This window comes from Paramormyrops kingsleyae, chromosome 20 (genome assembly GCF_048594095.1).
Source record: "Paramormyrops kingsleyae isolate MSU_618 chromosome 20, PKINGS_0.4, whole genome shotgun sequence".
In the NCBI taxonomy this organism is placed as follows: Eukaryota; Metazoa; Chordata; class Actinopteri; order Osteoglossiformes; family Mormyridae; genus Paramormyrops; species Paramormyrops kingsleyae.
The window spans coordinates 197496-269584 of NC_132816.1; the positions used below are offsets into that span (position 1 = coordinate 197496).

Consider the following 72089-nt stretch of genomic DNA (forward strand, 5'->3'; position numbering starts at 1 on the left):
TAGGATAAGTTAAGAGTAAGATAAGACTGTATAAGATAAGATAACATAGAATAAGATTAAGATAGAATAGATTAAGATAAGATTAAGATAAAACTGTATAACATAAGATAATATATGGATAAGATTAAGATAATATAGATTAAGATAAGATTGTGTAACATAAGACACGATTAAAACAGTATAGATTAAGATACGATTGTGTGACAACATAGGATAAGATTAAGATTGGAAAGAGTAATATAAGATTGTATAAGATAAAATAGGATATGATTAAGATAGTATAGATAAGATTGTGTAACATAACATAGGATAAAGTTAAGATAAAACTATAACATGAGATAATATATGGATAAGATTAAGATAGGATAGAGTAAGATAAGGTTAAGATTGTATAAAATAAGGTAATATAGGATAGGTTAAGATAAGATAAATATTGTATTTCTGTTAAATAAATATGAATTATTTTGCGTTCAGTTTCTGTCTGTGTGTTCATTTAAAACACAGGTGTCAGACTCCAGTCCTGGGGGGCCGGAGCCCTGCACATTTTTGGGTTTCCCCTCGTTTAACACACCTGATTCAACTTCTTGTGCTAATTACCACATAGCTGTTGAGCTGAATCATTTGTGGTGGAACAGGGAAAGAACTAAGCTACACAGGGCTCCGGCCCCCCAGGACTGCAGTTTGACACCCCTGATTTAAAACATCGTGAACTTTGACAAAAAATTTGCTGAATTAAAATAATGATTAGTTTAAACTCATGTACATGTTGAAAATCGCTATGTACACATGCTATTGAATTACAAGCTTCTTCATATTTCAAGTGCAATGCAATAAAACAGAGGCAATTCATTGAGTGCTGCAAGTACAGGGATTTTCTGTGTTAAACCCAAATTGCATGGCCATTCTGCTGCTGATACAGACCTTTAGGCCTAATTGTGCCTTAGAATTCCACTTTAAAAACATGTGAAACCAATAAAGTACATGTTTTTTTGGTTTCAACAAAAATGCGTCCACCAACCAGAGGAGCCTGATAGTGGCATTGAGAGTCTGCAGATGTATATTATGGCAGCAGTTCATAGCCAGCCCCTGGAGATGAAATTCTCGTCACGTCCCCTCGTCCACGACCAAAAGTGCACGCAGAGAAGTCAAGTATGCATTGGCCATAAGTGTCACGTAAGATGCCTGAATTGCCAACCCTATTTTCTTGAAGATAAACAATGTTTATGATAAATCCAACAGTAGACTAAGCTAATTTCCCTGATCTCTAAGTTTACAAGCAATCATTTGAAGAGACAGTAAATATTTTCTGTGTGAGAAAGAGCAGTGCTTCTCCCAGCTTAAATAACTAAAACACATAAAACATATTCTCCTTCATTTACCCCCTTACATTACAATCTATCCATTGCAATTTAGCTTTTTAGCACAACTACAACCCTTCCATTTCAGCTTAGTTGATTTTTAGCACAGCTAACTTCTCCAACAGTAATTAAGTCTGCATATATGACAAACCCCAATATGCCACTGCCTTGGCATGCCTGTGAAGTTAACTAGAATGTCACTAGCAGGCTAACAAGATAATCCACAGGTTCTAGAGCACAGCACTGCTGTTTGCTAATTGCTTTATTTTTCTCTCCTATAATGACATTCATTGAGCAATATTTGATAACATATGTTCCTACATACTTTGCCATGGCAATTTTCACCGGGCACCAAAGCAGCTTCTTTCCTTGGTTTACTGGTCATAGGAAAATAATGTTCACAATGAGCAAGCTGGGCCCAACAGGGTGTCACGTGATTTACTGGTATCTAGCCAAAGACAGTGAGGGGCTACAGTTAAAAGTCTGTAAGCCTGGTAATCAAAGTTCTTAAAATGACAGAAAACAAACAAACAAATACATAAAATTACACATTTTTTTAAATGCGCATAAAATACAATCTCTCAAATTCTTTGAAATACTGCCCATCTGTTCACATTCATTCTCTGATGGTGCTTTTATTGTGATGTGTGTGCGTGCATACAATAGCACTGACAGCATTAGGAGAGGCAGAGGTTTTTGCAAATTGCACTGTAGTATTGGCCTATACATCCACACTAGGGAAACTTAATATACTGTCTTGACAGTCAGTTAAAACCAGCCACAACTTGAGGAATAATAGACCTCAGAATGGGCTGGGATATCCCTGACCTGTCAGCCAGTTCCTGTTGGTATGTTCCAGGGCCATTTCACTTGTAGACATCATGAACTGTCATTCTGAAGTGAGTTTTCACTGGGTCAAACGTTTAACCCCTTGAACTCCTGCCTGGAAACCATCACCTATTGACAACCAATGTGTCAGCAGTGGTTACATCTTCAAGTGTACTGTACTGTTACGTTATTACATGGCAGTGTCATGCACGTAAAGACCGTGGCACGTAACAGCGCTTTGACGGGACAGTGGCATGCGCTGCATGACAGTGGCACTCTAGAGCCTCTAATGGTACATGACAGTCATTGCAACGTGGTTTACTCTACGTGACAGTGGGTAATCTATTGGCCCATTACGATGGTACAGAACTCCTCTCCCCTGGCGGTACATGACAGTCATTGCCACCTGGTTTGCCATACATGACAATGGATAGTCTGTGGATATTGTGCCACTCTGTTATCGCTAAAGGCCCTGTACAAATTTGGTCACTGATTTATCAAAAGTTTAATCTAAATTAAAAGCAATTATACATAAAGTTTTTTTGGTATTACATATTCCTTGCCAATTGAAAAATGTAATCACGTTTATCATTTGGTATTGTCTATTTCAAAATAGCGATTAAACATCTGTTAAGTCATAGCTGTCATGCTTCGGCAGGCAGGTGAGCAGGGAAGCAGGCGAGAGCAGCCAGGAAGTCCGGTAAAGGGGTTTTATTGGGCACACGACGAACAGGCACGGACATCCACGGACAATACAATGACAGATCTGGGGAAGACTGACTCAGACGAGGACTAAATACAAAAGACAAGCTAGACCTAACAGGACACAGGTGATCACACTCAGGGCTGAACACGAGGTAATGAGGTGGGCGTGGCACACATCAGGAGCGGACGGAGCGGGGCGTGACAATAGCGATTAATAAAGTGTCTGGCTAGGATGGTTTCTCACATATTTTCTCCATTCTATGTCGCACCTCCCCAGAGTTATCCCCTGATAACTATAAGTCGTGGTGACGGCGACTGCAACAACTTTGATTGGTCCGCCTGGTTTTTTCAGTGAAACTGCAGAGCGACAGACGTGACAATGCAGACGATACAACTGCAGGCACATTCTGCAATGTGCGCTCTATTATGCCAATAACTTAAGAAATCCTTATGTCAATAATAGAGAAATTGGCTTGCCAGAATCACTGTACCTATTATATCAGCAATTCATTGCCCCTCAAGGTCAGATGGCATTAGATCACAAACGGGAAATTACTGGAACAGACTGCATTTGTCCATTAATATTTCACGCAGAACAAAAGTAAATGTAAATTTCAGTACTTTTAAATGCGCTATTTAATTTGAAAACGTAATTAGTTACAGTACCCCTTATGGCCAAATGTAGGCAGTACACCTCGCTGCAGCCTGCGGGTTGGGGCGGGGCAAAATGTGACTCTATATGTGTTACTATATAAGGGTAACATCACGTTAATGGTACCGAAGGCAGATCAGGGGAATAAGGTTGGGATTAGGGTTTGGGTTATAGTTACAAGATGTAAAAATAGCACGGTGAGTATTGTTTGGTTGTTCAGGTTGTTGTTTCGTAATATATTTTTGATAAAATTTTTATATGCCTGGCAGTTGTAACGTTCCTCGTAATTTAAGTAGTAACATTATTGACGATATTTTCCTAATCTCATGTCAGTGAATCGCGAAATCTAACGTCAATTTGTTTCTATACCGATGTATTCTGCTTAAAACCCATAAACTGCTTTGTAGGCATTCCGTTGATGCCTGGAAATCATCACATATTGACAACCAATGTGTATGTGCGCTCTCTTCCCAGCTGGATTTGAAGGTGAAAATCCCTTTAGTTCCTGCCTGAAATGTGTCAAAAAATGTCTCCAAATTTGAATATGCTGTTAGAAGTAAATGTGAAAACAGCATTTGTCCAGTCTGTTTAAAGGGAAATTACTTTCTGAAGTCATACTGAGGTGAACTTTTAGTGCACCACTGTATTCATGCTATTTATTTGTTGGCGGACCGTGTCATGTGTGATAAAGATCCGCAAATAGCTTCACAGCGCTCATTGTCCAGTTGTCTGTTTGTAACATTTTCGTTTGGTTTATTTTTTGTCAACAATGATTTTAATAGTTTTCATCTTATAGTTTTCGTCATTAAAGGCGCCTTTTTCTTGTTCCATTTTCACCACAGAAAAAAATATCATTGACCATCGAGTATTTCTCGTCTCAAGTTTCTATCAACAAAATTAACACTGATATGATCAATTTCAGGCAGGATCCCGGGAAATTAAAAGTTTTGGGGCACTAAAAGTTCACCTCAGTATGATTTCGGAATGTAATTTCCCTTTAAACAGACTGGACAAATGTTGTTTTCACATTTACTTCTTTTTTTTTTTTATATTCCCTCCACCACCCCCCGTCTGTGGAGGACTACTTTATTTGTATTTATTTATTTATTTATTTTATATATTTTTATTTACTTCCTCAAGAGGAGGAGAGGGAGAGGGGGGGGAAACAAAGGAGAAGAAGGGAGATAGAGAGAGAGGGAGAGAGAGGAGAGAAGAAAAAAAAAGAGAAAAGAAAAAAATAAAACAGATAATCTGCTTCCATGTCTGCTGAAGAGAGAAAAACAACATACAACATCTGTACTAATCACAGCCAACATCAAACGTTAAATGTTGTTGAAGAGCACACACAACCAGCATTACAACACATGCCCAGAAGCAACAGCCAATCAAGACAGTGTGTGTCCGTGAGCACGTGTCCATGAGCACCTGTGTGTGTCAGCGCGCTGGTGTTCATAAGGTTTCTCCATGTAAATGTCTAGTAGTGTGTGTGGGGAGCCTCAGCCCCGCCCACCCAGGACATGAAGCCAACATGGAGGAGACCCGGGCCCCAGACATCCAGAGGCCCCCCAGGGCTCGGGAATCCCAGGAGGACTACCGCAGGAACAATTGCAGCCCCCACCCAGAAAAGGGCAGAGGAGCACTCCGGATGGGGGCCATCCGGCAGCCACATCACAGGAGCCCCAGGGGGCCGTGGCGGCGAGCCCACAGGCTCCGCTGACAGCCGGCCACACCAGGGCAGACAAAACCTCGGGCCTAGAGATCCAAGGGCCCCCCAGCAGGGGCCCGACATAGCCGGAAGGGCAGGCCCCGCCAGGCAACCGCCGAGAGTGAGCCACCACACACCAGAGCATCCAACCCTGGACATCGAGAACCACCAATGCATCGGCAGCCGGGGGCCTCATCCACCGGCAGGGAGTGTGGCAGGGGGGAATAGAGCCTGAGATGTTATTTCAGGTGGAGTCTAAGACCCAACCTGACACATGAGTGTAGACAAACAGGCGCACACATACACAAGCAAACGTTCCCGCCCTCATGCGCACATAAACAAATATTCACCCAACATGGAGACACACAGAAATGAACGCCATACACACACTCACACTCCCCATATATACTCTATACTCCGAGATCCAGGCACCACCACCCCCAGAGGGGCAATCCGCCACCAGACCCCGGAGATGGACCCCTTTCTTCCTCTGGCGTGGGGACAAGAAGACCACCCCAGACCCCGCAGCAGCCGAGAAGCCCACCAGCCCAGACCCCGACCGGACAGCCAGCTCTTCTCAGCCACCGGCTCCAGATGGCGAACAGAGAACGGGGGTGTGAAAAGACCCTATGCTTCCCCTCGCCCGCTCAGATGCGATGTTGGTGCGTGTTTGGGCATTAACAGAAAAGCCGATTTGTCGACGCGTCGACGTCAGAGGCACAAGTTGACGACCCCTGAGAGAAGTCAACAAATCGTGTGTTTCTTTCCCCTCTCTGTGTGCGCGCTTGTGTATGCAATGCAATCTCTGCCTCTGATTGGCTTACGCTGACATGTGTTCCTTGACTTAACCAATTATTATAGTCACTTCATAAAAGGGCGGTAACATTGGCGCGTGCAAGGGAATTTAAGCACAAGACCACAACAAGACGAGAGACATGGCGGCAGAGGCAGCAGGTGACAGACACACATCACATGTATGGAAATACTTCACTCTAGACCACACAAACAGCACGGTGACCTGCACAATCTGCAAGTAGGTGTTGAAGTACAATAAAAGTACTATCGTTATGCATAGCCATCTGAAACGGCATCCGCTAGCTAACATGGGTGATGCTAGCAGTGCAGGGAGTCGTCCAGTCCAGAGGACGCTGAGTAGCTTTACAGTAAAGCCTCTGACTGATAAGAGAAAACAGCAGATCACAGATCTGCTTGTTAATTTCATCGTTAAAGATGTGAGACCTTTGGCTGCAGTACAAGGCGAAAGCTTCAAAGAAATCCAAATTTTTTTTGAACCAAACTACACAGTCCCGAGCCACACCACACTCTGGACTATGATCGACCGCCAATGTGACGCTCTGCGAGAAAGCATCAAGGAGGAGATGCAAGGCAGGAGCGTGTCGCTAACAACCGACCTTCAAACATCTCAAGTTCCTTAAAGAACACATAAGAGTGTAGTAGTAGCATGTTTGGATGTGTAATGTGCGCATGCGCCTGGGAGGGGGAGTTTGGACCAGTTCAGTAAAGTTGCACGAACGAGCACGTTGTGTCCTGTCCATTCCTTTCTAATGCCACAACATGGTGTCAGAAGTGGGACGTACCTCGCTCTCCGAGTAAGGACAGTCACCCACACTGGTTTGGCGAGTGGTTGTGAACACCTTTAAAAAAAAAAAAAACGGTCTCGGCGTGTGGCGTCGGCACCGGGCGGCGGCAGGACACAGACACGGAGTGTGAGTGAGCCCCGGGAAGGAAAAAAAAAACACGGGAAGAGAGAAAATTCAACAGAAATCATCGCCAAGGTATTTAAGATGGATACTTTGTTCTCGATAAGTCCACCTGAACATTTCGACTTCAGCGATTTTGGCAGCTGGCCAAATTGAATTAGAAGATTCGAGAGATTCCGCGTAGCAGCGGGAATCCATGAAAAAAGTCAGGAATATCAAGTTAACTCGCTTATATACACAATGGGAGATAAAGCGGACGATATCCTGTGCACGCTGGCGTTGTCTGAAGCTGACAGGAAAGCGTATGATAAAGTTAAAGAAGCATTCGAGAAACACTTTGTTAGCAAGCACAATGTTAAGAACATAAGAACTATACAAACGAGAGGAGGCCATTCGGCCCATCGAGCTCGCTTGGGGAGAACTTAACTAATAGCTCAGAGTTGTTAAAATCTTATCTAGCTCTGATTTAAAGGAACCCAAGGATTCAGCTTGCACTACGTTATCAGGAAGACTATTCCATACTCTGACTACACGCTGTGTAAAGAAGTGCTTCCTTAAATCCAGTTTGAAATGTTCTCCCGCTAATTTCCACCTATGGCCACGAGTTCTTGTATTTGAACTAATGCTGAAGTAACGATTCAGTTGAACAGCATCCAAACCTGTTAGAATCTTATAGACCTGGATCAAGTCCCCCCTCAGTCTCCTTTGCTTGAGGTTGAACAGATTTAGCTCAAATAACCTTTCCTCGTATGACATGTTATATATGAGAGGGCTACATTTAATAAGAGGAGTCAAGAACCGGGAGAGTCTGCTGAAATGTTCATTACTGCAGTTCATAAACTAGCAGAAAAGGAAATGATAAGAGATAGACTGGTAGTCAGAATTAGAGATCAGGTCAGAGAGATTACAGTTGGATCCTGAACTCACACTTAGTAAAGCCATCACGAAAAAAGACAAAGTGAAGAAATAAAAAAGCAACAGAAAGTCTTAAGACAAGCAAGTGGGGACTCAAATGAGGTAAATATGGACATGTTGAAATATAAAGGCAAACCAAAACATGCACAAAAAGGACCACAAAGGCGACCAGACTATACAAGATACCATGATGCAAGCAAGGGATGCGGCAGATGTGGAAAGCCACAAACACACTCACTGAACAACTGTCCAGCAAGGGAGGCCGAGTGCAGGAAGTGCAAGAAAAAAGGTTACTTCGCAGCAGTCTGTAAAACAAAGAAAAGACTGGAGGAAATATATCAGCATGATGCGACCAAGAGCATAGAGACTGTGTTCTTGGGAGTAGTAACGTCAGAGAATTGAACGGATGTCTGGCAAAAGCCCATCACATTTAATGGTGAACAAATTCTCTTCAAGCTGGACACTGGAGCTGCGGTAACAGCCATCCCAGAGAGCTTGTACTCAAAGAGGAGCCATGGGGTTCTCAGCCCACCAATGAAAAAGCTGTGTGGACCAAGCAACATACCAATACAGGTGAGAGGGCAGTTTGAAGCAGTGCTTCATCATCAGGGAAAAATGATTAAACACCCAGTTTTCGTGATACCAAGGCTCGTAACTCCTCTCCTTGGACTACCAGCCATAAAAGGGCTGAATTTGCTGCACACAGTAGATGTACTTCAGACAACAGAGCCAAATTACAAAGAGCTCTTTCCAAAAGTCTTCACAGGTCTCGGGAAATTAGAAGGAGCTTACAAAATCAAACTGAAAGAGTCAACTACTGCATTTGCTCTGTCTGTCCCTCGTCGAGTGCCCTTGCCCATGATTAACAAAGTTAAAGAGGAGCTGAAAAGAATGGAAGACCTTGGTGTCATAGCTCCCATAGAAGAAGCGACAGAGTGGTGCTCAGGTATGGTTATCGTACCAAAACCAAATGGCAAGATCCGAATCTGTGTTGATTTAACTCATTTGAATAACAATATCTGCAGAGAGAGACACATCCTTCCAGCAGTGGATGAAACACTGGCTAAACTGTCAGGCGCAACAGTTTTCTCTAAGCTAGACGCTACTGCTGGATTCTGGCAGATTCCTTTGCATAAAGATTCGGTTCCACTCACTACTTTCATTACGCTGTATGGACGATACTGTTTTCAACGCCTTCCATTTCGCATCTCGTCAGCACCAGAACATTTTCAGAAGCGATTGACACAGATGCTTGAGGGCCTAGAAGGTACACTGTGCCATGCAGACGACATTCTAGTGTTCGGCACTACTTGCAAAGAACACAATGAAAGACTTCTCAAAGTACTTAACCGTCTAGAACAAAAAGGTTTGACACTGAATGAAAAATGTCAATTCGCAGTGCCTCAGGTTAGGTTCTTAGGACATATTGTCAGTGCTGAGGGCATACAAGCTGACCCAGACAAGATTAAAGCTATAAAAGATATGCCAGAGCCTAAAAATATGGCTGATGTTAAGAGATTTCTTGGGATGGTGAATTACATTGGAAAATTTTCACCCAACATCGCAGAACTGTCTGGACCGATCAGGGACCTGCTCAAGTCTGAAAATGATTGGGTGTGGGGTAGCCCGCAACAACAAGCTTTCGAAAACCTGAAACAAGAACTCAGTTCTTCAGCAGTACTAGCACAATACTGCCCAGACCGACAGACTAGAGTTTCTGCTGATGCTTCTTCCTTTGGACTAGGAGGTGTACTGTCTCAGCTACAGCCTACAGGCGAATGGAGAGCTGTTGCGTTCATCTCAAGGAGCATGACACCAACAGAGAAAAGGTATGCACAAATTGAGAAGGAGGCACTAGCAATCACTTGGGCCTGTGAAAGATTCCAAACCTACCTCCTTGGACTGGATTTTGCGGTCAGGACTGATCACAAGCCGCTAATTAGTCTCCTGGGCTCGAGACCACTGGATGACCTGCCTCCACGCATACTGCGATTTCGTCTATGACTTTTACGGTTCTCCTACAACATTGTGCATGTCGCCGGCAAAAACTTGATCACTGCAGACACACTGTCGAGAGCTCCACTCAAAGAACACCCATCAGAAGCAGACCTAAAAAGAGAGGAAGAGGTAAAAGTGTACATTGACCATGTCATTCAACAGTTGCCAGCAACACCTACCAAGCTTTCTCAGATAAAGAGGGCTCAGGACGAGGACGAAGTGTGCAGGCAGCTAAGTTCTCTTGTGCGCACAGGGTGGGAAGGAAAAAAGAGTATTCCACCACACCTACTGTAGCATCGTTTTGGCAACACAGATATGACCTGCTCATTGTGGACGGCTTGCTGATGAAAGGAAAGAGACTTGTGATACTGGGCAGCATACAAGGAGAAGTCCTAGAGAAGATACATCAGGTACATAAAGGCATCACTAAATGCTTTGCAAGAGCACAAATGTCGGTATGGTGGCCGGGTATAACTAAGCAAATCAAAGACAAAGTGAGTCAATGCGAAACTTGTGTCAAAAACACAGTTTGCAGCATCCGACTTCGCTGACTTTGCAAAGAATTATGACTTCCTTCACGTGACCAGCAGTCCACACTATCCTCAAAGTAACGGAGAAGCTGAAAGAGCTGTCAGAACAGTAAAAACTCTGTTGAGGAAAGGTGAGGATCCTCACAAAGCACTCATGGCTTACAGAGCTACACCATTAGCTTCAGGAGCTTCACCTGCTCAACTCCTGATGGGGCGGAACATCAGAACTACTCTCCCAGTGACTCCATCCACCCTGAAACCAGCTTGGCCCAACCTCAGTACCTTCAAGAAAAAGGACAAAGCCCTGAAGGAGAAGCAAGCTCAATGGTACAATAAACGGCACAAAGTACAGGAAAAACCCATTTTACAGACAGGACAATCAGTCTGGATCAAAAATGTACCAAATCCTGGAAGGGTAACAAATCCTGTGGATACCCCCCGTTCCTACATCGTAGAAGGGCAGAACAGTAGTCTGAGAAGACATCGTTCCCACTTAAGAGCGGTTCCTTCACAGTTCAGAGAGGCTCAGGACGGTGTTAGAAGCAGATCGGGACGGATTATTAGGCCACCGCTAAGGCTGAACCTGTAGAGCTGTGATAGGATTTGTTGTTGTCCATTTAGATGTTATTCCCCGTTCTTCGGTTGAAAGATAATATTAGGGGGATTATGTCTGTTATTTTTTTGTCTCTCTTCTTTTCCCATGGTTGGAGACTGATTTTTTTTTGCGTTTGGGGGTAGGGTGCACGGAAGAGGAGGGAATGGATTGAATGAGAGACTTACAGTGCATTGCAATGTTCATGCTAAAGTTCATGATATCTGTTATGGGGAGTTGTTTAGGTAAAAGGGGGAGGTATAGTAGTAGCATGTTTGGATGTGTAATGTGCGCATGCGCCTGGGAGGGGGAGTTTGGACCAGTTCAGTAAAGTTGCACGAACGAGCACATTGTGTCCTGTCCATTCCTTTCTAATGCCACAACAAAGAGGACTTCCGGTAATGGCAGCGGAGTGATCAGTCACACTTTTCACCTCTCCCAGTCCATGTTACTGTTGTTCATTATTTAAGCCTGCCCATCTTCCTTTGATTCGGCATTTGATCAATTCATTGTTAGTTTATCATGCCCAAATCCGCAAAACATTCTCGGGACTTATTTGAAGAGTGTGCTGATTCTAATGAGGCTAGCGCTAGCAGCGGTATAGCGGTTAGCAGGAAAAGTTCGCTACCTGACTTATCTCAGGAAGCGTTGCTGGAACACATTTCTGTCGTTGTTGCTGATGAAGGTCGGCGTACGCAAAAGATGTTGAATGACTCTTTCGTTAGACTTGAGTCTGGTTTGGACGCAAAAATTGATAACATCATCAAACGCATTGACGAGGTAGCTGCAGACACCGACTCCCTCGCATCTCGCCAGGCAGAATCAGAAACTCGCATCTGACGACGTTGCTCCGCTAAAAAAGAAACTGGCTGCACTCGAGAAACTGAACTCGGCACTTTCGGACAAGGTTACAGATCTGGAGGGTCGTTCCAGGCGGGACTACATCAGAATTCTGAACCTCAAGGAGTCGGTTGAAGGTACTGATCACATACAATTTTTCGAATCTTTCATCCCGAAACTGCTTGAATTACCTGTCCAGACAATCGTAATTGACCGTGCTCACCGAGTGTTTGCTATGACGACGGATGCTCGCCCTCGCCCTGTCATTATTAAGATTCACCGATTCAGAGATGTCGCTACAATTCTATCAGCAGCGAGACGCAAGGGTCAACTTCCGTACGAAGACCAAATGCTCCGTATTGCTCCCGACATCTCACCCACAGTTCACGCCACGAGAAGAGCTTTCAACCCGATCTGCGCTGAACTTATTAAGAAAGGCATCCGTTTCCAAATTAACTTCCCAGCCGTGTTGACCTTCAAAGTGGATGGTGTCCAGAAATCCTTCAAAGATCCGAAGGATGCCAAACTATATGTGGAACGGTAATCTGCGATCCCCTTTACCTTTAGCCTCTAGAGGTGGGTTCACTGTGTTTACAAAAAAGTCAGTCTATTTTCAATAAGATCTGTTTTTGTTTAACTATTGATTGGGCAGGCAGTAAAAAGATATGGGAGAGCTCTCTTTTGTATAAACCCTTATCTACCGTGAAGTTTTGGTTGTTGATTGAAGCTAGGGTAGTCTTTTGTATCTTCGAGTTATTTTCCTACTCTAGTTGTTCTTGTGTAGTCTCAGGAGTTAGGACATACCCATGTCTCTATCTTCTCCTTGTTCTGTTTTTGTATGGTTTTTGTACCAGTTCATCCAAGCCTAGCCAGAATTTTAAACTCCTTTCTCTCTCTCCTTTACACAATGTGCTCTTTTCAGTTTACTGTATTGTTTACCTTTTTGTTGCTTCAAAAATGGCTGATGGTGTCAAACTGGACGTTCTTAGCCTCAATGTAAGGGGTCTGAATAATCCAGTGAAGCGTGTTGCTACTTTGGACTTTTTACGGAAGCAAAAAATAAGTATAGCTTTTTTGCAAGAGACGCATTTGCTCAAAAGGGACACTAATCGCATGACTAACCAGTTTTTCTGTGTTTTGGCTTGCTCCTCAGCTGCAAATAAATCCAAAGGGGTGGTGATTTTATGCCAGCGCAATTTGCGCTTTAAGTTGTTGGATACTTGGGCGGATGACAAGGGTAGAATAGCAGTTGCGAAGGTTAATATAGAAAACAGAGATGTTGCCATGATTTCAATTTATGCCCCTAATTCGTTTGAGAAGTTTTATGACCAGGTCACTAAGGTACTTCTGGAGCTTTCTGGCTTTAAATTCATTATTGGCGCTGATTTTAATGCTGTTGTTAATTATTTAGTTGACAGGTCGGGTAATTCTGAAAATCCTGAGCAAAAATATGCTTCTGAAGCTTTACGCTCTTGGATCAGTGATGACGGAGTTGTGGACCTGTCGCGTATGTTAAATCCTGATGTCCAAGACTTTACCCATTTATCATCTAGACATAAATCTTTCTCTCGTATTGATTTTATTTTTTCCTCAAGAAACTTGTTCCATAATATTGTTAAGGCTAGCTTATTGCCAGTGGCATTTTCTGACAATAAGGCAGTGATTGCTTCTGTGTTGATAAATGCTAATCCAGCTAGGGCCCCTAGATGGCGCTTTAACGCTACGCTTCTCAGAGATGAAACATTTAAAACTAATTTTTCTAGTCAACTAACAGGCTTTGTCGATATAAATAAAGGCTCAGTCGATGACCCCAGAATACTGTGGGAAGCTATAAAAGGGTTTATCAGGAATTTTACTGTGGGTTACGCCTCCAACATAAGGAAAGCTCGCTCTTCCAGACTAAATAATTTAGAACTTAAACTCTTAGCATTAGTTGGTCTTTTACAACAAAGCTATGATGAGGATGTAAAGCTTCAATTGGATTTGGTAAAAAAAGAGATAAATGCTATTATGAAACGCATGCTGAATTTTTGATTCATAGGACAAGACAGCTATATTATTTTAGTGGGGCTAGACCCAGTCGTTTACTTGCCCTTAGATTGCGGGCCAGTGAACATTTTTCTGATATCAGCTCAATTAAATCCAAAGACGGTAATATTCTCAGTGAACCCTCACAGGTTAATACCACTTTTCGCAGCTTTAATGCGGATTTATACAGCTCAGAGATGCTTCACAATCAGGAGACGTGATAATTTTCTGAACGAAATACAACTTCCCAAGCTGTCCGAGGAAGAATCCTCACAATTAGATAACCCCATCACTTTAGATGAGCTTAAGGAGGCTGTTTCTGATATGCGCAGCGGTAAATCTCCTGGGCTGGATGGAATTCCCCCAGAATTTTATATGGCCTTCTGGGACAGTCTGGGTCCTCTACTTTTTGATATGATTCAAGCTGCTGTCAAAAATGGATCTTTTTCTAGAGATGTGAATATTGCAGTTATTTCACTTTTGCTCAAAAAAGACAAGGACCCTAATGATTGCTCTAGTTATAGGCCCATATAATGGAAGAAAAACAGTATCATCAGAATCCAACTATTTTTAGACCTTGAATTTATAACACTGAATTTTTATCCTCCAAATTTCCCTGCAAAAATATTCACCTGCAAAAATTCACCTGCAAAAAATTCACCTGAAAAAAATCACCTGCAAAAATTCACCTGCAAAAAATTCACCTGCAAAAAATTCACCATCAAATATTCACCTGCAAAAATTTCACCTGCAAAATTTCAACTGCAAAAGTGATGAACTTAAATGACCCAAGCCAGAGCAATCAGCACTAGATCGAGTCGAGCGGCTCTCAGCCAATTAAATTACGCTGTTTGATCACATGACACCGTTAGCCAGCAGTGTGTCTCCTGAAAAGAGAGCTGTTTAGAGGTGAGTGATTAAGTTTTTCTCCTAAATAAAGATCATTACAGAACGCCTAGTCCTACTTAAAATCCCATTCAATTTTCCTTTATTTTATCATCTACTCGAACTGAGGAAAATGTTTGACTAACTCAAAGACAATTTCCGCGCCTCCCCTGCCTGTCTGCAGAGGCAGTTTTGAATTTAGGAGCGGCAAGATGGCAGCGGCAAACCCTGGCGGTTCTCCGGTAAGTATATTGTGTTTTATCTTCAAGTTTGTCTTTTGAAACGTTAATTTTATTTAAATCCCTTGGTCACGTATAAAGTACACAGACGGGGTCTTTGCTCAACTCGTCTGAGGCGTGTCTCACTAAGCGCTACATGCTGGCATCCTGCTAACCGAGCTAACCTTTACATGCTGTGCTTTAGAAAATAGATTACTTGGTACAAAACCATACTCCGCAGATATTGATAGATAGACGAACACTGCAAATATAATGTTGGAAACTAGGGGTGCACCGATCGATCGGCCTCGATCACGTTAATTTGAGGGGATCAGAAATCGACCATATTCCCATGAGATCCACCGATCTTAGTTATATGCTTTTAACTCTTTGGGGTCGAGTATGTCGTCGTCGACGACATCGCGTACTTTTCGCGTCTATTTCAGTTTATAAATATCTCGCTGAAATCTTAATGTATAATCATGAAAAAAACGCTGGCTAAATCCGTAATCTGTCTTCTTTTCAAAACGTCCATTGTCGGAAGTATTAAAGTTTTTTTAATTAGGTTAAATCGGCAAAAAAGTAAACCATGTCATCTTACTTTGTTTTACCTGCATCGGGGGCGTGTAGTACCGCTCTCACCCGAAGATCGCTATTCACATTCTAAATAGCCGCATTAGCACGTATTCAAATCGCATTCGCATGGTAATTTGATGAACAACACAACGGTGAAACGTGATCCAGATACATCCCCATCAGCACCACAAAAGGGGGGTGGATGTGGCTAGGTGTCAATGGCTCATTCATACACATGAAAGTTGCTACATATTCAATGAAAGGAGCCAGAAATAGTTACATGAGTTAGGTTTTTCTTACATTTATTTAATGTTGCATCTACACCATTTAGTCATCTTCATGTAGCCAAGACTTTGGTGATCAGATATCTGGGATCAAAACAAACTGCCAGCATTGCTTACTATGTACTTTTATAATGTTTCTGCAAGTGTTCCAAACTGCATTTTGCAATGTCTATACTTTGATTTCAAATTTCAAACTTAACAAAAATCTGACATATTTACAATATATATTGAAATAAAGATGAGTGTAATGGCAAAACAAATATATAAGAAATAATTTATTTGCCATGAATTAAGTTTATGATATTTGAAGAAATGTGTGATCATGCCCCAGTCAGTGAAAGTGTGTTTCCTACCCCTAGGCCCCAGAGGGTTAAATCAGCCTTTTCTCCCATTCCCGAGAGAGGTGCAGTGCAGGCTGCCTCCCTCCCTATTTTTTGGACAAGTGTGTCATAACAGCTATATATATATATTTTTTTTTACAAAATTAGAGAAATTAAAGTCTGGAAGAAAAAATATGATTTTGTAGTTCAAACAGCAATGCTCATTTATATGTTCGTTTATATTTGAGGACACTACCTCATGTTTTGTGAGTATTCATATCAATTTACTCAATAAAAATGGAAACATTGAAGTAATTGTCTTTTAGTTATGAAAGAAACAAGATCGGCAAAAAAAAAATCGAGATCGGCAGGTAAGGTTGCCTAAGGATCGGTGATCGTTGATCGGCCAGAAAACTGCAATCGGTGCACCCCTATTGGAAACGAGAACGGCATTTGGTGAAGGGGTAAAATACACCACGATTAAAGCCATAGAGTGAATGGCTGCCATTGTTGCAGAACGGCCTGATTTAATGATAAGAATGGGGAAGAGTGAGGTGAAGTGAACCAAAGCCACAAAACACGGTCAGACAAGGCGGGAATAGGGCAGTGATCTGTCCGTCAGTGTGAAGTTGGTGTGTGCTTTGGTGAACAAAAACTCGAGACCGGTAGCAGGAAGATGGGAGACTCGTGTTTCACTGGAATAGCGGTGAATTAAAACATCCTTTGTTGGGGAAATTTAGGTGTAAATGCATCCATACAGGCGAGACAGAGGCAGACCAGGCAGTGAAGAAAGCAAGGCAAACATTAGAAATATTAAAACGCAAATATAGGATTAATATAACATACAATTAGGGAAAATTTAAGGAACACAATGTAAATTATATTGTAAAGTCATTAAAACAGCACAACCTAATTAACAGGAACATGTAATTGGGTAGGATGATGAAAATAATAATAATATTAAAAAACATGTACAATATGGGCATGTATACTTGTACCCAGAATTTAACAACTATAAAGTTGTAGCATGCCAGTACCTTACCCCATCCATTATATCCACACTTTCAGAAAAGGATATGGTCAATATCTTTACAAATACTATCTGAACTTAAACAGATGAAACAAAAGTGTTTCATAAACAAAAGGGATTAAATTTGACAATATCAAATTTAATTTTCTGACCTTTTCATAAATGAAACACACCGCCAGGCAATCGGTTTTCTTTTCTTTTTTTTTCTTTTTTTTTTCATCCATTCAGAGTATTCCTTGGGAACACTAAACTCAAAAATCAGTTCCAGCTTTCTTCAGTAAGGTTTGGTTTGGCTTTGTTCTCAAAAACATTTAAATAAAAAAGATAAAATAGGAAAAAAAGAAGCTTTTTCTCTTGCAAGCTCAATTTTTAAATAAACTGTGCTATTAAAACAAAAGATGTAAGAAAAGAATAAATAAAATCCTAACCAGAAAATCAAAATACTGCAACAAATGGCATGAATTACAAAATAAACTTTTTTGAAAGAACCATAAGGAAATATGATAAAACATTAGAATCTTATAGCCTAAGAATATTCAGTTAACGTAACTAACATTGTGTTTTTAACTCACTTTTTGTTGGTGATTTTTAAAAATCACAAAAATAATTCTACTTTTTCCTCTTTCTTAGGATCTTCTCCTACAGTACATCATATTCTTCAGAGACTGCGTTCACGTTTAGAACATTGTCTTGAACACCTTCCCCTGGATCTGGACTTTTTAGATTTCATTTGCACCCAGGAACTAGTTTTTCTACAAGCTTTGTCCGGTCAAGTTGAGGTTTGCCCTGTCCTCTTAGATGCATTATGTAGTTTACATACTCTGCTATACAGAGAAAAGGATCAAATGAATCTACATAGTGCTGTCATTCAGTTTGAGTGGGGACCTACTGGGCGACTAAGAATGGCTCTTTCCCCCCATCATCTTAACAGCCTTCTGGAACTGAACTTGTCCATCCCAGCCATTGCTAAAATTTTGGGAATGTCCAGAAGCACAGTATTCCGACGCATGAATGAGTTCAATCTTTCAGTCAAAGCACTCTATAGCAGCCTGTCAGATGAAGAGTTGGACCAATGCATTACAGACATAAAATCCAGGCAGCCTCACGCTGGATACCGGATGGTGAAAGCACTTCTTCAGGCCAGAGGACACAGAATCCACTACCAAAGGGTTCGAAGTTCTATGCACCGTGTTGACACAGCTGGTGTTGTGTCAAGGATGGTTTCCTTGGGATGCATTGCTCGACGTGCTTATTCCGTCCCAGGACCACAGTCTCTAATGCATATTGACACAAACCATAAACTGATACGGTAAATTATTTGATCTTTTGAAGTGAACGATATTCCTGAATTTTTTCAGCTGCAAATGTTCATAACTGTATTTTGTTATCTTACTCATTACTATATTTGCATCTGGACAGACATAAATTACATCTTGCATTGCTTACATTTAAACACTTCAAAGTGATAATTCAAAAAAAGATAAAAAATATTTTGTTTTCCTGATTCAGCTATAATATTGTGATCTTTGGAGGTATTGATGGCTTTTCTCGTAAGGTTAGTTTAGTAAGTAAATCAAATGCAATATTTACATGGAAGTTGCTCATTGTTCTTTTTCCTCTAAAGATTATGTATCTCGGTGCTGCTTCCAACAATCTGGCAACAACAACACTGGCATTCTTCCAAAAATCAGTCGAGGTAGTTTGGTTTTCCTCTCAGGTAATAAGTGATGCATTTAATTCTGGGTTAGGTCTTTTCTTACATACCTTTGTAAGACTACCTGTGGATATTTCATTAAAAGTTGTTTAAGATGACTCTAACTTCCCTCCAAAAAAAAAAAAAATATATATATATATATATACCTCAAATGTTTAATGATTATTTTTCAAGGGTGTTCACAATAGAGAACACAAGTAACTTACCACCAATTAATACGAATACAGCATCGTCTATGACCAATATATGTATAACTGAGGTTGATGTGATACTAACCCTAGCTAAACTCAAAATAAATAAATCGCAGGGGCCTGATGGCATCTTACCAATAGTCTTAAAAGAGATGAGGGATATTATTAGCCAACCTTTAACTTTAATATTCCAGAAATCGTTATCTGCGGGTGTGGTACCATCAGATTGGAAGCATGCTAATATAACACCCATATTCAAAAAAGGGGATAGAAGTAATCCAGCAAACTATAGGCCAATCAGTTTAACTAGCATTACTGGAAAAATAATGGAAGCTATAATTCAAGTGAAAATGGTAGATTACCTAGATGCAAATAACATCATAAAGGATAGCCAACATGGATTTAGGAGAGGTAGATCCTGCTTAACGAATCTACTTGAGTTCTTTGAGGAAGCTACAAGTGAAATTGATCACAAAAAGGCCTATGATGTGATTTACTTAGATTTCCAGAAGGCCTTTGATGTTGTCCCCCACAAACGTCTCTTGCTAAAGCTTAAAGCTGCAGGGATTTTAGGAACTGTGGCAACTTGGATCAAAAACTGGCTAACTGACAGGAAGCAGCGAGTAGTTATTAGAGGCACAATGTCACAGTGGGCCTCCGTTCATAGTGGGGTACCGCAGGGTTCAATTTTAGGACCTCTATTGTTCCTAATTTACATTAATGATATTGACACAAATACATACAGTAAACTGGTTAAATTTGCAGACGACACCAAGGTGGGCGGGCTAGCAGATACTAATCTAGCAGCAGAGAGGCTTCAACGGGATCTGGATTTAATTAGCGAATGGGCTGATACATGGCAGATGAAATTTAACACAGATAAATGCAAGGTAATCCATGCAGGGAGCAGAAATATAAAGTACAGATATTTTATGGGTTCCACTGAAATAAAGGTAGCTGATTACGAGAAAGATCTCGGTATGTATGTTGATGCTTCCATGTCCCCCTCTCGCCAGTGTGGGGAAGCAATAAAAAAGGCAAACAGAATGTTGGGTTATATCTCTAGATGTGTGGAGTTTAAGTCAAGGGAGGTGATGTTACACTTATATAATTCCTTGGTAAGACCCCACCTAGAATACTGTGTGCAGGTTTGGTCACCATACCTCAAGAAGGACATTGTTGCCTTGGAAAAGGTGCAACGAAGAGCTACGAGAATGATTCCTGGTCTTAGAGGAATGTCTTATGAGGAGAGGTTAGCGGAACTGAATCTGTTTAGCCTTGAGCAAAGGAGACTAAGGGGGGATATGATTCAGGTCTATAAGATTCTAACGGGTCTGGATGCTGTTCAGCCAAATGACTATTTCAATATTAGTCTAAATACTAGAACTCGTGGCCATAAGTGGAAATTAGCGGGAGAACATTTTAAAACAAATTTGAGGAAGCACTTCTTTACACAGCGTGTAGTTAGAGTATGGAATAGTCTTCCTGCTAGTGTAGTGGAAGCTAAAACCCTGGGTTCCTTTAAATCAGAGCTAGATAAGATTTTAACAACTCTGAGCTATTAGTTAAGTTCTCCCCAAACGAGCTTGATGGGCCGAATGGCCTCCTCTCGTTTGTAAATTTCTTATGTTCTTGTGTTCTTATAGTGACTTGGGGATATTTAAGAATTAAAAAAAAAAAAATTAATTGAACACTTTTACCAAGCAGTGCTGTTATGTAATTGGATACAAGGGGTGAGAGAGTAATATTTTCCTTCCTTATTTGTAACTCCCTGACATTACAAGGGTAATCATTTTATGATGTCGGGTTCAGTGTCACACCAGGATTTCAAATACAATATCATCAATAAGAATTAGTATTATCATTTCAGAATTTTAGGTAACCAATTTTAAATGCCATAGACTACTTATTTGATTAATTTGATGTACATGTTTTTGCTAAAATATTCTTTAAAATTGTCTTTTTACACAGATCATAATGATACAAAATGGCACTTGCGTAATTTCCATACAAATTCAATAAATCTAAATAATTACTATCCTGAAAAATGTTTTAACAGCTGTATTAAATTAAACTTCATACTGACACATGCTGGAAAGTGCATTCATGAGACAATTTTTTGATGCATTCCAGAGCAGTAGCAATCAAAGATTAGAAGGATTTTTACATTTTTTTTTTAAAAAAAACTTTGATTAAGGGATATGTTGTTCTTTATTATCAAATCTAAGTTTGTTTAAAGCATTGAATGTTTTGGGGTACTTTTCTTTGTTTTCAGGGTTCGTGGCGACCACGGAGGGGAAAATGTGGAGGTTGCACGGCTGATGTTTACTGTTCGTGGCACAGGAAGAGGCAGTTTTATTTCAGGAAAGAGTGTACACAATCAAAGGTTTGTTCTCATAAAATACTGTCAACCTCAAATGTTTCTGACATAAGATGGAAGGTGTTGCAGCTTTATTTCCATTATTTAAAAATACATAAACATTTAAAGGGTATAGTTTTATAGTAAAATGTCTTTAGAGAACAGTGCCCTATCCAACAGGATATACTGTCTCATATGTGTCAGGTGTTTGTTTTTTTTTCCAATTTCCATTATTTACCCCTCAAGGAAGAAAATATTGGACAGGTCCTACAAACCCCACAGAGCCTTCAGGACTCTGCCCTATTTATTATTTTTTTTTAGTTATTCACGCACCTTTTCCAGTCTGTTCCTTCCCTGAGTGTTCATTCTGTGTTAATGGTCTGGTGGTCATCTCATGTAGGGGTTAGAAACGAGCAGGGAATTTCTCATACAAAGAAAGGCCATACCTAATTTAATATTTTTTATATATTATTTCAGAATAGAGCGACTGTGGAGAGACCTCTGGGTGGCCGTTACATGCATCTACTACGATGTTCTTCACAACCTTGAGGAAGAGGGCCTTCTGGACATTTCAAATGCTGCACACCTCTTTTGCTGCCATTATGTCTTTCTTCCTCGACTGGAGGATGATTTGAATACATTTTGCAGTGGATGGGACAACCATCCATTGCGAACAGAAAACAACATGAGTCCCAACCAGCTGTGGGAGTTGGGTCACAGATATCACCCTGTTCCTGTTCCAGAAAACACACAGGTAAAGGTGCACATTTTTAGTACTCATTGATTCCTATATACAATTATTCTTTCCTAATTTTGTTTGTTCGTTGCAGGGCTTCCAGATTCCAGACATTGACTGGGAGGACAGTGGCCTAGCTTGCCATAACCATTCAAGCATTGTTGTTCCGAACACTGACTCCCCATTCACAGAAGAACAAATGACAACTTTACAGGGCGTTGTTAATCCAAGAGCGGCATCCCAGTCCTTTGGTGCTGACGTCTACATCATGGCTGTTCAGTTTTGTCAGCAGTTCATTTAGAATAGTGTTGGGGAGCAACAGAAATGTAAATACAATGTAAATACTTTTATTTTTAATCTTCTCATGTTATTGCAATCTATTAGAACAAATTGATCCCAAACTGAACTCTTCAACTAGTGTTTCCTGCCCCATGTTTCTCCAATCAGTTTCTCTCTAATAATTAACACCCCTATGTGTAACCTGATCTGTAGCAAAACTCTGGTATAAATAAAGGTGTAAAGGAAGCCAACCCTTGTAGTTCACTCTGCAGAAAGTGGCTACCCTTGCAAGTAAATCTGTGTCAGTGTGTCTCATTTCAAGGTGAACAGATAACTCAGATCTGAATCCACCCAACAAATAGAAAAGCTACATACAGTTGCAAGAAAAAGTTTGTGAATCTTGTTGAATTGCATGGATTTCTGCACAATTTGGTCTTGAAATGTAATCTGATCTTCATCACGGACATCTGGACAATCAGTGTGCTTAAACTAAACCAACTGAAAGAATTTCCATGGTGTTTTCAATAACATAATTGCGTGGTTTCACTTTAAGCAGTTCTGATTATTGTTGTGACTTTGAGGATCAGATCCTATTTCATGACCAAATTGTGTAGAAATGAGGTTCCACAGGGTTCACCAACTGTTTCAAACTAAACTTCGCTATAAGTAACAATTTTTAAGCAAAGCTTCGTAATGTAAATACTGAAGAATTAGAGGGAAATTACAAATGTTGATTCACTCAGAAAAATTCTAAATAGAAACTGCTTGTTCGTTTGAATGTTGTAAAACAATATTTGACTGAAGGCTGATGGTAGGAATGTTTCAAAATTAAAACAGCACAGTAAGTCAATCTTGTCCTTTATTTTGATCAAGATGAAAGTTTACCTTGTCACTGACATCTTACATGCAAGACATTATCTTTAACAGTTTTCAGAACTACTTAAAAGGATTTTCAACCGAGAACTGAACCAAGAACCGATGTTGCCTGCACAGAGTAAATAGCAGAGAGGCCCAGTAGATGTGAACATTTATTTTCCAAAATCTTGAACAGAGACTTCTACACCACTACCTTGCATTATGGGAATGACTCAAATGAGTCCAAACCCTGAGTGGCAGGTTTCAGAGCAGGCAATGAGGTCTTCCTTAAAAGTTAAATAGTCCTTGTAGTGGTATGGAATGCGCAAGGTCTCATAGCAGGTGGCAGCAGTTGGATGTCTGCCATCTACTAGCTCCACTGTGAGACTTTTTGGCACAATCTCCCATCCAGTCCAGAATTTTAGGAGGAGATTTGTCAGCTCACTTGGTGTTGCTGTGAAGAAAAAGAAAGTGTTTAGTTAAGCATTGAGCGTTGAAATAAATGAGGTTTAACAACCTCAAAGATATCCAAATAAAATATTTTTAACATTGCAATAATATTGGCTCTGATCAGCTCATAGTGGTATTCCCCTCCTGCAAAATGGCAAACCTACCATTTAGAATAAAATGCCTCATGTAGCCTATGATTCTGCATTTAGTCATCATCTTCATCTTCAGGCCACACAATTCGATGTAGAAGGACCTGTAACAGAACATCCATAAAATATACCCTACAAAAATACTGCTGCACTTTGTGAAACCAAATAATGTCTTGCTCACCATAACTTAGTAACTGAAATAAAGTAGTAACAGTTTCTATAATAATCCATGTTTTGTGCTTTTTGTGTTCACTTGGATCCCCAAACCTCTACATAGTTGACTATTTTAAAAGAAGAAACTGTCTCAAACAAAATGAAAATGGCTAAATCTATAATTAGAAGATGTGTATTACCAAAGAATTACTAATGTATTTTAGTCATTATGTCTGTTTATTATATTTACATCTCACTTCAGATCTACAGAATCATTTTCTATATGTAAATCAGGCTTTTGAAGCAGTTTTTGCAGCAGTTTTATTTTTACAAGACTATAAAGACAAACTGCAGTAAAGATGTATGGTCCACAAGTTGCGTCCACAAGAATATGCTCATTTTTAGTATTTGTGCATTTTATTTGTAAAAATGAATACAGTTTATGGTATTTTTATTATTTGATACATAATTCTTGGTAAGTGCCAAATTAAAATTTCAATGTTTTTTACATTTTGTAGAATGACTCAGGTCTTCATAGTTTGCTTTGGACTACATTTTCTACAACACACAGTAAAATGTTATTAATGAATACAGTATTTTAGGAGCACAAAATTTACCTCAGGGTTCACAGCAGCCAACTCTTGTGGAAAGAGTAAGGGCACCGTGTCAGGTCGCCGGGTCAGCAGGGTCCACATAGGGGTTTCTTTAAGTCCCCTTCTCAGCTGTTTTATTGACCTCGTCACTCTCCCAATGACCTATGAAAAAAAGTTAACAGTAACAGTAACATAGAAATATTTTACTTACTTTTCAATTCACTCACAGAATGGAGTAATAATTTCTCAAACAGCCATCTCCTGTTGTTCTCTGTCAAGGGAGGGAGGTCCCATGCATATGCCAGATCCTGAACATGTTTTCTCTCTTCATCCGACAGCTTTGATTGCCCTTGAAGCTGTAACCCATAAGACAGTAATTCAGACAGAAAAAGAGAACTATAAATTCCTAATTCCTCATACATAAAAAAATGTAACAAAAGACAAGTTTAGAGTCTCAGACCATGTCTCAATGGCAGAGTTTTTGATCTAGAACAATTTTAAAGGATTAGTCTAGGTTAGACTTATGTTCATCACTCACAAGGGGCAATGTATAAACGTTCCCTCATTTAAACGTAAAAACCTACAAGCTGAATTGTCCCTCTCAGGTCTAGGTCTGGACAGTCCTCGGGTGTAACTGTGGTAGGTTCAGGAGTACCACCAAGTAGGACGTGCACAACGGCTGGGCTAAGTCCAGATAGGCATGGGCCTCCATGAAGAAAGGAGTGCCCTACCATTCTCCCTGCCATAAGGAACATATCACTTTCCACAAGAAAGTGAGATGCTGATGGTATGTAATGGCCTGGCTCTCCCTCAAAAAGTGGAGTAACATTAGAGTTTGCTATAAGATAAATGAAAAGAAAAAAAAAAAAGATTACTTCCACACAATACAGAGGTTTTCACCCCCCCCCCCAAAAAAAAACCAGACAGTTAATTAAGTTATGAAAAGTTATACAATATAATGATCAAACACAGGTATCGTCAACCAAAAACAAACTAACCAAAATTGATGCAAAAACCAGACATCAGCTTCTCCATGCATGTTGATAAGAAAAAACGTATTACTCCTTGTCCGATAGCTGTATCCCCTGTTAGATCACCAAAATAAAGTAAGGAATACAAGTATTTATTTCAAGATATATTTATCATTTTCAGCAAATTTACCCTCAAGCCTGCACTCCAAAGGACGTGCCCATTCAACATTGGCTCGCTTGTAGAATGAGATGAGGGCCATGTCCTGATCAGCTACACTTTGTCTGATGTCCATTGTGAGACGTAATGGGCTCTCCATTTCATGCATGTCCAAAGCGTTCTTTGCACATTCGTATATGGCCTTTGAAGAGTCCAAAACAGTTAACCAGCCTAGAAGAAAATAGAAGTGGTTAGAATTGGATTGTGGTAAAGGGGGGGGGGGGGTGGGGAGGCTAGGGGGGTAATCAACTCTGGATAGTCTGTATATAAACTTCTATCTAGATACTATTACAAAAAGATTATGTTTTATCCTTTGAAGGATTGTCTAAAGTAGTTTGAATATGAGGCTATCACAAATAAGAAATCCATCGAATGGATACAAAGTAATGGTTTTATTTCTGGGATTTGTTCACATTAGCTGTTGATTGTTACTAATCAACATCTTCCTTACATAACCTGTGACTAAATGATTGACCTACCATCCCTGACTTCACAAGTAGTTCCAGATGGTCCTGGCATATCTGCTAGCCCTTCCTCAATTACTGTATCTTCATGCCCCTTTTCATTTCGTGAGCTACTATCAAAATATGTTGTGAAATTCCAGTCAAGGCTTAAATCCAATGACAATAAAAATTGCAATTTGTTGCTAAATACCTTTCTCCACATGAAGAGGCATGCAGCTCAATGATGTCAGAGGGAAACATATCTGTGCAGACAGGACACTGCGGCAATGGTGCTGTTGTGAAATAAATTTGAAAGGACAAAGTTTATTTTATAACACTTCATTTTTCCTTCTAGCTAGCTCTTAACACTTTATGCTTTTGGGTAATATGTTAGTATGAAATTGTCAAAAAACCTACATTCCTTCTCTGTAGGTTCATCACCATCTAAATTCACCATAGTACTTTCACTGGGAGTTTCCAAAGGAGGACAGGATTTTAGGTGTTCTGACAGAAGTTGCAGTGGAACACCTATGCCACACTTCTGGCATTTTGCTTTTGGCATGCATCTGAAGGACTCATCGCTTAGTGGTACCGGGCCATTGCCAAGTTCCTCTTGAATAGGAGCAATATATACGTTTTTACCCCCACGACTGGCAGCCTTTAGGATTGTCCCTGTATAGCCAATATCAGCTGGAGGAACCAGAGAGAGTTTTCGGCTTCCCCAACCACCTGAATAAAAGCAAATTGAAGCCGATTATTCTGATCATGAAATATATCCAATGCCTCAAGTTAAAAAAAAAAAAAAAAAGTATCTTCAAAACTACTCAGAATTAGGAATTCACAACATGCAGTGAAACAGAACTTGTCCTAAAAATACTTATTAAACAGCAGGATCAGTTCCTAGTTTAATTTAGACAATGCATCCTAACACAGTGCAGAATTCATACACACCCCCAGGTTTGAATAGCAGCCAGCCACCTGTTACCTCCTTCAGTTTGGGAAACAAATCATTCAGGGCATCCTTTAACTGAAAGCAATAATACAAATACAATCTATGAGTCTACAGAAATGACACATTTAACATTAATTATACCCCTGTATAAACTAAGAAACGATAAAAGAACCATGCATTTACAGTGCAAACTGGATGTAATAAAAAATATATTTTTCAATCCAAACTTTACAGTTCAATTTTCATGATTAATGATGAATATCCAATACTAATATTTTTTGTAAATGCCACCTGTGATTTGCAGTGATGGTCACATTCAATAACACTTTCATTAAGCGAAAACTTCAGTTTTGATCAGTGAATAAAAAGAATAAGTTTATACCTCTTCATGTGTTGTGCTCTCATCAAGATGTGCTGTTCTTTGACCCATCCCTGCCTGTGTGTGGATATATTTTTCATGTTCATTTGGGGTCTTCTCCATTTGTTTTGGGAGCAAATAAAATACCACTTCAAGAGGTTTAGGCTTCTTAGCAGGCACGAGAGATGTAACAGGGAACCGCCTTTTTCCCTTTCCTCTTGAGAAAATACCAGGAAAAGACCTGTCACAAAGATTTTAACAAAATTATTTAAAAGTGACTATTATGAATTGTTTATGTAGTTTGTTTATACAAATTCAACACAGCACTAACACTGCAGTATACACAGGGTTGGAATTACGGGGGAGCTAGACAGAGTTCAGCTCCCCTGAAAGCCCTCAACTGACACACTATACAGGAGCTCTATAAATAGCCTACTTTTAATTTAGTTTACATTGTGTTTTAACTACACTCCTTATGTGTTTAGATTTTAAAAGACATCTAAAATTTTCTGTGTTAAGTTACATTTCACACATTACATTTTTGTAATACTTATGAAAATAACTCGCTTAATTTATTCTGTCACCATAAATGCCTGGTGGCATTGCTTTGATTGATGTAGGATTGACTGAGATTGCTAATCAAGCACGTTTGAAACATAATAGCCTCTACCTGGAATTAAATTGGCCAGAGTTATCCTCAAGTTTTGGATATAATGTCTAAGCATAAACTGGAGCATTTTGATTCAATAAACTGTAAAAAGGTGAGCTGTGAAGACTACCCAGGTAGCATTCCCATATGGGGCCCATATGGGAAAGACATGGGCCATCTGGGCTGGCCCAGCTCACATTTTACCCATGTGGGGCCCATATGGGCAGAATCTGGGCAAACCCATATGGGGCTGAACGATATGGGCCCCATATGGGCAGGATCTGGGCAAACCCATATGGGTGAAATGTGGGCTGAACGATATGGGCCCCTTATGGGCAGGATCTGGGCAACCCCATATGGGTGAAATGTGGGCTGAACGATATGGGCCCCTTATGGGCAGGATCTGGGCAACCCCATATGGGTTAAATGTGGGCTGAACGATGTGGGTCCCAAATGGGCAGGATCTGGGCAAACCCATGTTTCAAAAATCCTTATCTGAAGGTGTGGTACCTTCTGATTGGAAGCATGCCAACATAACGCCCATTTTCAAAAAAGGGGATAGAAGTAATTTGTCAAACTATAGGCCAATCAGTCTAACTTGTATAACTGGTAAAGTTATGGAGGCTATAATCAAAGAGAAAATGGTAGATTACCTGGACTCAAATAACATTTTGAGGGATAGCCAGCATGGATTTAGGAGAGGTAGATCCTGTTTAACAAATCTGTTGGAGTTTTTTGAGGAAGCTACTCAGGAAGTTGATGATAAGAAGGCCTATGATGTCATCTATTTAGATTTCCAAAAGGCTTTTGATGTTGTTCCCCACAAGAGGCTCTCACTTAAACTCAAAGCGACAGGTATTTTAGGAACTGTAGCGACTTGGATTGATAACTGGTTAACGGATAGGAAGCAGCGAGTAGTTATAAGAGGCTCGATGTCACAGTGGGCCTGCGTTCATAGTGGGGTACCGCAGGGTTCAATTTTAGGACCACTTTTGTTCCTAATTTACATAAATGATATAGACACCAATATATACAGTAAACTGGTGAAATTTGCAGATGACACCAAGGTGGGTGGTGTAGCAGATACTGAACTAGCGGCTCAGCAGCTACAGCGGGATCTTAATTTAATTAGTGACTGGGCTGACACCTGGCAGATGAAATTTAACATAGACAAATGTAAGGTACTCCATGTAGGGAGCAGAAATATAAAGTACAGGTATTTTATGGGACCTACTGAAATAAAGGTAGCTGATTATGAGAAAGACCTTGGTGTGTATGTTGATGCTTCCATGTCTCATTCTCGCCAGTGTGGGGAAGCAATAAAAAAGGCCAATAGGATGTTGGGGTACATCTCCAGGTGTGTGGAGTTTAAGTCAAGGGAGGTAATGCTAAGATTATACAATTCCTTGGTGAGACCTCACCTAGAATATTGTGTACAGGTTTGGTCACCATATCTTAAAAAGGACATAGCGGCCTTAGAAAAGGTGCAGCGTAGGGCCACAAGAATGATTCCTGGTCTTAGAGGAATGTCATACGAGGAAAGGTTATTTGAGCTAAATCTGTTCAGCCTCAAGCAAAGGAGACTGAGGGGGGACATGATCCAGGTCTATAAGATTCTAACAGGTTTGGATGCTGTTCAACCGAATAGTTACTTCAGCATTAGTTCAAATACAAGAACTCGTGGCCATAGGTGGAAATTAGCGGGAGAACATTTCAAACTGGATTTAAGGAAGCACTTCTTTACACAGCGTGTAGTCAGAGTATGGAATAGTCTTCCTGATAACGTAGTGCAAGCTGAATCCTTGGGTTCCTTTAAATCAGGGCTAGATAAGATTTTAACAACTCTGAGCTATTAGTTAAGTTCTCCCCAAGCGAGCTCGATGGGCCGAATGGCCTCCTCTCGTTTGTATAGTTCTTATGTTCTTATGTTCTTATATGGGTTAAATGTGGGCTGAACGATATGGGTCCCATATGGGCAGGATCTGGGCAAACCCATATGGGTTAAATGTGGGCTGAACGATATGGGTCCCATATGGGCAGGATCTGGGCAACCCCATATGGGTGAAATGTGGGCTGAACGATATGGGTCCCATATGGGCAGGATCTGGGCAAACCCATATGGGTGAAATGTGGGCTGAACGATATGGGTCCCATATGGGCAGGATCTGGGCAAACCCATATGGGTTAAATGTGGGCTGAACGATATGGGTCCCATATGGGCAGGATCTGGGCAACCCCATATGGGTGAAATGTGGGCTGAACGATATGGGTCCCATATGGGCAGGATCTGGGCAAACCCATATGGGTGAAATGTGGGCTGAACGATATGGGTCCCATATGGGCAGGATCTGGGCAACCCCATATGGGTTAAATGTGGGCTGAACGATATGGGTCCCATATGGGCAGGATCTGGGCAACCCCATATGGGTGAAATGTGGGCTGAACGATATGGGTCCCATATGGGCAGGATCTGGGCAACCCCATATGGGTGAAATGTGGGCTGAACGATATGGGTCCCATATGGGCAGGATCTGGGCAAACCCATATGGGTTAAATGTGGGCTGAACGATATGGGTCCCATATGGGCAGGATCTGGGCAAACCCATATGGGTGAAATGTGGGCTGAACGATATGGGCCCCATATGGGCAGGATCTGGGCAAACCCATATGGGTGAAATGTGGCTGAACGCAATATGGGTAACACGTGATTTTGTCTAAAAAATTACTGCTGTTATAATTGTTCTGAACACGCATACAATTGCTTGATTCTTAATATTTAATTAAGTTTCTGAGTGGAAATTTGAAACCCCCAGAATTACACGAGAATTAACGTCCCAAATGTTGAGCTCCGGAATGCGATCTTGAAAAGTTCACACCAGGAATTGATTTATTTATACCTAGTCCTGATAAGATTGTGGAGAATAAAGGTGGACAGAGTGGAAAATGAAAAATAAACATATGGTTCTGTACTGTGCTTTACTTTTTGGCTTTGTCCTTTACAGTAACTTTTTTGGAGTACTGAATACAGCAATTAATGTTATATATTAGTTATTCTGTTTTTGCAGTCATAAATGTACAGTATACAAATATTTTTGGTAGACGACCATACTCTTTTTACTATAGTCTTGCAGTTTCTAATTTACATGCCAGCAACAGTTTTGACTTATATACAAATATTTGACTTGTATAGTGTTTTCAATTTTTTGCTGTAGTGTGTAATGACCATGTTCATTAGCGTTTATTTAACCGACTGGCTTGATGTGTGATCTGAAAGCAGTGTTTGCTTTTGAGCAAAGATAATAGTTTTCAGAAGATTGTTTGATTTTGCAAGACGAGTGTAAGGTATTGTGAGTTCAGCTTGAATTTTAGGATTTGTGCTTATAGTGGTTTGAGAAAAAGAGAGGAGATTTTAGGAAATGTGTTTTAGCAATTCAGGAAAACTGTAAAATGTCAAGGCATGTCAGACGACTTTGAAAGTGGGTGATAGGCCTCAGACTTGATCCAGAGGGTTACAGTAAATACTTATTCTGTTTCTTTTATGGTCCTCTTTTTGTATCTGCTACTATGACAAAAAAAATCCCAGTCTATCTACCTAGTGCTGCTTCATTATTCCATCCTCTTTGTGCAATGTACAGTACTGTCAGCAAAACAGCATGATACTACCACCACCATGCTTGACCGTTGGTTCAGTGTTCTTAAGTTAGGAAAACAACCTCACCCTAACCCCTTCAAACATATCTCTTTTCATTGTGGCCAAGCAGAGATGACACATTCACACGTCATTGTCTCTGCCCCCCCAGCTCCCCCGTGAATGTGCAGTCACACGTCATTGTGACTGCTCCCCCATCCCCCATCCCCCGTCTCCCCCCCAGGGCGCATTTTAATATAGACTACAGCTTTTGATAAGATCTGTGTTTTAGCTGATAATTACATCTAATGTTAAATCAATATTTTTATTTTTTTTGATAAACATCATAATAAAATAGGAGTGAATACATTTTAAAAATAACATACTTGAAGACCACATACATACAGATTCATCAAACAAGTCATCAAACAATCAGTCAGAAAACAGGCACCTTTTGAAAAGGCCTGGCGGGCTAGAGCTGTACTGCGCATGCGCGATACATTCCAACGGCTATTTCACCGGACGTCCACCCGAAAAACTCCACAGAAGTTGAAAACTTTCCCGGTGCGTTTTAGGTAAGTAATTTTACAGTTGATTGTTTGATTGAAAAATACATTATAAACAGAGAGTTATATCAATTTGCATGCATCTGAACGTTCTTATATTTTTAACTACAGTTTCCAACTCAAATGCTTTTTGAGCATGTATGCGCTTTATTTTAAATTTACAACATTGTTTAATGTATATGACCGCCATTGTGTGTGTGTGTTTGTGTGTATATATGTATTAAAACGCCGTCTAATCTATACTGTGATAGATGTTAAAGTATAAAGTACAATATTGTAGTCAGATCAGTTTAAAACATTTGTAACCATTTTTTCGTAACATCATGTAAAATGATGATTATTAAATTATAACTCAATTCAGCGGGAGAACAAATGTTATTTGCCAATGTAATCTAGTTCCTTTTTGATAATTATTTCAGAACGTCCTTTTTAAATGCACATGATGGACATATTGCATGTATCAAGCATTTTCCCAGCGCCTTGCTTTAGCGTCTCTCGTCCTTCACCTTAACGGGCCTGGGGGAGGGGTGTTTTAAAAGCCGAAACCTGTTTGCAAAGAAACACCATAGAGATGCGTAGAAGCATGGGCGTAAATTACGGGGGGGACTGAGGAAGAGGAAGGAGGGTTCAAATTTCCCAAGGATTCAGCTTGCACTACGTTATCAGGAAGACTATTCCATACTCTGACTACACGCTGTGTAAATTAATTGGCAGTCTGGCAAAGTTTTAAATAAATTGAGAAGTGGTAATATATTTAACATTAGTTTTTTTCAGTTTTAAATTTGTTTATGCTCTGCTGCTCCCAGTACAATAAAAATGCAGATATTATTGTATTTTTAGGTTGGTAATTGTTAGGTTGGTGATTTTAAACTTGTACTCTGGGATTGACTGATATAGTAATTTGATTATTTTTAGATAAACAGATAAAATATCACTTACTGCCAAATGGAATGCACAAATTTAATTAGATTATTCCTCACTTTTTTCCAGGTGCTGTGTGGAAAAATTCAAAAACGAAAGAGGCTACAAAAGATGAGGTGAAAGGAAGCATTACCTCATTCCTCTACAAAAAGAGACGCAGACAAGAGGCAGAGCAGAAGAGTGGCCCTTCCAAACAGGGGAGAGTGGAATTGGTGGACTAAGAGGTTTTTTTAATTTGTAAAATAAATGTAAACTGGTTTTTTATTTAATTGTGATGTCAGTGTGTGATTTTCCTTAAATAAATATTGCATAAAACTGATTTTAGGCCTATCTGCTTCTTTACTTTTGGTTCAGCCACAGTTTAACTTATCAGTTTAAGACAAATCCCACATCCTTGCCCATATGGGCTGGCCCACATTGTGCCCAGGTGATGTGGCCCATGTGGGGCCCAGATAAATCCCACATCTTTGCCCATATGGGCCCCAGATAAATCCCACATCTTTGCCCATATGGGCCACAGATAAATCCCACATCTTTGCCCATATGGGCCCCAAATAAATCCCACATCTTTGCCCATATGGGCCCCAGACAAATCCCACATCTTTGCCCATATGGGCCCCAGATAAATCCCACATCTTTGCCCATATGGGCCCCAGATAAATCCCACATCATTTGCCCATATGGGCCACAGATAAATCCCACATCTTTGCCCATATGGGCTGGCCCACATTGTGCCCAGGTAATTGGCCCATGTGGGGCCCAGCAATAACCCATACCGAACCCATTTGGGTTTTCTGGGCTGGCCCACATGGGGCCCATTTGATTCTTGGGTGCAGATTTTGATGGGGCCCATATGGGCCAACCCACATGGGCCCCATATTTTGGCCCACATTAAGCCCATATGGGGCCCATGCGGGAATGCTACCTGGGTAAGGACAAGTGGAGTTCACAAGTTTTCTATCTAAGAAATCCCAGAAAATTGCATGGTGTTATTGCCCAGCAGTTGTTCCCAGGACATATGGACTCAACCTCAACAATCCCTCACACTGAGCAGCATGAAGCGACAGTGCAGAGGAAAAACTGAACCCGGCTCAGTCCCAGCAGCCATCTGGGTTTGGAGGAGAGAGACAGAGACACAGAACTACCAAAAGTATTTATGTGATTGACTGTTGTTGTAATTCAAGCCCTGAGTGTAGAGCAGGTAAGATATAAAGTTGCATCCTAAATTTCATGCTCATGCAGAATGTTTAGTTTACGACTTTTTCACCGGGTCATTTCTTGCTGAACGGATGGTCTTTCAGGGTTGACCGAGCTGGTACCCTGGCCACCTTGACTCTGTTCTCTGCAAGATGTTGCAAAAAACAAAATCATATAGAGACAATATTGGACAAATAAATAAATATATATATATAACAATTTAGTTACATGTAGCATTAAGTCATAAGTCTTGCTAAAGTAAACCTTGTATTCTGATTCATCACAGCAGCAGTTCGGTTGGATGATGTCAGCAACTGCAGCAAGTGTCTTGCTGACTGAATAATTTCATCTTGCATAATCTGAAACAAACACATACAGACAAACAATTTATAAATTAATGTTCAATAAAATCTAAGAATTAATCATTTATTAGATACCAATATGAATATGTCTACCATAAAACTTGTGTGGAGCGAAGTTACATTCAATCAAGATGGTCTCTCAATGTCTTTGATGGAGATGTAATAATTGGCTTATTTGTCATTGCGTATTTCTTTACCCTCAAAGTCTTATTTTTAACTTACGCTATCTGTTTAAGTTCAGATAGTATTTGTAAAGATATTGACCATATCCTTTTCTGAAAGTGTGGATATAATGGATGGGGTAAGGTACTGGCATGCTACAACTTTATAGTTGTTAAATTCTGGGTACAAGTATACATGCCCATATTGTACATGTTTTTTAATATTATTATTATTTTCATCATCCTACCCAATTACATGTTCCTGTTAATTAGGTTGTGCTGTTTTAATGACTTTACAATATAATTTACATTGTGTTCCTTAAATTTTCCCTAATTGTATGTTATATTAATCCTATATTTGCGTTTTAATATTTCTAATGTTTGCCTTGCTTTCTTCACTGCCTGGTCTGCCTCTGTCTCGCCTGTATGGATGCATTTACACCTAAATTTCCCCAACAAAGGATGTTTTAATTCACCGCTATTCCAGTGAAACACGAGTCTCCCATCTTCCTGCTACCGGTCTCGAGTTTTTGTTCACCAAAGCACACACCAACTTCACACTGACGGACAGATCACTGCCCTATTCCCGCCTTGTCTGACCGTGTTTTGTGGCTTTGGTTCACTTCACCTCACTCTTCCCCATTCTTATCATTAAATCAGGCCGTTCTGCAACAATGGCAGCCATGGGTGAGGGTAAAATGCGGATTCCGCCGGATTCCGCCGAACGTAAACAAAAGGAGGAGCTCAGCATTGCGGTGCAACTGCGCAGCCAGTACAATACGGATGTCCGAAATCGTATTGTTCTTAATGTTAACATTAATTTCATTGTTAATTTGTTAAACATGTGAAAACGTTCTATATGTTATCTGTTGAGCGTTCTCTGGTCGAGGATAATCTGCATTTTTCCCCTCTCTTGTCCCGTCAGACAGATGTGGATGTCCATGGCTACCAACGTCACTGTTCATGGATGCCTGTTCCTGACGAATAAAATAAATCATAATAAATCAATAAATAAATATGTCTTTCACCAAACATGTCAGTATTTTATTGTAATTCTGTATTTCTGTAGATCTCACATCCAAGCACTATTGAACTGTTTTGGTGTTATCTGATTAAATTCTCTCATATAAGTACAGCTATACTGTACAGCTTGAAAGCACTCCTGTGAAATATCTACCTAGAAACGTGGTTGCCACTCTACAAGCCATTTTATGAGAATTAATACACGAAATAAATAAAAGAAAAGGGATATTGCAAAGCATCTGTTATATTGAAACATGGAAGTGCTACGTAGAAATCCAGCGCTGGGACATGTGATATATTGCCGGAAAGCTCGCAATGTGAACTATACGAAAATGTATGGAAGTTCCCAGCGCAGGATTTCTAAATGTGCATTTCGCCCTGTACACTGTAACCATGTGGACGCCGCCATCTATAATCTTAAACTAAAAGTCCACGGAAGTGGCACATAGAAATCCGGCGCTGGGACATGTGATATATTGCCGGAAAGCTCGCAATGTGAACTATACGGAAATGCATGGAAGTTCCCAGCGCAGGATTTCTAAATGCGCATTTCGCCCTGTACACTGTAACCATGTGGATGCCACCATCTATAATCTTAAACGAAAAGTCCACGGAAGTGGCACATAGAAATCCGGCGCTGGGACATGTGATATATTGCCGGAAAGCTCGCAATTTGTACTATACGAAAATGCATGGAAGTTCCCAGCGCAGGATTTCTAAATGTGCATTTCGCCCTGTACACTGTAACCGTGTGGACGCCACCATCTATAATCTTAAACTAAAAGTCCACGGAAGTGGCACATAGAAATCCGGCGCTGGGACATGTGATATATTGCCGGAAAGCTCGCAATTTGTACTATACGAAAATGCATGGAAGTTCCCAGCGCAGGATTTCTAAATGTGCATTTCGCCCTGTACACTGTAACCATGTGGACGCCGCCATCTATAATCTTAAACTAAAAGTCCACGGAAGTGGCACATAGAAATCCGGCGCTGGGACATGTGATATATTGCCGGAAAGCTCGCAATTTGTACTATACGAAAATGCATGGAAGTTCCCAGCGCAGGATTTCTAAATGTGCATTTCGCCCTGTACACTGTAACCATGTGGACGCCACCATCTATAATCTTAAACTAAAAGTCCACGGAAGTGGCACATAGAAATCCGGCGCTGGGACATGTGATATATTGCCGGAAAGCTCGCAATGTGAACTATACGGAAATGCATGGAAGTTCCCAGCGCAGGATTTCTAAATGTGCATTTCGCCCTGTACACTGTAACCGTGTGGACGCCGCCATCTATAATCTTAAACTAAAAGTCCACGGAAGTGGCACATAGAAATCCGGCGCTGGGACATGTGATATATTGCCGGAAAGCTCGCAATGTGAACTATACGGAAATGCATGGAAGTTCCCAGCGCAGGATTTCTAAATGTGCATTTCGCCCTGTACACTGTAACCATGTGGACGCCGCCATCTATAATCTTAAACTAAAAGTCCACGGAAGTGGCACATAGAAATCCGGCGCTGGGACATGTGATATATTGCCGGAAAGCTCGCAATGTGAACTATACGGAAATGCATGGAAGTTCCCAGCGCAGGATTTCTAAATGTGCATTTCGCCCTGTACACTGTAACCATGTGGACGCCGCCATCTATAATCTTAAACTAAAAGTCCACGGAAGTGGCACATAGAAATCCGGCGCTGGGACATGTGATATATTGCCGGAAAGCTCGCAATTTGTACTATACGAAAATGCATGGAAGTTCCCAGCGCAGGATTTCTAAATGTGCATTTCGCCCTGTACACTGTAACCATGTGGACGCCACCATCTATAATCTTAAACTAAAAGTCCACGGAAGTGGCACATAGAAATCCGGCGCTGGGACATGTGATATATTGCCGGAAAGCTCGCAATGTGAACTATACGGAAATGCATGGAAGTTCCCAGCGCAGGATTTCTAAATGTGCATTTCGCCCTGTACACTGTAACCGTGTGGACGCCGCCATCTATAATCTTAAACTAAAAGTCCACGGAAGTGGCACATAGAAATCCGGCGCTGGGACATGTGATATATTGCCGGAAAGCTCGCAATGTGAACTATACGGAAATGCATGGAAGTTCCCAGCGCAGGATTTCTAAATGTGCATTTCGCCCTGTACACTGTAACCATGTGGACGCCGCCATCTATAATCTTAAACTAAAAGTCCACGGAAGTGGCACATAGAAATCCGGCGCTGGGACATGTGATATATTGCCGGAAAGCTCGCAATGTGAACTATACGGAAATGCATGGAAGTTCCCAGCGCAGGATTTCTAAATGTGCATTTCGCCCTGTACACTGTAACCGTGTGGACGCCGCCATCTATAATCTTAAACTAAAAGTCCACGGAAGTGGCACATAGAAATCCGGTGCTGGGACATGTGATATATTGCCGGAAAGCTCGCAATGTGAACTATACGGAAATGCATGGAAGTTCCCAGCGCAGGATTTCTAAATGTGCATTTCGCCCTGTACACTGTAACCGTGTGGACGCCGCCATCTATAATCTTAAACTAAAAGTCCACGGAAGTGGCACATAGAAATCCGGCGCTGGGACATGTGATATATTGCCGGAAAGCTCGCAATTTGTACTATACGAAAAGCAAAATACCTCACTGATTCTTGAGGTAAGGGACAAAACATGTCTCACATAAAAAAGTCTTCTTTATGTTAAAATTGAAAAAAATATTAATAATAAAAATACTACAAAAGTAAAATCTGTCACACTTGTGCATACTTATGAAATTGATATAATATATTAGAAAAGGAATTTATCACAATTTGTTAAAATATAGGCTCTGTACTAAGAAAGTACATGCAATTTGACCTGTCCTCAGCAGGACATTACAATGTTTAACTTCCCCAAAAAATGTTAAAAAGTGGTACAAATGGGTAAATATTAATGTCAAATGAACTGAAGTATTAAATAGAATATGAAATGTCATATCTGAAAACTTTAAATTACATTATCCATTTTAAAAATGTTTATAATAGTGTGTCCTCATATTCAGTCAGCTCCGTCTGATTTTTTGCTGACCATGACTTTGCCTAATTTGTTCAGGAAAAGTCATGGTCAGCTATAACCTCTAGGACCCCATTAGCTTTTCCTGCTATTGGTGGGTTCAATAGTAGGACAGATAGTCTGGTAAGTTTTACAATTTTTGATATTTTAATAAAACAATGTTGATATCACTGCAGTCACAGCTTTGATGTGTCAACTCCATCTTCCCACCACAATACTCTTATTAAAGGATTTTGAAATAAATGTTGTCTTTTTAGTTCAGGTTAGCAGGCTAACTAACATCTTGGGAAAAAACAAAATGGCCTCAGTGTATGAGACACTGATAAAATGGGAAAACATGTCCTGTTGTCAACTACGTAAGATGTCAACTCCGTAGGTTTTCTGTCTGACGGAGGTGACACTTAAACTGACAGAGTTGACAACTGCTTATAGAAAGTATTATTAGGATAACAGAGACACTGCATACTGGAATGTACTACACTAAAGGTGAAAAGGCAGCATTTTGCACAGTTTCAGAGTCCAAGAGGCAAGATGCATCAGCAATCTGGACATACATGGATCCAGTACTGAATGCTATTCGGATAAAATATCCATCAGCTACCACTGTGCACTTTTGGTCTGATGGTCCCAGTAAGCAGTATAAGAACAAAAAGAACTTCTTTCTCCTTTCTGAGGTACCATCCACACTTGGGTTCACCAGGACCACATGGAATTATTTCCCCACTTCCCATGGCAAGGGTGCCCCCGATGGAATTGGAGCAACAGTAAAATGAACAGCAGACAAATTGGTTCTGCATGGAAATGACATGACAAATGGAAAAGAGTTCTTTGAAAAGATCTCAAACTGTTTGAGTGGTGTGCAGCTGTATCACATTGAGGAAAAAGACATGGAAAAATATGACACACTTCTCATACAACAACTGAAACAGGTTCCATCCACAAGAAAGATACACCAGGTCATCCCATATCAAAATAGTGTCTCCCACAGACAGCTGTCATGTTTTTGCAGTGAGCCAATGAATTGCCAGTGCTTTACCCCAGCAACTTTCATTTTAAATGACTGTGCAGATGAACGACAGACTGAAACAAGGGCCAAGAAGAAAGGTGGCCAAAGGTGGCCATGTTGATGGAAGAGATGGAAAAGGATACGGGGGAAGAAGAAAACTTGATGGACTGGGAAATAGAGGAGCAGCCAGTGAAAGATCCTGAAGGCACCATAGTTGAAATATCTATTGACAGCATTGAGGAGGGAGACTGGCTAGCTGTAGTATATGATGGCCACTGGTGGCTAGCAAAAGCCATGCATGTTGACAGTGAGCACCAAGATGTGAGAGTAGAGTTCATGCATCCTTGTGGCCCAACAGCTTATGTTCACCCCAAATGTGGGAAGAGGGATGTGTGTTTCTGTCCAGTCACTGACATTCTTCTGAAACTAACAGGGAAGGCATCTCCACTGCAGATAAGCCGTACAAGAGAGATCTACAGTGTAGCCCCTGATATAATGGACTTTATAGAGCATGAGCATGTCCAACGCATGCTGCTGAAATCTTAATGCAGGTCACATGAAAATGAAAAATGTTAACTGACATAAAGATCTTTAGTGTATTTTGAAACACGCTACAGTGATGAGAAGAGATCCGTTGTGATTTCAGTTCCTTCTGTTATACGTGACCCTCTAGGACAGGGTCATTAGTTGTTTTTTATACGAGGTAAATCCTAATTTTCTCATTTAAGCCTTGAGTTCCTGTTTCCAGATGTTCTTTGACTATCCACTCTTTTCCATTACTTGATGGTTCCATGTCAAATCAGCACTTCATGAACTTCATTCTCTGTCATCAGCTGTTTGTCAACACCGTCAGATGAAGGTTTTTGTGCTTTTATGACAAAATGTATTACCCCTTGTTCAATTTACTGTGTTTGGATATTAAAACGTCACATTAACTACACACAATGAGCTCTTATTTATTTAATAACATTGATTATATATGCTTATTACTAAAAATGAACATACAAATTTAAGGAACTTTGAAATTTCCATTTTTACAGATAGTGTGATATCAGAACAAATTTCAAAATAATTCATTTTATAACTTAACTCTGTTACAAAACATCAGAAATATATACTTAAGGACCCTAATCAATGTTTTAATTGATAAAGTCAGAATAGAATGATTTTTTGTGTGTCTGACGGAGCTGACATAAATCATGTTATTGAGTAATTAAAGGTCAGTTTTCATAAAAAGTGTTTTTATAAAAAACCTGTTCCCTTACATGGTTTGGTGGCTGAGACCTTTGCCTATAAATATATCTAGTTGAGATTAGTGTGGTATGTGGTAAAAAAAAAAAGAGTAGGTCTAAAACAGGTTTTGTCCCTTACCTCAAGAATCAGTGACCTCTTACCTACCACTTATGTATAGATTCTGTACAGCTGAACATTTCATATATATATATTGTAGGAATTATTAGCTCAGGTAATTTTTAATATCTCCACCAATATGTTTGTAATTAATTAAAGTTTAATTAATTATTATTTAATGCTGATTATTAACCAATCGTTATGCCGAATCGCGGTATCCCTGTGAGTCTGTTAATGTGAGACTTAAATGGGATTCACTAATTACCAGTATCGCTTAGTAACCTGGGTTAGAAGGCTCGTCCAGCGAGCTGCATCACCAGGTAATGTAAACGATTGGTAGCGAAGCTCCCCTCACGGCCGATGAGAGAGAGTCTCGTGATGTTTCAGGCGAGTTTGAGGTTCAGAGCGTGTAGCAAGATCGCACAAAGGCAGGGACTTAGTGTGGAACGCTCAATGACGGAGGCTGAAGTTATGTAAAAGACATGAACACTACAACTAACATAAGACAGACATTACACCTAACACAAACAACAAACACGAAATAACGGAATAAAACAAACGATGTAATTATGAAAATGCAATGAGCGGATTTAAATGAGTAACCTTAAATGGGAAATACTGTTCTGCAAAGCAAGAAACACGACCCTAAAGTCATATAGCAGGTTAACAGAACAGCTTACGTTGTTAGAATGAAAGGAAGTTGGTTTACTTGGTTGGAAGGGGGGGGCACTGATGGTTGTTCTCCTTCTTTGTTCTGAGGTGCCAGGGTTTTATGCTGTAAAGTTCATGAATAGGGATGACCAGTAATTCGACTCCTGGCCCAATGGCTGGCCATCCATTTGGCGGGCTTTTGGAAGGGGGTCTGTATCAGTCCTTTTGGGATTTATGACTTGACTGATTCTCCCTTTATTGATGATTTTCATTAAGCTCTTATAACTTTTGATACATCCACTTTTATGGTAATCACTGACCAGATTTGGAATCAGGGGTGATTAAAAATAATTTTGACACCAAACATGCCATACCAGCTTCACAGGTACATACCTCATACCATCTGCATTAATTGATTAAACAATTAATTAGTTTATCTACACTCTTAAAACAAAAGGTTCCATATTGAACCTTTAAGGGTTCTATAGCTTGGTACATATATGGCACCCTCAAAAGGTTCTATATAGAACCATTATAGAGGGTTCAATTAAAAGAACCCTAAAGGTTCTTTGATTTAAAAAAGAGGGTTCTAAACAGCACCTTTAAAAGGTTAATTTGTACTCATATTTGTGTTAATACTTAATCATTAATAATGATGAAGAATGATAATGGGTGATACTGTAATAGTAATAAATAATACTTCAGCAATTATATGATATGATAAATGAATAATTTAATTAAATTAATTAGCTGCAGCTATTATTCTAAATAAAATAGGCAATAACTAGGCAAACCTTTTTTACAAGCTATAAGCCCAAAAGCAGCTATGAAAGAAAGAGACGAGATGTAGTTTCAAAAATGGCCTGTATTGTTCATTTAATAAAATTATCTACAATCAAATAAATTAGAAATAAAATCCATTAGAAAACCAAAACAATTCACCTTTCAGTTATGAGCAAATCTGAATGTACAATTTTAGTACAGGAATAGACACAGGTTTTTGTCCATTTGCCATTTGAAATAAATAACGCTCTGCAAAACTCAAGGTGTGCTTTATCTGCTTGGGGTACTGCACACCAAAGATGCAGTAAACTTCCAGCAGGTATTGGAGAGCATGTGGTATGTCCATCTCTCCACTTGTGATTGTGACTTCATCCATCTTTATAGATGCTCTGCTGGCAAGGAGGGGAGTCTCTGAATCATGAAGGATGATGGTTGGAAATGAGCTGGGTGGTTCCTATATAAATGAGAAATGTTTTAGTGACCTCCTGATTGAATTTATGATGCAGTTGACAAAACAAAGACATGCAAATTACAATCAGACACATCACATACCTCATTTAAACAATAAAGAAACTTTGAGTTCTCCTTGAAAAGTGCTGGCAGGATAAGGATGGCAACACTCTTTTGAAGGTCTGAAATTTCAAAAGAAACAAACAATGTTTTCATAAAAGCATACAGTAGTTTTATAGAGACAATTGAAGGGTGCGAAGCAAAAAGAAAAGATGTCAGCTGGTGACATACTATCTGTGTTAGCCTCGGTCCTTAGCAGGCTGGACAGCAGCTCCTTCTGACTACCATGTTGAGCTGCCCTGATGATGTTGGGTGTCAACAGACTGAGGGCATTTTGAAGGCTTAGCTCCATGTCCTGACCAAAACGCAACCTCATTTCATGATGCATCTACAAAAACAAAAAAGAGAAAAAAAGTGAAAGGGAAAGTTGTCATTAATAAATTAATACTCTTGCTTCCTAACAGTGCTGAAATCTCATTATAGTAATATTACTATTAGCTTCTCACCAGCTCTGGCACCTGAAGAAAGGGGAACATCTCCATCACCTCCTCAGTTGGCTTGGCCATATATTCAACCCTCTTATATAGCGTGCGCTTCATTCGGTCCATTATATTGGGGAAGTCTGGCTGTCGCCGGCACAGCTCATTATTCATGGCATTTATGTGCTCTCGAAAATTCAGGTCATCCTCCCCAACACCATCATGGTCCAGTACAATCTAGAAAAAAAATATACAGAGAATACAGGAATTAAGCATGTGAGCAATGAGCAATAAATGTTCCAAGACAGAAATACAATACAGAATTTGAATCATTAATTTATTGCAAACCTTTTGTGTCAGATTACAATCCCCCTAAGACGTCTGGATTGTATATTCACTTCTGTGCCTCTTTGCCCTCTGGAATTAGCCATAAGATATTTGTAAAGTTTCTGTAAAGTATATACTGGTAAACCATGACAATACAGGCTAGCAAGCTGACAGACATACAGACAGGCACACAGATGGGCTAAAGACAAGCATGAATCTTAAAAATGGTACCTGATGTCCAAGTGGGTCCTCCAGAGGCACATGGTCCATATAACTCTCCGTCTTTTGGCACCAAACTTTTTTTTCATCTCCTGGACTGTTGCCAAGTTCACTAAAGGTGACCTTTCCTTCTTGAACTTATTTCGCAAACACTCCAATAGAGTTTCCTGTGGGTGTTTACATAAGATATAAGGCTCACACGGCATAAAAGTAGTACAGAAATTCAACTGAAGAATAATGTTTTGCATTAAGAAATAACAGTTAAGAAATAACATACATAGCCAGAGGAGCTATGGTCTCTCAAAAATGTCTCCCTCAGCTTCTGCAACATCTGAATCAGACAGACGCTACAATTAATTTAACTGTCAGACTGAGAAGGAAGTTATGGAAGCCCGTTTACGCCACTGTGGGAAAAAAAATATATATATATATGTAAATTTTAAGTCGAAATTTCGACTTTGTTATCTCGTTATTTCGAGATATTATCTTGAAATTTCGACTTAGTTATCTCGTTATTTCCGAGATATTAAATAGACTTAAATTATATCTATATATTTTTTTCCACGGTGGCGGAAACGGGTTTCCATGGGAAGTAGAAAACTTATCTTAATGAAGAATCCTGTAAGGTGACAGGCAAGGATAGCTGCGACTACAGTATATAGCCCGAACGAACAATAAACTTTGTATCAGTTGACCTAATTATCGGTAACGTGCCCATTGACATTCACGGGGAACGCACCTTGTATTCCTTTATTCACGTTTTGGTCTCCAGAAAATACTGGTAATGATTATGAATGAAAAAAGGAGAGGAAAGTTTTGTGCCACTTACCATTAAAATGAGTGTCTTCAGAAAGGTTCCATAAACGGCAGTTGAAATTCAAATATATCCTCGCGTGCGTGAAATAGCACCTTTTTGAAGGCAACGGTTCTATTTCCTAGGGTTAGAACCCCTATGGTTCTATATAGCACCCGCAAGAACCATTTTTTCTAAGAGTGTATGTGACTGATTCACATCAGTATAGGATACAGGTGTTTTGGGTTGCACCTCAACAGATGTTACACTTTGTGCAGATATTACATCAAATATTCATATTACAAACAGCACATCTTATCCATAGATAGGTGTGGCCGTTAGTTTGTGGTAATATCAATATAAGTTGCACATCTGGAAACAACATATTTTGTTTGGTGTGGCTTATGCCAATTGATCTTCTCCCGAATGGATAAGATACACCTTAATTCAGTTCTTTTAACATAGCATGTTACAACAAAGAAACTTGGTAATGGTCCACCAAGATCAGATAAGGACCACAAAGAAATGTTGGAAGAGAACTGGGGTTGTTAACAAAGAAGACTCATTGGTTACACTCACTTCCCAGATTCTTCTGGTATAACATGAGAACATATATACAATGGTAGCTACTGTATACCTATCTGTTTATTTAAATTTATATGTGTTCAAGTGCAAAGGGGTAAAATAGGTGGTACTGTGTGAACATGGTTATAAGGGTGGCACACAAAACACTAAGATTATCTAAGGACACATCCAAACATAACCTATCTGTATATTGAGGCTAGTAGTCGTGAGTAAATCCTGTTCCTGATTGTTGTCATTAGTTCATTGTATTTAGTCCGCGTTTCTGTTTTCCGTTTCCTCATTTGTACATGCCACTTCCATGGACTTTTAATTTTAGATTATGTAGGGCAGCTTCCCTATTGTTACAGTGTATAGGGCACAATGGATAATTACAAATCCTACCCCAAACACTTTTAAATGTTTTCATAAAATTTAGCCTTTTCCACTACTTTTTTTTTTTTTTTCCCCCCTGTCGTGTCCGGCAGTTTAGCAAGCAGGATGTTAGTCTGGGTGCTTTATTGTGCCAACACTTTTATTTTGCCAAGTGGAGCTTCGGATTTAAGCTCCTCTTGTTACTTGAGGTATACTCTTTATTAATCAGTTATATGTCATTGTGCCACAAGGCCGTAGCTGACAGGGGGGGGTTAGTGGGAAAGAGATAGAGAGAGAAAGTGAGAAAGGAGAGAAAGGGGTGAGAGACAGAGGAAGTACATAATAAAAATAAATAAATACATAATAAAAATAAAAATAAAATAAGGAGGGGGGTCAGAGAGAGAGACAGGGAAAGAGAAATAATACAAACAGTAGAACAAAAAAGAAAGAGTAATAAAAGGACAGCTTCTGTATCTTACTGCTGGACACTGTATCATCACACCAGCTGCTGTATCTGATCCAGGGACACACACAAACAGTATACACACAAAGAAACCAGTGGTACCATTATGACATGGGAATATGCTTGTGTCAGTATCTGCTCCTGGAATTAAATACGTTAATACCAGAGGAAAAAAAAAAAAAAACATATATATATATATACACTCACCTAAAGGATTATTAGGAACACCATACTAATACGGTGTTTCACCCCCTTTCGCCTTCAGAAATGCCTTAATTCTACGTGGCATTGATTCAACAAGGTGCTGAAAGCATTCTTTAGAAATGTTGGCCCATATTGATAGGATAGCATCTTGCAGTTGATGGAGATTTGTGGGATGCACATCCAGGGCACGAAGCTCCCATTCCACCAGATCCCAAAGATGCTCTATTGGGTTGAGATCTGGTGACTGTGGGGGCCATTTTAGTACAGTGAACTCATTGTCATGTTCAAGAAACCAATTTGAAATGATTCGAGCTTTGTGACATGGTGCATTATCCTGCTGGAAGTAGCCATCAGAGGATGGGTACATGGTGGTCATAAAGGGATGGACATGGTCAGAAACAATGCTCAGGTAGGCCGTGGCATTTAAACGATGCCCAATTGGCACTAAGGGGCCTAAAGTGTGCCAAGAAAACATCCCCCACACCATTACACCACCACCACCAGCCTGCACAGTGGTAACAAGGCATGATGGATCCATGTTCTCATTCTGTTTACGCCAAATTCTGACTCTACCATTTGAATGTCTCAACAGAAATCGAGACTCATCAGACCAGGCAACATTTTTCCAGTCTTCAACTGTCCAATTTTGGTGAGCTCGTGCAAATTGTAGCCTCTTTTTCCTATTTGTAGTGGAGATGAGTGGTACTTGGTGGGGTCTTCTGCTGTTGTAGCCCATCCGCCTCAAGGTTGTGCGTGTTGTGGCTTCACAAATGCTTTGCTGCATACCTCGGTTGTAACAAGTGGTTATTTCAGTCAAAGTTGCTCTTCTATCAGCTTGAATCAGTCGGCCCATTCTCCTCTGACCTCTAGCATCAGCAAGGCATTTTCGCCCACAGGACTGCCGCATACTGGATGTTTTTCCCTTTGCACACCATTCTTTGTAAACCCTAGAAATGGTTGTGCGTGAAAATCCCAGTAACTGAGCAGATTGTGAAATACTCAGACCGGCCCGTGTGGCACCAACAACCATGCCACGCTCAAAATTGCTTAAATCACCTTTCTTTCCCATTCTGACATTCAGTTTGGAGTTCAGGAGATTGTCTTGACCAGGACCACACCCCTAAATGCATTGAAGCAACTGCCATGTGATTGGTTGATTAGATAATTGCATTAATGAGAAATTGAACAGGTGTTCCTAATAATCCTTTAGGTGAGTGTATATATATATATATATATATATATATATATATATATATATATATGCACAAGCAGACCACCAGGAACACTGTCTAAATATCGTCGTACCCGTATCTGCATCTAAGAGATGCATTTCACACATACTCTCACACACACACCCAAACAAGGAGAAAAAGGGATAAAATAGGGGAAGAGAGCCCTAGGCTCTCCTGTGTGTATGTGTGTGTGCGTGCATGTCTATGTGTGTGTGCATTCTAGGTGTATGTGTGTTGATATGAAAGTGTGTGTATGTGTGTGCATATGTACTAGGGGTGTAACGATACACCAAAGGCACGATTCGGTTCGGTTCACGGTTTTGGAGCCTCGGTTCGGTTCGGTTTCTGTTTGCTGTGGGGTTAAGGTTGATGTCATCTTAACAGCAATGCTAAGGAACAATAGATTCACTTAATAACAAGAACAACTAAACTTTTTCTTTATTAACTTTGCCATCACATTTTTAATACAGTCAGGATACCTGAGTAAACAACAAAAATTTAATAAATACCTCCAATATAGACTAGTCAGAAAAAAACAATTCTAATACTAACTTTAGAATATAATATTTAGAACAAAATTTAGAACAAAAGCTCATCATTACTAATACAATTTAATCAAATGTGATAAAATAAAGATGTGTTTAAATTGGTTAAATTAGTTAGAGACAAGTGACGTCAACCTCAACAATGGGCAGCAGGGGGCGTGAGAGTACCGCGGTACGCCATGAGAGTTTCGCGATACGTATCGTGGTTGGTGTATCGCGATATTTCGGTTCGGTTTGTAATATCGTTACACCCCTAATATGTACGTGTATGTGTGTGTGTGTGTATGCATACGTGTATGTGTGTGTGTGTACGCATATGTGTATGTGTGTATGTTTGTGTGCTGTGAGTGTATGTATGAGTGTGCAGGTTAACATGGAATGATTCCCAGTGAGTGTGCGAGGCCACAACAACACCGCCCCGGGGCCCCCAGACGGCCGGGAGAGCCCCGACGGGTCATGGACCCAGCCGCCCCACGGCCGCCCCTCGCCGGAGACCGGCAGCACCCCACAGATGCAGCCGCCGCACCCCCGAGCCCACCCGCCGGCGCCCGCCGCCCTCGCTACACCCAGGACGCCTCACCCCATCCGCGCCCCAACCGCCCCCCACCCACCTTGATCATTGATGGTGTACATGTGTGTGAGCTAAGGTGTTGTTGAGATATGGGGGAGCATATGGGGAAAAGACACCCACCGGCCCCCCCAAGCCCTAAGTGTCTAAAGTGGAGTTAAAATAGAGGGGAAGGGAGCTGCGCAGTCCAGCTGTGGGCTGCAGAAGCAGCCGACCCAGGACCTGCACAGCTCCCCTTGCCCTCCAAGGCCCTATGTGGAGGAGTGGTGAGACATGAATGTATGTCTAAAGTGCAATTAAAATAATACAGGGGGGGTGAGTGGCCAGTCACCCCCCCTTCCCTCTGTGTGATGCAGTGTGGTGTTGTGGGTGTGGTGTCTAAAGTGGAATTAAAAGAGATGGGGGGTGACTAGCTGATCACCCCCCAGAACATATATGAAGTATGGTGTAGGTGGGTGTGGGCTGTAGGGGGCTGTGGGGGAATAGGTGGTAATGCAGCAGGGTAGCGGGCATCCAGCACGACGCGCCCGGATGCGCGGCGCCAACGCCCACGGGGGCGCCACCCCCCCCCCCGCCGCAGCACCCCCGCCCCAACCCGAGGGGGGTATCCAAAGCCTCATCTGCGAAGGCCTCGCTGACGATCCGCTCTCACACAAACACCTACACTCACCAGACAGACTGACCTGGGACCTATACCTTTTCCACTACTACATGCCAAGCCTGGGGGACTTTTTCTACATGCTACTTCCATGTTTAAATGTAACAGATGCTTTGCAATTTTCTTTTTCTTTCTTGTATTAATTATGATTTATACTACGGGACCGTTGAATGCTTGAATCTGATTGGCTGACGAACGTTCTGAGGTGTGCAATTATTTTCAGGGAAACGCACGGCGAACGTAGTTCCAGGCAGCTCTCTTGACAGTATTACAGTTCCATATCAATATGAAACTTTCAACTGGGCTGCAGCAGTATTAGACAGTCCAGATGAAAAACAACATAAACGGAAGCGGACATCAAAGGCAGCCAGCAACAACAAAAGACATAAAACGATCAGCGAAGAACAGCTAGACATACTCGAGGGAGAAAAACACGAAGAAAACACCAAAAAAACAACAGCTAATGACGTTTTGGAACTAGCAAAAGAGTCGTTGGATGAGATGCGGAAGAAATAATCCTACTCACAATAGCGATTTAAGCCCGTCGTCAATTATTCCTTACATAATGACTTGTACAGTGCCAACCAATGTGACGTTTCTATAATAGTGTCGATATTTCACATGAGTGTTTGCAAGGTGTACAGTAGCCTTACTAATTATATGAGAAAATGAAACCAGACAACACAAAGATACAGTTCGATAGTGTTTCGATATGAAATGTACAAAAATACGTCAGAATACACTTTTTTTTGGTGAAAGAAACATTTTTATTTATTATTACGATTTATTTTATTTATCAAGAACAGGCACCCACAAACTGTAACGTTCATGGTAGCTGGACGTCCAAATCCAAATTATCCGCGACTAGAAAACGCTCAACATGATATATAGAACATTAAAAAAAACAACAACAACAACCAACAATTAAATAATTGTTAAACATTAACAACAATAATGATTTCGGACAATCGTATTGTACTCTGTAATATGGATGACAAAATTGCACTGGCTGACAGCGCAGCTGCTGCGCCTTCCTGAGCTCCTCGAATACCCCAGTGTTTACATCCAGCGTATACTCCACCCCTGCTGCCGACGGCAGATCACGCTCCACGTGACGTCAGCTGCAGACACACCTCGAACTATGGAAGGCCAACGGGGCCAAAACGTCTTAAAAAACACGTCGATTTTTTACATGCAAAAAATCAACACATCGATATTTTACATGCAAAAAATCAACACGTCGATTTTTTACATGCAAAAAAAATCAACACGTCGATTTTTCACGGCTAACGGCGTATTTTTTTTACGCCTTCAGACGTCAAAAACAGGCAGAATTTCTCTCTTTTTAAATGAGGACATACACTTAATTATTTTAAAATATAAAATATGTGCATGTATGCCTATATTATTAATATTCTTCATTACAATTCGTTGGTACTAGTAGTTGTATTTAACAAATTCTTACTACTCTTCTTCTTCATATTATTATTATTATTAAAGTGAGTAATTATTTGTCACCACAGCACAGTGCACCACAACTAAATGTGACCTGCATGTGACCCATCTCTGAAGGAGCAGTGGGCAGCTGACAAGCAGTGTGCCGGTAGCAGTCATGAGCAAGGTACAGTACCCAGTTATTACTGGGGGATAGCCAACAGGAGGGGAAAATATTTGAAAATATTTTTTTAAATATTCAAAATGTTTGTACAATGTCATCATTTGTCTATTTAATCAATAAAAAAACTAAAACATGTTTTCTTTTAATTCATAAATCAGTAAGTCAGCCCCTTCCTCATAGCTATGTCATAGCATTCTGCTTACAATCTTGTCAAGTTTTATACTGTATAACACGTATGCCCACTTCACCTCTATTGGCACACACAGATATAGAGAACAGTCAGAGAGAAGGAAGGTGATTCAAGATTCAAGATTCTTTATTTCTCACATGCATAGTCATACAGGTACAACATGCAGTGAAATGTATAGTGAACCGCTCTTTTTGACTGTGCCTCCATTAAATAATTAAACAAAAAATCAAACAAAGAACACAAGTTAAAAAGATAAAATTTGTAAAAAAATGTAGGAAAATAGTAAAACTTTGAAATAGATTAAACAAGTCTGAGACAGATTTACATATGTGCAAGTTATAAAGTTAAAGTGCATTTTGCAATGTCTGCACAACAGTGTGAACAGCTTAGAAACCCTTGTAATAGTGTAGCAGCATGAACAGTGCATGTACAGTAATAAATGATAGAGGCAGTATGGAATGACAGACAATTATTATTAATACAGACAAAAATTAGGCTGCTCTGCAGTGATCAAGAATGTAATACAACAAAAAGGAGGGGTTGGACAGGTCTCAGTTGAGAAGCTGAATGGCCTGAGGATAAAAACTCCTCACAAGTCTCTCTGTTTTGCCCATAATGGTGCAGAACCTTCTGCCTGATTGCAGAAGCTGAAACAGTCCATTCCTGGGAGATTAGTTTTTTACAATCCTTGTGGCTCGGCCCATGTCAGCCCCTCTGAGATATGGATTCCTAGGTACTTGAATATTCAACAGGCCACACCACTTCATCTAGACTCATAGACTTTATAGCTCTAATAGATCTAGAGTATGTATACGTATGCGTGTGTATATATATATATAAGTATTAATAAAAGCCCTACTACAATTATACAATACATATATATATATATATATATATATATATATATATATATATATATATATATATATACACACATATATATATATATATATATATATATATATATAGTATAATTGTAGTAGGGCTTTTATTAATACTTTATACTAGTACTTTCTTTTGTGCTCACATGTATTTACATTCCTAGTATTTATTACCTTGATTGTATTGGAACAAGGTTTGTTAGGTCAAATTCCTTGTAAATGTCACATTACTTTGGCAATTCTGATGTACAATTTACAGGTTGGAACAGGCTCCTAAGAAAAACTTGGGTTTACGTGCGTAGATTAGCTGCACCACTCTGGATTTGTCAATTAATGGCTGTAGTGATTTTATCTGCTTTGGGACAATTGAAACTGTAATAATAATATACAATTGTAATATATGTTTAATATAATACACTTGACAAACCTTGTTGCTGAGTGAGTGTTTGAATCTCAACAAACTCCGAAATTATCATCTCATCAGCAAATTCATTTTCAATCAATCGCCCACTTGCCCAACATACACTGCTTTCCATTGTAGTCATTGTATTATAGTAAAATAGAGATATTCAAGGACACGCTAAGGGCATAAATCATAATAACAGCTGTTATATTAAAGTAGCGAAAAATGAGTTACTTCGTCAGTATTGTGTCTACATTAGCTTGTCCATTATTTGACAATGCCAGCCGGGTGTATTCTGTAAATATCTGATTGCAGTTCAAAAGAAAGCTTCTAAGAGCCATTTTCCTTTGCGCTCCGAACCAAGTTCTCTATCTAGTTTAATGGCACGCACACCTCCGTTAAGCAGTCTTCTGTGGCTCATCACAACCACGCAAAGAATCCGTAATCAAAAACGTAAAGTGATGCAGAAATACGTACCTGCGGCGAAGACCTGCGTTGTCTCTTAGTCACGGTACGTTTAAACACGTACGGCGATACGTCCCACTGCTTATTAGTATAATTTATATATTCATTGCTGCGACACGAAACGTCCACTTTCGTAATAATAAATATTTATATTATGTTAATTTTTTCTATGACGTAAGTACACGCGTGGATCGTTGAGGTGTGACTGCAAATCACTTGACAGTGATGTAGGTTAACTATTGTTGTCATATTTCCTCTTTTCAATTATTCAAATTAGAGCACAAGGTGATTCTGCCTTTATTATGTTGGTTTTACAACTTCAAATCTACAACGTAAAGTGAAAACGAGCCTAGAATAACGCAAAATGCCGATAACAATTTCGATGAATGAAGCACTAATGTGATGGATTTCTCCATCGGGGGAGCTGATCAGACATTGCACGGATGATGTATTTGCGCGTTACAGTTTTTCTGCACAATCGACCATTTTCACTGATGCCCGAAATGGTAGTCAGAGGCACAATATGCTGCCATCATTTTAACATGTTAAATTTTTAAAATGCAGTCATTTTTGCTCCAACATTTTCATGTTGACTAACTTTAAAATAATGTCTGTGGGACAACGAATGATGAGAAAAAGTAACAGCTGTATATTACAAGAATTAAAATAATAATAATAACTAATATGTTATGATCTGTCCTTGCGTTTGGAGACTTGTGTCATGACCTGCTCGTATGATCCTCGTGTGTGCCACGCCCCCCTCGTTACCTCGTGTTAATTCCTGATTGTGATCACCTGTTGCCTGTTATTTTCGCCTTGTCCTGTGTATTTAGTCTGCGTCTGAGTCCGTTTTCCCCAGGTCTGTCATTAATGTTCGTCCTGTGCTGCTCCCTGTCTGCTTTAATAAACCCCGTTTACCCGTCACGGCTTCCTTAGTCTGATTCTCCGCTCCCTGCTTGTTCGTTCGCGCAGGTCTCAACAACTTGTAAAAAGCCATTTATACATGGATAATAAGACTTCAATATAGACACCATTAAATACCAGCAGTGCTGGGATAGCTGAATAAATATGTTGAATGTAGTCACTGGATGGAAGTTACAAGTATGTGCAATTGTTTGTCTAATGGACAGAAGTACTTGAGGCAGGTGTATGACAGCAGATAGGCAGTATAAAAAGGCAGTATATCCATGTTTTTTATGTTCAGTGTGCATGTATTAATTGATAATGAATAGATAATTAAAAAAGAGGGAAATACTCAACTAAGGGACGTTTGTGGACAGGAGTTGGTGGTGCTTTTATTTTGAAAGGGTCGCTTTGTCCATTTTAGCACACGTTGCAAAATGCCGCCTGTTTTTGACGTCTGAAAGTGTGAAAAATCGACGTGTTGATTTTTTGCATGTAAAAAATCGACGTGTTTTTTAAGATGTTTTGGCCCCGTTGGCCTTCCATATCGAACGCACCCCGTGATTAGGTAACGTCCTATGGGTTTCTTTCTATGCCACGTGATCTGTCTACGCGGCGTGCGTCTTTTGCGACACGTCTGTTTATAAACACGGAATCCGCTGTTTGTAAACGGTCCGCATTTTACCCTCACCCGGCAGCCATTCACTCTATGGCTTTAATCGTGGTGTATTTTACCCCTTCACCAAATGCCGTTCTCGTTTCCAACATTATATTTGCAGTGTTCGTCTATCTATCAATATCTGCGGAGTATGGTTTTGTACCGAGTAATCTATTTTCTAAAGCACAGCATGTAAAGGTTAGCTCGGTTAGCAGGGTGCCAGCATGTAGCGCTTAGTGAGACACGCCTCAGACGAGTTGAGCAAAGACCCCGTCTGTGTACTTTATACGTGACCAAGGGATTTAAATAAAATTAACGTTTCAAAAGACAAACTTGAAGATAAAACACAATATACTTACCGGAGAACCGCCAGGGTTTGCCGCTGCCATCTTGCCGCTCCTAAATTCAAAACTGCCTCTGCAGACAGGCAGGGGAGGCGCGGAAATTGTCTTTGAGTTAGTCAAACGTTTTCCTCAGTTCGAGTAGATGATAAAATAAAAGAAAATTGAATGGGATTTTAAGTAGGACTAGGCGTTCTGTAATGATCTCTATTTAGGAGAAAAACTTAATCACTCACCTCTAAACAGCTCTCTTTTCAGGAGACACACTGCTGGCTAACGGTGTCATGTGATCAAACAGCGTAATTTAATTGGCTGAGAGCCGCTCAACTCGATCTAGTGCTGATTGCTCTGGCTTGGGTCATTTAAGTTCATCACTTTTGCAGGTGAAATTTTGCAGGTGAAATTTTGCAGGTGAATTTTTTGCAGGTGAATATTTGATGGTGAATTTTTTGCAGGTGAATTTTTTGTAGGTGAATATTTGCAGGTGAATTTTTTGCAGGTGAATTTTTGCAGGTGAATTTTTTGCAGGTGAATTTTTGCAGGTGAATATTTTTGCAGGGAAATTTGGAGGATAAAAATTCAGTGTTATAAATTCAAGGTCTAAAAATAGTTGGATTCTGATGATACTGTTTTTCTTCCATACTTTATCTTTGCTAAATGCCGATTTGAAAATTCACGCCAAATTACTAGCGCGAAGGCTTCAACCGCTCATGACCAAGCTTGTTAGCTGTGACCAGACAGGTTTTATCAGAACTAGATTAGCTTCTGATAATGTTAGGGGATTGCTTCATATAATTCATGGCACATCCTCGCTGGCTTTGCCTGCCGCTGTTTTTTCCCTAGATGCCATGAAAGCATTTGATCGTCTGGAATGGCCATATCTGTGGTCTTTGCTAAAGAAAGTGGCATTGGGGCCCTCTTACATTCACATGATCAAAGTGTTGTATGCAAATCCCACTGCCATGGTGCTGACAGGTAGGACTTGTTCTTCATTGTTTGGTATAGCCAGGGGTTCTCGTCAGGGGTGTCCATTAAGTCCGTTTCTTTTTTCACTTTCGCTTGAACCACTTGCACAGTCAATCCGCACAGATAAGAATGTTACCCCAATTACAGTATGTGGAACCAGTCATCATATTTCCCTTAGATCACGTATCTCGATCATCAAAATGAATATACTTCCTCGTATTCATTTTGTAAGCTCCATGCTCCACCTTGCCTCCCCCACCTCGCTTTTGGGACAAGTTGCAGAGCTTAATAACTAGATTTGTCTGGAATGGCAAGCGGCCACGTCTTAAACGCTCCACTATGCAACGAGATAGACTTGATGGGGGACTTTCACTTCCCAATTTTAAGCTATATCATTGGGCTTTTGTGCTGCGTTCCCTGCGGAGCTGGTATGATACTAAAAGTGATGTCTCTTGGCATTCTCTGGAGGAAAATTTGGTTCTACCTTTGAAGTTAAATGAAGTCCTGTTTGCTAATATCCCTTCAAATAAATGTAAACTTCAATTCGGCCCTTTGGTATCATATGTTCTGTCAGTATGGAGGGCAGCTGAAAAAATCTGTGGGATCCGTTCGAATTGGAATCCTCACGCCCCTATATTTAATAACCATGGTTTGCTCATTGGTAAGCACCCTATCCGCTTTGGCCAGTGCAGACATTGGTACGACAAAGGGATTCACTCATTGGGTGAAATAATGGGTGATAATGGTCTTTACACTTTTGAAGAACTCTCTATTAAATTCAATCTTCAGAGTTCCACCTTCTTTTTTTACTTGCAGCTGAGGACAGCCATGAAGACATATGGGGTTCCTTGGATGGCTCCTCTTAAAGACCATCTTCTGTTGAGAGCACTATGTGAGGCTCAGGGAACCAGTGGATTAGTTTCTAAATTATATGGGTTCCTGTTGGACAAAATGTACCTTCCTCTGACAATAGACTCCTCCTGGCGAACAGATATTCCTAACCTTCCCCCAGATATTGATTGGGATTGTGTATGGGTCATGGTAAGGCATGCTTCCAGGAACCCGGATCATCAACAAATTCATTTCAATTTAATTCATAGGACTTACATGACACCACGTAAACTGTATTGTATGAAGCTTAAACCTGAGCCTGTACATTCTGTCATACGAGGGCAATTGGTACTTTTTATCACATGATTTGGGAATGCCCGGAGGTTGCTAACTTTTGGAATATGGTTAAAGTAAATTTGTCCACTTTGCTTAATGTTTCAGTCCCCTTGTCCCCCTGTGTTTTTATTTTAAATGATTTATCGAACATTCAACTTAAAACCCAGAAACGTGTGTTCTTGGCAGGTTTGACAGCTGCCAAGAAATTAGTAGCAACAAGATGGAAATCACCACATTCTCTTAATAAAAAATGTTGGGTTCTTACTTTTATTGACGTGTTATATCTCGAATTGTCTACGGCACGTATTCATGGGGCTAGAGAGGACACCATTAGGCTTTGGGCTCAAACTTTGGAGAAACTCAAAACTCTTATGATTTGATGTGAGGAGATTTTCCCCTTTTCTATACACGCTGGTCTTATGGGCTTGGGTTTTTTTCCTTTTTTTTTTCTTTCTTCTCTTTTATATAGATATACAATTATTTCTAATTCATTTCATTTTGTTTGTATGTTTTTGTTTGTTGTATATGTTATTGCTGTTTTATACTTTGTAGTTGTACTTACAGTTCCCCGCTTTGGTGTTAAGTCCTTCTTTGTCACGTTCGGTTCCGTACACGCAGGCAAGCGAGCGGGGAAGTAGTCGAAGCGGAGCTGGACTGACGGGTAATCTGGGTTTATTCCAGTACATAAGACGAGCACGAAACAATACATCACAATACAATGACGGATCTGGGGAAGACTGACTGAGACTCAGACTAAATACAAAAAACTAGGCAAACGGAACAGGCAACAGGTGAAAACAATCAGGGATGAACACGAGGTAACGAGGTGGGCGTGGCACACATTAGGAGCGGACGGAGCGGGGCATGACACTCTTATTGTTACCGACTTTAGGACTGTAGTACTTCTTTGTGTGGATTTTTTCTTTGACATAATATGTAGTACATCATAGTCCATAGTGTTTTTGAAGTGTACTATGTCTTAAATACTGTTTCTTGGGTCTTAAAAGATGTCAAAGTAATAATAATAATAAAAAATTGTTCAAAAAAAAAAAAGAACACATAAGAGATCATGCCCGTGACCACCTGCATCAGCTGCTGCAGGATGAGAGACCAGACCCCATACCCGACCCCAGAACCCAGATACAGCTACTGCTACAGGTAACTATTCATTTGAAAATATTGTTGTTTTGTCATGAGAGCTTATTTCGTAAGGTTACAGCTTGAGCTGATATTGAAATCATATTTGAAACAACTTGGCTGTAATTTGGCTGTGTGAAACTAAACATTATTAATTTTCCATGCAGTTGAAAATGATGAGGATGATGTCCAAGCTGCTGACGATGAAGCTGAGCCGGTGATGAAGAAATCCAGACTGGAAAGTGACTTTGAGCAGCTTTTTGGACTCCACTCACTCCACTCCAGCTGCCGAACTCCGTGCGTATTGCGCAACACCTCAAATTCCCACGATGGAGAATCCACTGCAGTAGTGGGCCCACAACCAGAACGACTTTCCTCGTTTAGCCAAACTGGCTTATCGCTACCTGGCTATTCCAGCCACCAGCACCCCCAGCGAAAGCGTGTTCTCTCTGGCCGGGAATACCATCACCCGACAGCGTGCAAGCCTTCATCCAGCACATGTGGATACGCTCATTTTTCTACATGAAAACCTGGAGCGCAAGGCCAAGACTGTGAAAGAGGAATATGAGGGCGACTCGGAATAGAATTACTTCGCTGTGAAATACGAATATTACAGCAAGGAAGATCACCTGATTTATTTATTTTTGTATTTTTCTTAGAGGCTACCTGCTGGTGAGTTTTGAATTTTATTTAATAATTATTGCAAGCTGAAGTTGTTTTCTTAGCGTGTTTTGCTATTGTGAAGGCTTGAATTTTCGGTTATTTTATAAAGAAAATGGTTCTTTATCTAATGTTTTGTGTTTTGTGCATGTGTTGTGCACTTAAATTTACCAGAAAATACAAGGTATTAGCCTATGTTTTGTTTAATTGTCATGTTGATTGTTAATGTTACAGAGAACTTTAATAAAAGTTGCTCATTACTGGACACCTGTGTTCCTCCGCTGCGTCTGTGTGATGATGTCATCAAACGACTTGTCGACTCGACTTTATTGACGGATAAGTCGATCTGAAAAAATCTGAAGTCGTTAATGCCCTAGTGCGTGTTGTTCTAAAGTGCTTTAAAACAGGGGAAGGGCATGGTGCTAACCACCCTCTGCCAATCAACAGCTGGTGTCAGCTCAGCCCCTCCCCAGAACCCTCAATGTCTATGTGCAACTTAAAATTGAGAAGTGGGCACTGGCACCAGAGGTAAGGCTGAGTAAACAGACTGCCCTCCGGATGCCATTTTGTGTGCCCACCCCCAAGGCCCTAAATGTATGTGTCATGAGAGAGTAAGTAATGAGAATGTCTAAGTTGTGATGTGTGATTGAGATACAGGTGGTCACGAGGAGACAGAGGAGGAATACCTCCCCTGCATCCCAGCGACGCACCTGCACCTCAAAGCCCTATATGTGTGTTGGTGTGATGGAGCGGAAGGAGGGAAGCATTTAGGGATGGGGAGGAAAGGATCGGGGGGGGGTGGGGGCAAAGTACTCCCCCTCTGGAGCCAGCTCCACCGCTGACCCCCATAAGCACCCCCGTTCCCCGAAATCCAACCAAGGCACGGGGCCCAGGCCCATCCAGTCCGGGGCCCAGAGCAGCGGCACCAGCGGGCACCACAGAGCCCGGGACAGCCAACCAGACCCCACCACAAAGGAAAAACTACACCCACCACACCGTTCAGTCAACTCTCAGACTACATAAGACAATAGACACCCAGGTTGGGTCCATTCTCCTCCTCTATTGGATTCCACCCCCCCCACAGAGTGGATAACAATCTCCCCGCTAGCTAAAGAGGCCCCCAGCCCCACCAACGCGCCAAAGGCCCCCGCACCGGGGCCGGGCCCCAGTGCACGCGCCAACCCACACCCCGGCGACACACCCACCAGGACCCAAGCCTCCCCGGCACTCCAGCCCGGAGGCAGAGCACCCCCAGAGCCCCAAGCCCGCCCCAGACTCACCCAGGAGCAGCACGGCCACCAGGCCGGTAACCTACGTCCGCCAGCACAGGCTACCCCAGCAGCGCTGCATGCAGCCGCCAGAAAGACACCACCCAAGAGCCACCAAAGCCCCATCCAGGCCAAGACCGCAGTCCCAGCGCCGAACCGCCCCAGAAACCCACCCCCAGGGAACCCCCAGATGCCCCAAGCCCATATGCCCCCCCACACCAACAACAAAGACCGAAGCGGGACAAACCTGCGACCCCCCACCCCCACTAGGTGATGGAGCTGATCAAAGGAGCCCAGAGAGATTGGTCTAATGTGGCGGCAGAAGCTGTATCAAGAGAGAGGTTAACTGGCAGTTTGGGTGGAGCTTAAAGCTCCCCCATCTATGATGTCATAAGCGGGAGGTGGGCGTATCCTTTGTCCTGATTGGTCGAGGGGGTTTTGGCCAAATGCTATCATAAATGCTTATGCCACATGTTGCCAATAGGTAACCTTGCCCTGCCGGCGCCAGTCAGTTCTCGTTTCAGTTAACTGCATTTTTTTATAATGAACCTCCCCCCCTTTCATCATGCCCTGCTTTAAGCTATATTCTCCTTTTCCTCTATTCATTGTATGTTCTTTATAATTCTATTGAATCCCACAATTCCCCCTTTTGATCTCCGCAAGGAGATCACTCTGATTATGCTGATTATTAATATTTTGCCTTATTTATGAAATTTTGCATTCCCCCTTTTGATCTTCACTAGGAGATCACCCTATTGGTGGGGGAGGTGTAGTTCAAAGCTGTCCAGATGACCATTGCCCATCTCCGGCCCGACAGGCAGGAGAGGCATCATCTGCGCATAGGTGTCATCCCGCTTCTCTCTCACAGTAGTGATGAGACGAACTGACAGTGCGCGCAGGCAGGGAATACAACAACACCCGCAAGTAACTAAAATTGCAGCAAAAGTAGCAATGGATAATAAAAGCGAGCCCATTAAGCCTTTCCACTGTCCGAACACCGAGGTCAGCCAAGCATCCCAGATGTTATTGATCCCAGAGTGTGCATGCATTGTTTTGGAGAGGGTCCGGAGACCCTGAAGTGCCCTGGTCACTGAGCCGTCTGGTGCTGTGTTATTGGGAACGCATGTACAGCATACTTCCCCAAACATAGCACACACTCCCTCCCCTTTAGGACTCCAAAGAGTTCCACACACAATCCTGTCCATCCAGCCTAGGAAGGAGGGAAAAAACCCTGAGCTTCAGGGAAATTCCACTCCCAGCTCGCCATAGGTGCGGCCCCCCTTCGGAGTCCATGGCTGGCATGGCTCACAAACCACTAATCATTAACACTTTAAGCATTTTAAGCATCACACATAACACACTTGTTTCCCCCAACATTCCCCTTTTTATCTTGATCTTCATCCTAGTCCTAGTGTTGTCTGGCAGTGGATGAGGTGCTTTTGTTCTTTCTGGTCGTTGTAGCAGGGGTGGACTACCCTGCTCTGGTTGCTCAGGTCAAGGGATTATTCTGCCCCTTCTGTTGAGACCTGAGTTGCGTCTAGTTCGGCCTTTGCCTTTCAGACGAACCGCGTGTGACGTCCTCTCAGTGACCTGGAAGGGGCCCGTCCACCTGGGCTCTGACCACTTCCGTTTGATGACTTTCAGGAGGACCCACTCCGCCGTGTGAGGTTTGGCCGGCTGGTTCTCTGGTCTCGCTTCCTGGATCTGTTTAGAAAAATCTGCAATGAGAACTTGCAAACAATCATAATATTCCCTAGGATTTTGCTCCCCCTTCTCGTCGGGGGTCCAGGTTAACCCTTTCTGGGGTCCTGGGAACTGCCTGCCTGTCTGGAGCTCAAAGGGGGTGAACCCGGTCCCCCTGTTTATGGAATACCTCACTGACACATGACGTCAAACCAATTCATTTTGATCTGCGCGCAGATTTTTGCCAATTTTTTGTTTTATTGTTTGGTTCATTCGCCCCACTTTCCCCTGGGACTGCGGATGATACACAGTTCCAAATGCATGTCTCAATCCCAACGCTTTCTCCACCGTCCGGAGGTCCTCGTTCTTAAAGTGGGACCCATTGTCTGACCGAATCCTGTTGGGAAACCTGTGTCGTGGTATATACTGATTAATCAGAAACTTTATCACGGATACCCCATCCTCCTTCTTTGTGGGCCATGCTTCTGGCCACCCTGAGAATGTGTCCACACACATCAACACATATCTGAACCCTCTCACTGGAATCACCATGTCTGTATAATCTATAATGATTTCTTCCCCTGACCTGGTGCACATTGGAAACTGCCCTTTCTCAGGCTTGACTGTGGGTCGCGAGTTATACAAGGTACAGGTAGCGCAACTCTGTACATATCCCCACATCATCTCTTTCATAAATGGATGCCACCAGCTTGTCAGATTCTCTAACATTTGTCTCACCCCTGCATGACCCACCCCGTGGGCTTCTGCCAAGATTGTCTGGCGAAGGCCTGGGGGAAGGGCTGGCTTCCCTTCCTTACTCTGCCACAGCCCTCCTTCTGCTAGTTTCAGGGCCTCGATAACCGCTATCACCTCGGCTCTCTGGGCTGACTGGGCTCCTTCCAGTATTTCTGCCTTCAAGGTCACATAGTCCTGACCTTGTCTGGCCATCACTGCATACCCTGCCTGCAAACCTTCTGTGTCTATGTCTTCTCTTGCTGTCTTGCTTTCCCCTCTTTCTGCTTGAAAATAACTTTGCATATTTGAGTTAGACACCCCATGTACAACTTCAACTCATAAACCTTGTTTTTTTTTTTCTTTTTTTTCATAGCACTCCCCCCTTGCGCAATGGTCAAGACCATGCGCATGCATTATTAAGGTGTCAACCACACGACAAAGGCACAACCAAAAATCCATCACGGTTGTGAAACAAACCATCAGAGTCCTTAGCATCCCCTTTGTGTCCACACAGAGGCCTCATAAGGGCCCCTCCCGTGGCTGAACTCACACCCCAAGCATGCAACCTGTTCTTATCAGTATTGCAGCTTAGCTTTGGGCACCTCAAGCCCCCCTTTCGCTAAGACCTTCAGCAACGGCGGCTTCAGTGCCTGTGTATATAACACAGAGCAGATCACCCACATACTGTAGCACTGTGCTTCTTAAATTCAATCCATCCAAATCTGCCCTAAGCATGTGTTCACATCCTTGCAGTATCCTCGCGTGGATGAACTGCTGACCCCTATAGGTGATCGCAAACAAAAACTGTGACTGTTGTGTTAGGGACACTGAAAAATGCCATCTACAAATCCACAACTGTGAGCCATGCTGCACTGGGTGGCACATCTGTTAGCAGAGTGTGAGAACTGGGATCTCCCACTGATTGATCCTCCACTAACTATTTTGCTGCACACAAATCATAAACTAACCTCCACATTTTGCCTCCTGCCAACATTCCTCTACACTTTATTTCCCTTCACACTGCACTCCTATCATGCTCCACAGCCACAAACCTCTTAAGTCTCCTACATACTCTGCACTCCACTGACTCTCACCAACTCACCTTCGGTAGCAGCCTGCATTCCATCACACTGAAATCTCTCCATCGCAACAAACAAGTATGTTTGTTCTATGTCCTATTCAGCCTATTGCTATATTGTTCCTGTATAAATGGGCCCCACTGTTCTAGAATTTCCCCAACTTTATCAGTAACATCTTCAATCCCGTATGAACTATGCTGTCCCCTATTGAACAACAAATTTTGTCGCAGAAGGCTGTACTGTCCACTGAGCACCTCTACGCCCCCCCTCTGTACATTTTATGACTATCTGCAGCTGACACAAAGCATCTCTGCCTGACAAATTCACTGGGATATGCTCTAATATTAGTATGGGCATATTTACATTTTTGTAACCTATCTGAACTTTCACTAAACAAGATTTTGGAACATACAGGTGTGTCCTGGCTGATCGCAGCTCCAGCACACCAGCTGAACCAGCCTGTTCCCCAGTCTCTCCAGAGTCTGGGATCATCACATTTGTGGGTAAATGGGTGCTGTGAGGGACCAGCAAGCAGACTCAGGGGCACAGAATTAGTTACTAACCAAAAACTTTACTGAAAATCGAAAAATCATCAAAATACAAAAAGCATATCCAACAAAGGAAAATCCAGGGCCCAATAAAATGAGGTCAACCAAACAGAATGAAACCAAAATTAAAGCAAAGCATAACCCAACCTACACTGAACATAACTGACCTAACAAATAACACACTGGGGAAACATATATACTGGGTGATCAATCCAGCAACACACACAAGGGGGGAACACTACCATAACATTTATACCTACATGCCACTAACTAAATAAACCCCATAACATATTGAGCCCATAAAATTATACAAACAATTTTATAAAGAAAAACCTAAATCAAAAAATGTTAACAAAGAAATAACAAACAACTATGCCACAACCCAACTCCTCATCCCCCTACTGTGGGCACCTGTTGGTACTGCCAATGGGGATTAAAAGGGAACCATGACCATCCAGGCCGTTTGTCCGTCGGACCAATAAAATGCATGCACCACTTCCCGTTTCACCCCAGGTAACTGCAGCATGTTGTTGTGGCCATCTCAGGCCATCACAGGTGCCCTTTGAGGAACCCCCCATCCATTGTATCTACTCACTCTGTTCCAATTAGGGACCCGAGGCCAATTAGTATCCTGGGGGGCCCTAGCGACAGGAGACTGTCGGCTGTCCACAGGCTGCCCCCGGGGCTTGGAGAGACCACTGGTGCCTGGACTTTTTTCTTTTTAGCGGTCAGCTCCTCTAGCTGCATCTGATTCCATTTCTTTGTCAGTTCCCTCTCACGCTCTTTAGCAAAGTCCTCCTCCTCTCTGTACAAGTCAATAGCATGGATCAGCTGCTCACGGTACTGCTCCTCAGGCATAGTAACGAGCCCCACAACCTGCCTTAGCCTGCTTCTCACTGGCTTAGGGAGCGCATCCTGCAATGCCCTCCGGTACCGACCTTTTGAATGCCGGATTCTGTAGGTCCTGCTCCGTCTCAGTGCGCCACCGCTTTTCTTGAGATTGCAGATAAGCAGCTGGGCTCTCCCCCTCCTTGATGGGCTCCACCTTCATTTCTACCACACTCAGCCGTGGAGGAAACATTAGTCGCAGCTGATGCCAGCAGTTAGCACGGTAACTGTCAAAGTGACATGCATCATTCACAGGAGTCCCTGTCGCCAGTGCCAGGCCACTGCTTCGCAGCAGTCTCTCCATTCCGTCTACCCCCAAAACGCAAGCCAGAACCACCTTTATGTCCCCTATCGCCAGGAGCCGACCCATAGTTTCCTCCTCAAATGCTTTTATCCATTTTCCGGCCCCTTCTGCCAGAACTGGGAGTCTGAGAATCAGGCCCTCCAGATCCTGTCCTGCCCACGGCTGTGCTTCGTTCACCCTCAGCGGAAGCATCGGAGTGTACCTGGTGGGGGGCTTCACAGCCCTCCTGCTTCTCACTATTCTATGATCTGCATTATCCTCCTCTACTCCTTCCTCACTCTCTGTTTCTGTCTCCTTCTCCTGAAACTGACTCCATCCTTTAGATGGAGGGTTAGGGGTGTCCAGCAGATGCACCAGCCCTTCTGCATTACTACCACTTGCTCCGTACCCCACCTTTATCTCACTCCCTTGTTTCTCAGACCCACATGCCTGGCCTTCTGTTCTTCTCTCACTCCCTCGCAGTCCTTCCTGCACTGCCTGCCGCAGCAATGCACTCACTTCCCTGTATCCATCTAAACAACTTGCCGTTCCTTTCTGCTCCCTACTTCCTTCATCCTTCTGTGTCACCTCACCTCTGAAATCTACCTTCCCCTCTATTACTGGAAGCTGACCCTTGTATGAAGGAAGGGGGGCTTCCACTAACGGACACTGACTTTGATATGACAGTGGCCATATTTCTTCCTGCCTCATCTCTTCTTTCTCACCCCCCTATTCTCATTTAGTGCCTTTCTCATGGCTTTCTGCTCCCTTCTCCAGGCCTCTCCCTTTGCTTTAAATAACCTCAGTACCTCTAGTTCCTCACTCCTTTTCTTTTTACGCCTTTCTGTGTTCTTATTAGCCTTATGATACTTTATCAGTCTCCATCTCCTCACACACTGCCACATCCCATGTTCCCCGTTTAGGCCACTTAGTTACCAGGGCCTTTGTTCTATTCCCCCACTTTTTAGACATCTTTTCTATCCTCGCTTTAAGCAGGGGGTGCTGTCTCCCCAACTGCTGTACTGGTGTTTCTGCTGCCTTTACCAGGGCCTGCATTTTAATGCTTTTCTGCACTCTACTGTCACTTGAACTGTTTTCCTGTCTAAAAATTAACAGAGTTCCTCACAGTCTCTCGTGCGGAACCCGTGCTCGTTCTTTTTTTTTTTTTTTTTTTGAATTCTCTCCCTGACTGTAGCTACTTCACCTTGATGTGTGGCTCTAAATTATTTATTATTATTTTTATTATTATTATTATTTATTTTCTACTTATTTCCTCTCCTAACTAAAATCCCTAACACTGCACCCAATTATCTCCGAGCACACATATACTAAAACCTCTTGTCTATAAACTGTTATTTTTCTCACAAAGATGTGCTTTAATACCCTTTATCTCTAAACTTAGTCTCTATAATCCATAAAATCTATTAATCACAATATTTTATTCAAATACATTATTTTAAGATTTTGTACTTATTTCTGCTTTATACATCTTTACTTGCAACTTATCCGTTGAACATATACGTGGGATTCCCCCGATTTAGCCCAAAACTGCGTACGTAATTATTTTCCCCACTTCTGCATCAAATTAGCGCTCGCTCTCTGGCGTGCTGCTTCGTCCCTCTGTCTAGCATGCTCTCTCTCCTTTTTCCACAGTAATTCTCCCAGTGAGCGCTTATCCTCTACTCGACATCCGGCGCTCCGAACCACCCCACACATACGCTCCCCGGCATCAGCTACCTCCTTTTCCTTATCTCCTTCAGCACTTGCCCCTTCTATGGCTTCCTTCACCACCTGAATCTGCCTTACTAGTGGCTTCCACACTGCATTTTCCGGGGGCGGCCATCCCCCGTCATCTAGCTCCCGAACAAACTCACGGTCCATTTTTAATCTGTCCTGACTTTTTTGATCCCTTGTCTAGCCGCCCATCTGCCTCTGGATATGGGTTCAGCCATCCACACTCAGTACACCTCCTTATCCTAGTCGAATGTCCTACTAACAAACACCACCAATACATAAATCAACAACTTCTAAAACAATAAGACTATATTCAAAGCAGCTTACTGTGGTGTCCCTCCTGAACAGGGCACGTCCCACGAGCGGAATCCCAGCCAAACAGGCCCGCTCCCAGCCGAAACCCCCCCGATCCCCAGCAATGCCAACTTGGAAGGGGGTGTTCTGTACGCACAACTGAGACAACCCAGGTGGGAGTCAGCTTATCGGCCACACTACCGGTCTGACTCGACCAGGGCCAGCAAAATAGCCTTCAGGCGTCACCCACCCTCCCGAGAGTCCAAGCTAGGGGTGTTCTTAGAACTCACCCTAGGCGAGGTCCTGCTCTGCAGTTGTAATGACTGCCCGAGGTACCTGTCGGCCCTGCCCGTACTGAGTCAGCGGGTGCGGCCGGGCTGGCACGCTTTTGGGCGTCCAATTGCTGAGAACTCCCCTTCGGTTCTGACAAACTGTAAGATTGCAAGCAGTGACAGCAGAACCACGGGCAAGTTCAACCAACAGAGAGCGAGTGAAAAGCACCCAGGACAGGAAGAACCCACAACGCTGCTCACACACAAATCAGTACAACTACACACAAATAGCTTTGAGACTTTTGGGACTTTACTCCAGGGACTCCAACCCGTTTTAAAAAGGGGGACCTTTTTCCCTCTTGCCAAATTAGTGATTCGGGGGTCCTGAATTCCCCGGGCCTCTAGCCCAGCTTTTCTACCGCTCGTCAGCAAGTAGTGGGGTTGCCACACCAAGGACAAAGCAGGGGTCCCGTACCTTCCGCTCCTTAAGATCCTACTTCACTGCGGGGGTCCCATACCCTCCGCTCCTTAAAGTTCTATTTCTCTGCACACGATACCTGGACACAATGCATACACAATACATAGACATACCCAATATATAAACACAGTGCTTGCAACCTCTCCTCCGTCTTAATTTACCGACGGGCCACTGGACACTTCAAACTGCTCAATTTGGCATATCCAATGTGCAGATTTTGATATAACAGGCTCTGCTTACCTCTTCTGGTTGGGCCCTGCAGTTCTCTGTGTCCAAGTAGGCTGCGTCAACACTTAGCTGAATCTTGCGAATCTCCTGGTGATCCCGGACGAGCCCCCAAATTGTTGGAGCACGCCGTCTCCACCAGGTCCGTGGATGAGAAGAGATTCACAGCTGAAACGGGGAGAAGTTGCAAATCACCGGTTTATTGTCTGACAGATTGCAATCCGGGAGCGGCCGTCTGACATACATTCAGCATGTACAGGAGGAGGCTCTGCCATAGGTGTCAGCTGTATCCCTTTTAAAGCCTTTTGGGCATCCCCCCCCCCCCTCTCTCGGTACCTTCCGTCTACGTGACGACCACATGTTTGACATTTACTCTAGTTAGTCGGTTAGTACTTGTCCTTGTGGAAGTCTACAGATACGTAAGGGCAGTTCTCTGACGTTCTCTGTCGCTCCCTCTATCGGTCCCGATTAGGTAACCTTGCCTTGCCGGCGCCAGTCAGTTCTCGTTTCAGTTAACTGCATTTTTTAGAATGACCCCCCCCCCTTTTTATCATGCCCTGCTTTAAGCTATATTCTCATTTTCCTCTATTCATTGTATGTTCTTTATAATTCTATTGAATCCCACACATGCTCGTACACATACAGAATAAAATGATGTCATTTCATTTTCATTGGCCATCACTTAATTATAACACCAAAAGTGAATTTTGTTTTAGTGTGATCTCTCCAAATTTGCATGTTTGGCTGTTCATGTAAAAATAGCAAAAATTGTTAAAAACAAAATGATCCGTCCCTCAGTTCCAGGTTCATCTCTTCATCATGTTTCTGCCTTTTGTCTCAGTAGTTACTCTCCCACACAGTCTGTATGTTTCAAAGTCTGTGTTTGCAGACCCAGTGACCATTGTCCCTGCATTTGGCGCAGGTGAATTTCTGACACTTCGCGCAGGCAAACTTTCTGCGATTTCTGTTGCAGCTCTCTTGTACCAGGGCACTGAGTTGTCTGTACAGGCCTTGGCACAGGGCAGAGGGCAGCTGCAGCGGCATCTCTCTCTGTCTTCATTGGCTCTTGTTGTATGAATCGGCAATGGAGTTCCTTGCCTAGAAGTGCAATCAGAGGTCAATTGCCACTTTTGGCGGCATTCCATTGAATTCCAGTGGCAATGATGGCAGTATGGCGGACCTGGCAGCAGTCAATGCCTATGTACTGTACAAGGCATGCACAGGGTGGAATAGCAAAAGGAGACTCTTCCTCAGTCTTCTAGCCAAGGAACTCCGCTGCCGATTCATGCAGCAAAAGGCAATGAAGACAGAGAGAGACGCCGCTGCAGCTGCCCTCTGCCCTGTGCCAAGGCCTGTACAGACGACTCAGTGCCAGGTACAAGAGAGCTGCAACAGAAATCGCAGCAAGTTTGCCTGCGTGAAGTGTCACAGATTCACGTGCGCCAAATGCAGGGACGATTGATACTGGGTCAGCAAACACTGCAAACACAGGCCTTGAAACATTCTATTTTCACTCATTTCTTATAAATAAAACAGACTTGTTTCCATATACTTTGTGAATGTGTGTCTTTCATTTTGCAGGTCAGTCAGTGTGTTGGATATTTTGTATAGTGTGGGATTCAATATAATTATAAAGAACATACAATGAATAGAGGAAAAGGAGAATATAGCTTAATTAAAGCAGGGCATGATGAAAGGAGGGGGTTGATTCTAAAATAATGCAGCTAACAGAAATCAGGAACTGACAGTGTGCAAGCAGGTCAGGGTGACCTCGTCTCAGACAGCTGGAAAACAAGAACACATCCTATAAGCGACACTTATTTTAACTTTTGCTTAACATAAAGGGGGGGGGGGGGGACATGTACTCACTGACTAACTAGAGCAAATGTCAAAATATGTTGTAGTCACGTAGATGGAAAAGTACCGAGAAGGGGGGGGAACACCCCAGAGGGCCTATAAAGAGACAGAGCCGACAACTATGGTTAGAGCTTCCTACTGTACATGCTGAATGTATGTCAGAGTGTGGCTCCCAGATCGATCTGAATAAACTGTTGACGTGCAACTACTCCTCGTCTCTGGTGTGGATCCCTTCTCATCACGGACCCGGAGGGTGGCTGAACCCAACAATAGATATGACAAGCTTCAGTGAAGGTTCCCATGTCACACACACAGGTTCAGGCTGCCTTGAATTTCAGCTAGCAGTCTGAGTACACAAATGCAAATGTGCCAGGGTTCACAGGTAATTGGTGTGTTTGCACAACAAAAGCAGGAGGACAATGGGGCTGAAGGCCTGCGCAGGCTTAGGAGGAGCTGTAGGGAGTTCTAGGGGATTTACGCATATTTGCGCAGGATAGTAGTTCTAATGCAGGGATTCATAACCCCGGTTGTAAAAGGAGCAAACACTTCCCTTCTAATGGTGATGATCCACTTCTCTGTGCCTTCAAACTGGCTCATTCCCACCCCTTGATGGCCATATATTTGAGAAGAATTATACATTAATATTCAGAGTTGCTTCTCCTTAACAGCACTACAGAGACTTAAACTGTGCCTTACTGGCTCATAAGCTCAGAATCTCTCGATTCACCTTTGGGAACAGACTGGGTCATGTGATTTGACATCTGTCACACACTGGATAACCTGTTACAGTTTTCTTCTACATATCCCATACATGGGGATGGAACAGTGGTGCAGTGGTTAGCCTCTGGGACCATCCATCCATCCACACATCCATTTTCTGAAACCGCTTCTCCCGTTCAGGGCTGCAGGGGCTCCGGAGCAGGACACAAAGCAGGGAACAACCCTGGATGGGGCGCCAACCCATCACAGAGCACACTCACCATTCACTCAACCACCATTCACTCAACCACCATCACCGTGCCACCCACCCCTGGGAACAAACTGAGGTTAACTGGAGTTACCAAGTTGCCCATAGGTGTGAATGGTGCAGACACGCAGGTAGGCACGCGCAAACACAGGCAAGCACACAGACAGGCACACACACAGGCAGGTACGCAGAGACAAAAGCACGGACACATGCAAACACGTACACAGGCATGAATGCGCGCAGGCAGGCAGAAACGCATGCAGACACACATTAACGCACACAGACATGGACGGACACAGGCAGGCAAGCACACAGGGATGTACGCACGCACACTGGCATGCATGCACACAGGTATGGAAGCACAGAGGCACACACACTGGCATGCATACACACTGGCATGCATGCACACAGGCATGGAAGCACAGAGGCACACACCGGTGCACGCAAGCACACAGGCACGCACACGTTCACAAATGCAGGCACGAA

At 41.8% G+C, this 72089-nt stretch overlaps 1 protein-coding gene and 5 long non-coding RNA genes across 11 annotated transcripts; 2 read left to right on the top strand and 4 right to left on the bottom strand.

Annotated features, from left to right (window-relative positions):
• Positions 1 to 19582: 19582 nt before the first annotated feature.
• Positions 19583 to 22682, top strand: LOC140581336 (uncharacterized). Of its 2 annotated transcripts, XR_011984405.1 has the most exons (4): positions 19583 to 20342; positions 21366 to 21476; positions 21927 to 22203; positions 22280 to 22682. It is a non-coding gene; the product is annotated as an uncharacterized lncRNA (long non-coding RNA). The 2 variants fall into 2 exon arrangements; XR_011984404.1 differs by lacking the exon at positions 19583 to 20342 and having other exon boundaries at positions 21178 to 21476.
• Positions 22683 to 23385: 703 nt separating this feature from the next.
• LOC140581344 (uncharacterized) lies at positions 23386 to 25071 on the bottom strand. Its single transcript, XR_011984425.1, has 3 exons — positions 24689 to 25071; positions 23934 to 24022; positions 23386 to 23773 (listed from the first exon to the last, which is right to left on the bottom strand). It is a non-coding gene; the product is annotated as an uncharacterized lncRNA (long non-coding RNA).
• A 21-nt stretch (positions 25072 to 25092) lies between these two features.
• Positions 25093 to 25927, bottom strand: LOC111844377 (uncharacterized). The gene is made up of 3 exons (XR_002838371.2): positions 25826 to 25927; positions 25663 to 25749; positions 25093 to 25502 (listed from the first exon to the last, which is right to left on the bottom strand). It is a non-coding gene; the product is annotated as an uncharacterized lncRNA (long non-coding RNA).
• Positions 25928 to 32186: 6259 nt separating this feature from the next.
• LOC140581319 (uncharacterized) lies at positions 32187 to 33688 on the top strand. Its single transcript, XR_011984389.1, has 2 exons — positions 32187 to 32457; positions 33439 to 33688. It is a non-coding gene; the product is annotated as an uncharacterized lncRNA (long non-coding RNA).
• A 950-nt stretch (positions 33689 to 34638) lies between these two features.
• On the bottom strand, positions 34639 to 55651 carry LOC140581243 (uncharacterized). 2 transcript variants are annotated; one of them, XR_011984303.1, is made up of 4 exons: positions 55599 to 55651; positions 55381 to 55438; positions 34831 to 34925; positions 34639 to 34711 (listed from the first exon to the last, which is right to left on the bottom strand). It is a non-coding gene; the product is annotated as an uncharacterized lncRNA (long non-coding RNA). The 2 variants fall into 2 exon arrangements; XR_011984302.1 differs by lacking the exon at positions 34639 to 34711 and having other exon boundaries at positions 34797 to 34925.
• On the bottom strand, positions 43034 to 45496 carry LOC140581326 (sterile alpha motif domain-containing protein 3-like). 4 transcript variants are annotated; one of them, XR_011984395.1, is made up of 8 exons: positions 45334 to 45496; positions 44782 to 44835; positions 44517 to 44671; positions 44307 to 44375; positions 43986 to 44195; positions 43711 to 43867; positions 43522 to 43601; positions 43034 to 43423 (listed from the first exon to the last, which is right to left on the bottom strand). XR_011984395.1 is itself a non-coding variant. In XM_072703729.1 (7 exons), exons 3-7 carry the CDS (start codon positions 44553 to 44555, stop codon positions 43136 to 43138), a joined length of 774 nt encoding a protein of 257 aa, XP_072559830.1. In that variant the 5' UTR covers positions 44556 to 44671; positions 44782 to 44835; positions 45334 to 45496; the 3' UTR covers positions 43034 to 43135. The 4 variants fall into 4 exon arrangements, 3 of the variants coding, with proteins under 3 accessions (XP_072559830.1, XP_072559831.1, XP_072559832.1); XM_072703729.1 differs by lacking the exon at positions 44307 to 44375; XM_072703730.1 differs by lacking the exons at positions 44307 to 44375; positions 45334 to 45496 and adding an exon at positions 45244 to 45304.
• Positions 55652 to 72089: the final 16438 nt, after the last annotated feature.

What these genes read in the sequence shown, in the direction of transcription:
- LOC140581326 (XM_072703731.1), bottom strand. Translation starts at nt 44,555, where the DNA reads ATGGACCATGTGCCTCTGGAGGACCCACTTGGACATCAG. An exon ending in TTCTTCAGGTGCCAGAGCTG is followed by an intron (nt 43,868 to 43,985) that starts GTGAGAAGCTAA and finishes TTGTTTTTGTAG; the next exon opens with ATGCATCATGAAATGAGGTT. An exon ending in GACCGAGGCTAACACAGATA is followed by an intron (nt 43,602 to 43,710) that starts GTATGTCACCAG and finishes TTGAAATTTCAG; the next exon opens with ACCTTCAAAAGAGTGTTGCC.